The 52,206-nt window shown below is 48.6% G+C and overlaps 1 protein-coding gene across 1 annotated transcript; it reads left to right on the top strand.

Moving 5' to 3' along the window:
* The first annotated feature begins 322 nt into the window (after positions 1-322).
* LOC139538555 (uncharacterized) lies at positions 323-29,467 on the top strand. The gene is made up of 7 exons (XM_071340720.1): positions 323-1,082; positions 7,607-7,840; positions 8,124-8,294; positions 11,033-11,164; positions 11,247-11,413; positions 16,658-16,876; positions 27,465-29,467. Exons 1-7 carry the CDS (start codon positions 572-574, stop codon positions 27,669-27,671), a joined length of 1,641 nt encoding a protein of 546 aa, XP_071196821.1. The 5' UTR covers positions 323-571; the 3' UTR covers positions 27,672-29,467.
* Positions 29,468-52,206: the final 22,739 nt, after the last annotated feature.

Here is a 52,206-nt window from a genome sequence, read left to right as displayed (position 1 = left end):
AAAGCATATTGTTTTTTTTCATAATCAATAGGACTATATATATTTTTTTTATGTGAATCACCCTTTCCAGTATTGACGCCGGCGCAGCATTCTTTGGAACAAAAGTCGACGCGCCGTGCGTCAGCGAACACACATGATGCGCTCTTCCTGCCCTTGACAGCCAGGTAGCCTCTTATCCCCATCCTTATGCTGCACCGGGTTCCTTTAGAGCCCCCCCTCTCTCTCTCTCTCTCTCTCTCTCTCTCTCTCTAACTCCCCCTCTCCCCCTTTGTTTACTGGCATGTCAGAGCCTGTGGGATGGAGTTACTGTTGCACAGTACTCTCCATCAGGCCGCCGCTCTGAGAACCTTTGAAGTCCTCATTTAATGTAGGGAGCTGCATCTCTCACATTTGATAAGACAGTTGGGAGCCGTCGAGTAAGCGTCTACAGGGAGTTAATATTCCCCAAATAAACGTGTAGCCTACATTAAAGTTTTGGAAAGTGGTAGCCTATAAATTGAGAGAGTTTATTTTAAAAAAAAATATATATAATAATAATAATAAGTGGAATAAATAAATTGGCACGCGCGTAATGGCAAATCTTTTCTCCAACAAAACCATGAGGCTCAAGTGGATGCGCGTGTCTCTTTTGATCTTGGTTCTATTCCTGGGTGACTCCCGCGGCTCCCAGGTGAAGTTTGGCCGCTTGGATCGGTGGGTGAAGACCGGGTTCCAGTACCTGAAGTTAAACCTGTGCCGCAGGGTGTCTCTGTCTGAGGGCGAATGTAAGCGGCTGTCCCATCTTCAGCTCAGCGGAGTGGCCGTGTACGTTTCCGAGCCAAACTCCGAGAAAGTACTCGCCATTCTCCCAGATTCCTATTCTTCAGGGATGCTACCGCCGAAGCAGGGCGGTTACGGTATGAGTTCGGTACTGGAGGACAGTAGAAGACGTCAGGATTTCTTCCCGGGATCGACTGCGCATGATGCCGTGTTGGTGTTGGATCCGAGTCCCGGAGAGAGTTTCGGACATCCCGTGATTCTCTTTTATGTGGACCTAAACACAACCAAGAAAAAATGTGCACATATGGATGGAATTTATTTAGGTAAGAACAAATTAATGTACTATGTTTACTTTGAAAAATAAACTTTTAATATGGATATCTCAATTTATAACTTTGTTTTCTTATAATTAACGTTGTTTTCTTATAAATATCCCACTGGACACAGACATTATTTCAATGTCTATTCCTCGTTGGGAGGAAACGACGTTGATTCAACCAGTGTGTACCCAGTCGGAGGGTAAATGTCCACATTTTATTCTACCAAAACGTTTTGAAAGGCTATCCCATTTAAAGATGAATTAGCCTAATTGTAAGGTCAAATGTAGTCTTAAAACCTTTAACTGACCCTTCTTGAAAAACATGTTTTAAAAAATATATTTCTTTTTACTATCAATGCAGATAAGAACTCCCCCCCCCCAAAAAAAATGTTTCAACTTGATGTTTATTTAGGAACTAACAGATCTCTACCACGCAGTTAAGAATTCACAATAGGGTCCTATCAGCACTGCCTTATTCGAAAGGCAATTTGTATCGGCCAAGCATTTTATTTTTTACTCATCTCAAAAATATCTTTAGGTCTGCTTCAATGACTTGTATAGGTAGGTAAGTATTGGTAAATGAGGACTGGTGTTCAAATTTGAACAAATGATGGTACTTTTGTAATGTCCAAACATGAATATTCAACTACATTGAAGTGAATGCGTTTTCAGGTGATGTATAGTGCAATGTCCCTTGTTTTATCACAATTATAGGCATAATATTATAGATGACTTTAAGTCTGAATATTGATTAATTGATCCTATGGGTCCTGAAATGTGGTTAAACCACTTTATGTTACCTAATAATATTGCACGTTGTCATATTCACCTTGCTTTGTTTTTACTGACATATCAAACAGCCTGGTTGAGCACATTTTCCCAACATTTTTTATTTATATTTTTTTAGCTATTTTCATATTCCTGGAATGGTGCAATATTTGTCCCTCATTAACTAAAATTCCTCCCTTTTATCCCATATTTTTGGTGACTGAGTTTGAGTGTTCTCACAACCCTCTGAATGGGTAAAGTTATGATTACCACAACAGTGAACAGCAGCTCCCCCCCCCCCCCCCCCCACACAAAAAAAAGGACTCAAATTATGTTAATTGATGCAGGAGGGCTGGGGGGAATTGACCGAGTAAATATTTCTTTCATATCCACCTCTAAATCCATTGTCATAATATGCTCTACCAGCCCGTTGAGAATGTCCTTAATAAAGGGGTTTATTAAGTACTGGTATTCCAGATCAGTTTGTTTTAGAATATTTCTCAAGCTTGGTTTGATTGAAAATACTATTTCCTACATGGACAGGCTGTTTCAACCATTTATCAAGCCACTTGATCCACAGTAATATATTCCCCTACGGCTCAGGCTGTCAGAATGGGACACCTCTCTTTAAAATAAATAAATAATAATTATCAAGTGTTTTCAAATGGTCAGAAGTTACATAGCTTAAGTCCAATAAGAGGGAGGTCTTTTGTATTCTAATGAGGCTGTAAAGGGGGGAAATCAGAGCATTCTCTTACACACTGCAGACACAGAGTACGCTGAAGGGTTGAGAGCACTGTGAGAGCCTTGAACAGGACAGTGTGTGTACCGTGTGTATACCGTGTGTATACCGTGTGTGTACTGTGTACGTGTTTGCGTGTGTATACCGTGTGTGTGTGTGTGTGCGCCTGCGTGAAAGTGTGTGTGTGTGTGTGTGTGAGAGAGAGCGAGAGAGTTTGTAAGCAGTAAGCAACGTGAGAGAAGAGAGCTCTCAGGCGCTGCCAGGTGGTGGACACCCTGCTGGGGTAGTAGAGGACCCAGATGCATGGCTGAACCCAGCCACAGTCACCAGTCATGTATTCACAATAACACCTCTCCATTATTCATCTTGAGTGGATGCTGTCCTTAGCTAAAAGTTCAGCACACTGTACGGTACTCATTCCATTCCAGTCAGCACCACCCACCACCCTCTCTGCCCAGACATTTCAGCTTCTCCACCCTGCTGCACTGGGACAGGAGGTAGGAGTTCCTCAACTCTCAACTGTGTCTCTCTACTGACCCTTTTAACTTCTCAGCCCTGCCCTGCCCCTCACACTCCAGTCTACTGAATGACAGCCCTGCCCCTCACACTCCAGTCTACTGCATGACAGCCCTGCCCCTCACACTCCAGTCTAGTACATGACAGCCCTGCCCCTCACACTCCAGTCTAGTACATGACAGCCCTGCCCCTCACACTCCAGTCTAGTACATGACAGCCCTGCCCCTCACACTCCAGTCTAGTACATGACAGCCCTGCCCCTCACACTCCAGTCTAGTACATGACAGCCCTGCGCCTCACACTCCAGTCTAGTACATGACAGCCCTGCCCCTCACACTCCAGTCTAGTACATGACAGCCCCTCACACTCCAGTCCAGTACATGACAGCCCTGCCCCTCAAACTCCAGTCTAGTACATGACAGCCCTGCCCCTCACACTCCAGTCTAGTACATGACAGCCCCTCACACTCCAGTCCAGTACATGACAGCCCTGCCCCTCAAACTCCAGTCTAGTACATGACAGCCCTGCCCCTCATACTCCAGTCTAGTACATGACAGCCCCTCACACTCCAGTCTAGTACATGACAGCCCAGCCCCTCACACTCCAGTCTAGTACACGACAGCCCTGCCCCTCACACTCCAGTCTAGTACATGACAGCCCCTCACACTCCAGTCTAGTACATGACAGCCCTGCCCCTCACACTCCAGTCTACTGCATGACAGCCCTGCCCCTCACACTCCAGTCTAGTACATGACAGCCCTGCCCCTCACACTCCAGTCTAGTACATGACAGCCCTGCCCCTCACACTCCAGTCTAGTACATGACAGCCCCTCATACTCCAGTCTAGTACATGACAGCCCCTCATACTCCAGTCTAGTACACGACAGTCCTGCCCCTCACACTCCAGTCTAGTACACGACAGCCCTGCCCCTCACACTCCAGTCTACTGAATGACAGCCCTGCCCCTCACACTCCAGTCTAGTACATGACAGCCCTGCCCCTCACACTCCAGTCTACTGCATGACAGCCCTGCCCCTCACACTCCAGTCTAGTACATGACAGCCCTGCCCCTCACACTCCAGTCTAGTACATGACAGCCCTGCCCCTCACACTCCAGTCTAGTACATGACAGCCCCTCATACTCCAGTCTAGTACATGACAGCCCCTCATACTCCAGTCTAGTACACGACAGTCCTGCCCCTCACACTCCAGTCTAGTACATGACAGCCCCTCACACTCCAGTCTAGTACATGACAGCCCTGCCCTTCACACTCCAGTCTAGTACATGACAGCCCTGCCCCTCACACTCCAGTCTAGTACATGACAGCCCTGCCCCTCACACTCCAGTCTACTGCATGACAGCCCTGCCCCTCACACTCCAGTCTAGTACATGACAGCCCTGCCCCTCACACTCCAGTCTAGTACATGACAGCCCTGCCCCTCACACTCCAGTCTAGTACATGACAGCCCCTCATACTCCAGTCTAGTACATGACAGCCCCTCATACTCCAGTCTAGTACACGACAGTCCTGCCCCTCACACTCCAGTCTAGTACATGACAGCCCCTCACACTCCAGTCTAGTACATGACAGCCCTGCCCTTCACACTCCAGTCTAGTACATGACAGCCCTGCCCCTCACACTCCAGTCTAGTACATGACAGCCCTGCCCCTCACACTCCAGTCTAGTACATGACAGCCCTGCCCCTCACACTCCAGTCTAGTACATGACAGCCCCTCACACTCCAGTCTAGTACACGACAGCCCTGCCCCTCACACTCCAGTCTAGTACATGACAGCCCCTCACACTCCAGTCTAGTACATGACAGCCCTGCCCTTCACACTCCAGTCTAGTACATGACAGCCCTGCCCCTCACACTCCAGTCTAGTACATGACAGCCCCTCACACTCCAGTCTAGTACACGACAGCCCTGCCCCTCACACTCCAGTCTAGTACATGACAGCCCCTCACACTCCAGTCTAGTACATGACAGCCCTGCCCTTCACACTCCAGTCTAGTACATGACAGCCCCTCACACTCCAGTCTAGTACATGACAGCCCTGCCCTTCACACTCCAGTCTAGTACATGACAGCCCCTCACACTCCAGTCTAGTACATGACAGCCCTGCCCTTCACACTCCAGTCTAGTACATGACAGCCCCTCACACTCCAGTCTAGTACATGACAGCCCTGCCCTTCACACTCCAGTCTAGTACATGACAGCCCCTCACACTCCAGTCTAGTACATGACAGCCCTGCCCTTCACACTCCAGTCTAGTACATGACAGCCCCTCACACTCCAGTCTAGTACATGACAGCCCTGCCCTTCACACTCCAGTCTAGTACATGACAGCCCCTCACACTCCAGTCTAGTACATGACAGCCCTGCCCTTCACACTCCAGTCTAGTACACGACAGCCCTGCCCCTCACACTCCAGTCTAGTACATGACAGCCCCTCACACTCCAGTCTAGTACATGACAGCCCTGCCCTTCACACTCCAGTCTAGTACATGACAGCCCTGCCCCTCACACTCCAGTCTAGTACATGACAGCCCCTCACACTCCAGTCTAGTACACGACAGCCCTGCCCCTCACACTCCAGTCTAGTACATGACAGCCCTGCCCCTCACACTCCAGTCTAGTACATGACAGCCCTGCCCCTCACACTCCAGTCTAGTACATGACAGCCCTGCCCCTCACACTCCAGTCTAGTACATGACAGTCCTGCCCCTCACACTCCAGTCTAGTACATGACAGCCCTGCCCCTCACACTCCAGTCTAGTACATGACAGCCCTGCCCCTCACACTCCAGTCTAGTACATGACAGCCCTGCCCCTCACACTCCAGTCTAGTACATGACAGCCCTGCCCCTCACACTCCAGTCTAGTACATGACAGCCCCTCACACTCCAGTCTAGTACATGACAGCCCTGCCCCTCACACTCCAGTCTAGTACATGACAGTGGACAGAGAGAAACCAAAGTTGACAGGGTTCCAGGTTAATTATACAGTCTGTGAGTGTCAATCATCTGTGAGGGTCGACTACCTGTGAGGGTCATCTACCTTTGAGGGTCATATATCTGTGAGGGTCATCTATCTGTGAGTGTCATATATCTGTGAGGGTCAACTACCTGTGAGGGCCATATACCTGTGAGGACATGTGGACATGGGGGCCCTGGGCTGTGGACATGGGGGCCTGGGCTGTGGACATGGGGGCCCGGGCTGTGGACATGGGGCCCTGGGCTGTGGACATGGGGGCCTGGGCTGTGGACATGGGGGCCCTGGGCTGTGGACATGGGGGCTTTAGACATGGGGGGCTGTGGACAGGGGGGCCCGGGCTGTGGACATGGGGGCTGTGGACATGGGGGCCTGGGCTGTGGACATGGGGGCCCTGGGCTGTGGACATGGGGGCCTGGGCTGTGGACATGGGGGCCCAGGCTGTGGACATGGGGGCCTGGGCTGTGGACATGGGGGCCTGGGCTGTGGACATGGGGGCCTGGGCTGTGGACATGGGGCCCTGGGCTGTGGACATGGGGGCCTGGGCTGTGGACATGGGGGCCCTGGGCTGTGGACATGGGGGGCTGTGGACATGGGGGGCTGTAGACATGGGGGGCTGTGGACATGGGGGCCTGGGCTGTGGACATGGGGGCCCTGGGCTGTGGACATGGGGGCCTGGGCTGTGGACATGGGGGGCTGTGGACATGGGGGGCTGTGGACATGGGGGCCTGGGCTGCGGACATGGGGGCCCTGGGCTGTGGACATGGGGGCCCTGGGCTGTGGACATGGGGGCTGGGCTGTGGACATGGGGGCCTGGGCTGTGGACATGGGGGGCTGTGGACATGGGGGGCTGTGGACATGGGGGCCCGGGCTGTGGACATGGGGGGCTGTGGACATGGGGGCCCTGGGCTGTGGACATGGGGGGCTGTGGACATGGGGGGCTGTGGACATGGGGGCCCGGGCTGTGGACATGGGGGCCCTGGGCTGTGGACATGGGGGCCTGAACTGTGGACATGGGGGCCTGAACTGTGGACATGGGGGCCTGAACTGTGGACATGGGGGCCCTGGGCTGTGGACATGGGGGGCTGTGGACATGGGGGGCTGTAGACATGGGGGGCTGTGGACATGGGGGGCTGTGGACATGGGGGCCCAGGCTGTAGACACGGGGGCCCTGGCTGTGGACATGGGGGCTCGGGCTGTAGACATGGGGGCCCTGGCTGTGGACATGGGGGCTCGGGCTGTAGACATGGGGGCCCAGGCTGTGGACATGGGGGCCCGGGCTGTGGACATGGGGGCCTGGGCTGTGGACATGGGGGCCTGGGCTGTGGACATGGGGGCCTGGGCTGTGGACATGGGGGCCCGGGCTGTGGACATGGTGGCCCTGGGCTGTGGACATGGGGGTGTGTTGTGTTTTGATATGTGTTGTGTCGTTGTTGTGTCTCACCTGACCTGATCTGTGTTGTTGTTCTGTCTCACCTGACCTGACCTGTGTTGTTGTGTCTCCAGGAGAGGAGTGTCTGACTCTGGCCCTAAAGAGTCGCTGTCAGAACCAGCTGAAGCGTCGTCAGAGCGGCAGTGAGCGGCTGGCGGGGAACGGGCGTGCCCGCAGGGCTACCGTGGCGAGGCCTAGGAGCAGCCCAGGGAGGGTGGAGCGCAGCGGGGGTCTCTGTGAGATACATTTCCTTCCCATGGTGGTCGGGGTCCGGGATAACAACAGGACACAGAGGCTACGATGCGTGGGTGAGTTGGTGCCCACCTACCAGGTTTTACAAGTAGCCTGGTTCCAGAACTGTTTGTCCGGTCTTTCGTGTTGACGAGACAGCACAATTAGATCTGGGGACCAGGCTAGAAGTACACAATATTAGCCAACGTGGAGACACAACGCTGTAGTGCTTTTAGCCTGGCGCTCGGGCAGAGAAATCTGTCTGATCCACGCACCACTAAGGCACCAAGAGGATGAGTACGTCAACTGCAGTCTCTACCTCTACACCATGTGACGTGATGATATTGTGTGAGTTTACAGACCACCCAGACTTTGCCCAGTGCCCCCAGCCTCTGCCCCTCACCAGCCCCAACACGCCAGTGTCCAGCTGTGAGCTCAACAAGAACACCAGGCGATGCCACCAGCAGCCCCTGGCTACACACCTGTCCTGTCGTCTCTACCAGACCTGTGACCATGCTATACTACTCTCAGGTAGGTTACACCTGGCAGCTCAGACCTGTGACCACGCTATACTAATCTCAGGTAGGTTACACCTGGCAAGTCACCTGAACACAGACCAACACCTCCTCTTTACAGACCAACACCCCCTCTTTACAGACCAACACCTCCTCTTTACAGACCAACACCCCCTCTTTACAGACCAACACCTCCTCTTTACAGACCAACACCTCCTCTTTACAGACCAACACCTCCTCTTTACAGACCAACACCTCCTCTTTACAGACCAACACCTCCATCTCCTCTTTACAGACCAACACCTCCACCTCCTCTTTACAGACCAACACCTCCTCTTTACAGACCAACACCTCCATCTCCTCTTTACAGACCAACACCTCCACCTCCTCTTTACAGACCACCACCTCCTCTTTACAGACCAACACCTCCATCTCCTCTTTACAGACCAACACCTCCACCTCCTCTTTACAGACCACCACCGCCTCTTTACAGACCAACACCTCCACCTCCTCTTTACAGACCAACACCTCCACCTCCTCTTTACAGACCAACACCTCCTCTTTAGAGACCAACACCTCCTCTTTACAGACCAACACCTCCACTTTACAGACCAACACCTCCTCTTTACAGACCAATAACTCCACCTCCTCTTTACAGACCAACACCTCCTCTTTACAGACCAACCCCTCCTCTTTACAGACCAACACCTCCTCTTTACAGACCAACACCTCCTCTTTACAGACCAACACCTCCTCTTTACAGACCAACACCTCCACCTCCTCTTTATAGGCCAACACCACCTCTTTACAGACCAATACATCCACCTCCTCTTTACAGACCAACACCTCCTCTTTACAGACCAACACCTCCTCTTTACAGACCAACACCTCCACCTCCTCTTTACAGACCAACACCTCCTCTTTACAGACCAACCCCTCCTCTTAACAGACCAACACCTCCTCTTTACAGACCAACACCTCCATCTACTCTTTACAGACCAACACCTCCACCTCCTCTTTACAGACCAACACCTCCACCTCCTCTTTACAGACCAACACCTCCTCTTTACAGACCAACACCTCCACCTCCTCTTTACAGACCAACACCTCCACTTTACAGACCAACACCTCCACCCCCTCTTTACAGATCAACACCTCCACCTCCTCTTTACAGACCAACACCTCCAGCTCCTCTTTACAGACCAACACCTCCTCTTAACAGACCAACACCTACTCTTTACAGACCAACACCTCCACCTCCTCTTTACAGACCAACACCTCCTCTTAACAGACCAACACCGCCTCTTTACAGACCAACACCTCCACCTCCTCTTTACAGACCAACACCACCTCTTTACAGACCTCCACCTCCTCTTTACAGACCAACACCTCTTTACAGACCAACACCTCCTCTTTACAAACCAACACCTCCTCTTTACAGACCAACACCTCCTCTTTACAGACCAACACCTCCTCTTTACAGACCAACACCTCTTTACAGACCAACACCTCATTCTCCTCTTTACAGACCAACACCTCTTCCTCCTCTTTACAGACCACCACCTCCTCTTTACAGACCAACAACTCCTCTTTACAGACAAACACCTGCTGTTTACAGACCTCCACCTCCTCTTTACAGACCAACACCTTCTCTTTACAGACCAACACCTCCTCTTTACAGACCTCCACCTCCTCTTTACAGACCTCCACCTCCTCTTTACAGACCAACACCTCTTTACAGATCAACACCTGCTCCTTACAGACCTCCACCTCCTCTTTACAGACCAACACCTCCTCTTTACAGACCAACACCTCCTCTTTACAGACCAACACCTCCTCTTTACAGACCAACACCTCCTCTTTACAGACCAACACCTCCTCTTTACAGTCCAACACCTCCTCTTTGCAGACCAACACCCCAACCCCTCTTTACAGACCAACACCTCCTCTTTACAGACCAACACCTCCTCTTTACAGATCAACACCTCCTCTTTACAGACCAACACCTCCTCTTTACAGACCAACACCTCCACCTCCTCTTTACAGATCAACACCTCCTCTTTACAGACCAACACCTCCTCTTTACAGACCAACACCTCCTCTTTACAGACCAACACCTCCACCTCCTCTTTACAGACCAACACCTCCACCTCCTCTTTACAGACCAACACCTCCTCTTTACAGACCAACACCTCCTCTTTACAGACCAACACCTCCTCTTTACAGACCAACACCTCCATCTCCTCTTTACAGACCAACACCTCCTCTTTACAGACCAACACCTCCACCTCCTCTTTACAGACCAACACCTCCTCTTTACAGACCAACACCTCCATCTCCTCTTTACAGACCAACACCTCCTCTTTACAGACCAACACCTCCACCTCCTCTTTACAGACCAACACCTCCTCTTTACAGACCAACACCGCCACCTCCCCTTTACAGACCAACACCTCCTCTTTACAGACCAACACCTCCACCTCCCCTTTACAGACCAACACCTCCTCTTTACAGACCAACACCCCCTCTTTACAGACCAACACCTCCACCTCCTCTTGACAGACCTCCACCTCCTCTTTACAGACCAACACCTCCACCTCCTCTTTACAGACCTCCACCTCCTCTTTACAGACCAACACCTATTTTTTACAGACCAACACCTCCTCTTTACAGACCAACACTTCTGCATGATCAGCAGACACCCTTAATCAATATGTATGTGTGGGTGTGTGATACGTGTGTCCGTGTGTGCAGGTGGATGGCAGCAACAGATCACGTACCAGCGTCACGTTCAGAACCTGCAGCTCTTCTACAGGATGCTGAGGAACAACGGCTTCCACAGAGATCACATCAAGACCTTCTTCGCTGGGAACGGACAGCTCTCAGGTGGGGAAAGGACAGATCAGGACACGGACGCACACCGCCTGATACCCCCTCTCTAACCTCTCCATCCCCTGTCTCTCTACAGAGGAGGCAGAATGGGTGTACCCAGCTACAGAGAAACGAGTGATAAGGACCCACATCTCCTATATCTGTGGTAAACAGCACTGTGCAGACTCCCTGGTCCTCTACCTCAACAGCCCGACCAGGAACGACGGGACCATGCTGCTCTGGGACGGTAACTACAACGGCATAGTGAGTAGAGATAGATTACTAATAGATGGATAAATAGTTAACCCAATGCGTACTTTACTTCCCTACGCATCAACACAACGAGGGACTGGATTACTATAGTTAGAAGTATCGTTACCTATAAAGTCCAATACCTAATTCTATATTACTGTAACACACCAAGAGCAGCTATGCCTCCTGTACTCACTAACTGACTCCATCCTGTAGTCACTAACTGACTCCATCCTGTAGTCTCTAACTGACTCCATCCTGTAGTCACTAACTGACTCCCTCCTGTAGTCACTAACTGACTCCATCCTGTCGTCACTAACTGACTCCATCCTGTAGTCTCTAACTGACTCCATCCTGTAGTCACTAACTGACTCCCTCCTGTAGTCACTAACTGACTCCATCCTGTCGTCACTAACTGACTCCCTCCTGTAGTCACTAACTGACTCCATCCTGTAGTCACTAACTGACTCCCTCCTGTAGTCACTAACTGACTCCCTCCTGTAGTCACTAACTGACTCCATCATGTAGTCTCTAACTGACTCCATCCTGTAGTCTCTAACTGACTCCATCCTGTAGTCTCTAACTGACTCCATCCTGTAGTCACTAACTGACTCCCTCCTGTAGTCTCTAACTGACTCCATCCTGTAGTCTCTAACTGACTCCATCCTGTAGTCACTAACTGACTCCCTCCTGTAGTCACTAACTGACTCCATCCTGTCGTCACTAACTGACTCCCTCCTGTAGTCACTAACTGACTCCATCCTGTAGTCACTAACTGACTCCCATCCTGTAGTCTCTAACTGACTCCATCCTGTAGTCACTAACTGACTCCATCCTGTAGTCACTAACTGACTCCCTCCTGTAGTCACTAACTGACTCCCATCCTGTAGTCACTAACTGACTCCATCCTGTAGTCACTAACTGACTCCATCCTGTATTCACTAACTGACTCCATCCTGTAGTCACTAACTGACTCCATCCTGTAGTCACTAACTGACTCCATCCTGTAGTCACTAACTGACTCCCATCCTGTAATCTCTAACTGACTCCATCCTGTAGTCACTAACTGACTCCATCCTGTAGTCACTAACTGACTCCATCCTGTAGTCTCTAACTGACTCCAGCCTGTAGTCACTAACTGACTCCCATCCTGTAATCTCTAACTGACTCCATCCTGTAGTCACTAACTGACTCCATCCTGTAGTCACTAACTGACTCCATCCTGTAGTCTCTAACTGACTCCAGCCTGTAGTCACTAACTGACTCCCATCCTGTAATCTCTAACTGACTCCATCCTGTAGTCTCTAACTGACTCCATCCTGTAGTCACTAACTGACTCCATCCTGTAGTCACTAACTGACTCCCATCCTGTAGTCTCTAACTGACTCCATCCTGTAGTCACTAACTGACTCCATCCTGTAGTCTCTAACTGACTCCCATCCTGTAGTCACTAACTGACTCCATCCTGTAGTCACTAACTGACTCCCATCCTGTAGTCTCTAACTGACTCCATCCTGTAGTCACTAACTGACTCCATCCTGTAGTCACTAACTGACTCCATCCTGTAGTCACTAACTGACTCCCATCCTGTAGTCTCTAACTGACTCCATCCTGTAGTCACTAACTGACTCTATCCTGTAGTCACTATCTGACTCAATCCTGTAGTCTCTAACTGACTCCATCCTGTAGTCACTAACTGACTCCATCATGTAGTCACTAACTGACTCCATCCTGTAGTCTCTAACTGACTCCCATCCTGTAGTCACTAACTGACTCCATCCTGTAGTCACTAACTGACTCCCATCCTGTAGTCTCTAACTGACTCCATCCTGTAGTCACTAACTGACTCCATCCTGTAGTCACTAACTGACTCCATCCTGTAGTCACTAACTGACTCCATCCTGTAGTCACTAACTGACTCCCATCCTGTAGTCACTAACTGACTCTATCCTGTAGTCTCTAACTGACTCCATCCTGTAGTCACTAACTGACTCCATCCTGTCGTCACTAACTGACTCCCTCCTGTAGTCACTAACTGACTCCATCCTGTAGTCTCTAACTGACTCCATCCTGTAGTCACTAACTGACTCCCATCCTGTAGTCTCTAACTGACTCCATCCTGTAGTCACTAACTGACTCCATCTTGTAGTCACTAACTGACTCCCTCCTGTAGTCACTAACTGACTCCATCCTGTAGTCACTAACTGACTCCCATCCTGTAGTCACTAACTGACTCCATCCTGTAGTCACTAACTGACTCCATCCTGTATTCACTAACTGACTCCATCCTGTAGTCACTAACTGACTCCATCCTGTAGTCACTAACTGACTCCATCCTGTAGTCACTAACTGACTCCCATCCTGTAATCTCTAACTGACTCCATCCTGTAGTCACTAACTGACTCCATCCTGTAGTCACTAACTGACTCCATCCTGTAGTCACTAACTGACTCCATCCTGTATTCACTAACTGACTCCATCCTGTAGTCACTAACTGACTCCATCCTGTAGTCACTAACTGATTCCATCCTGTAGTCACTAACTGACTCCCATCCTGTAATCTCTAACTGACTCCATCCTGTAGTCACTAACTGACTCCATCCTGTAGTCACTAACTGACTCCATCCTGTAGTCACTAACTGACTCCATCCTGTAGTCTCTAACTGACTCCAGCCTGTAGTCACTAACTGACTCCCATCCTGTAATCTCTAACTGACTCCATCCTGTAGTCTCTAACTGACTCCATCCTGTAGTCACTAACTGACTCCCATCCTGTAGTCTCTAACTGACTCCATCCTGTAGTCACTAACTGACTCCATCCTGTAGTCACTAACTGACTCCATCCTGTAGTCTCTAACTGACTCCCATCCTGTAGTCACTAACTGACTCCATCCTGTAGTCACTAACTGACTCCCATCCTGTAGTCTCTAACTGACTCCATCCTGTAGTCACTAACTGACTCCATCCTGTGGTCACTAACTGACTCCATCCTGTAGTCACTAACTGACTCCCATCCTGTAGTCTCTAACTGACTCCATCCTGTAGTCACTAACTGACTCTATCCTGTAGTCACTATCTGACTCTATCCTGTAGTCTCTAACTGACTCCATCCTGTAGTCACTAACTGACTCCATCCTGTAGTCACTAACTGACTCCATCCTGTAGTCTCTAACTGACTCCCATCCTGTAGTCACTAACTGACTCCATCCTGTAGTCACTAACTGACTCCCATCCTGTAGTCTCTAACTGACTCCATCCTGTAGTCACTAACTGACTCCATCCTGTAGTCACTAACTGACTCCATCCTGTAGTCACTAACTGACTCCATCCTGTAGTCACTAACTGACTCCCATCCTGTAGTCTCTAGCTGACTCCATCCTGTAGTCACTAACTGACTCTATCCTGTAGTCACTATCTGACTCTATCCTGTAGTCACTAACTGACTCCATCCTGTAGTCACTAACTGACTCCATCCTGTAGTCACTAACTGACTCCATCCTGTAGTCACTAACTGACTCCATCCTGTAGTCACTAACTGACTCCATCCTGTAGTCACTAACTGACTCCATCATGTAGTCACTAACTGACTCCATCCTGTAGTCACTAACTGACTCCATCCTGTAGTCACTAACTGACTCCATCCTGTAGTCTCTAACTGACCATAAAGACCATATAGACCATATAGACTATAGAGACCCTATAGACTATAGAGACCCTATAGACTATAGAGACCATATAGACTATAGAGACCATATAGATCATATAGACCATATAGACCATAGAGACCATATAGACTATAGAGACCATATAGACTATAGAGACCATATAGACTATAGAGACCATATAGACTATAGAGACCATATAGACTATATAGACCATATAGACCATATAGACCATATAGACCATATAGACCATATAGACCATATAGACTATAGAGACCATATAGACTATAGAGACCATATAGACTATAGAGACCATATAGACCCTATAGACCATATAGACCAGATAGACCATATAGACCATATAGACCATTAGACTATAGAGACCCTATAGACTATAGAGACCATAGTGACCATAGAGACCATATAGACTATAGAGACCCTATAGACTATAGAGACCCTATAGACTATAGAGACCATATAGACTATAGAGACCATATAGACCCTATAGACCATATAGACCAGATAGACCATATAGACCATATAGACCATAGAGACCCTATAGACTATATAGACCATATAGACCATATAGACCATATAGACCAGATAGACCCTATAGACTATATAGACCATATAGACCATATAGACCAGATAGACCAGATAGACCATATAGACCATAGAGACCATATAGACTATAGAGACCATATAGACCAGATAGACCATAGAGACCCTATAGACTATATAGACCATATAGACCATATAGACCAGATAGACCATATAGACCATATAGACTATATAGACCATATAGACCATAGAGACCATATAGACCATATAGACCATAGAGACCATAGAGACCATAGAAACTATTGAGATCATATAGACTATAGAGACCATATAGACCATATAGACCCTATAGACCATATAGACCATAGAGACCATATAGACCATAGAGACCATATAGACCATATAGACCATAGAGACCATATAGACCAGACTGGATCAGGAGCAGAGCAGACAGTGAACGCCTGCCGGGGTAAAGCTGTATATATATATACTGTATGTATTCTCCTCTCTAATGCTTGTCCCACTGGGCCTCAGATAGGTATATATATATATGTATTCTCCTCTCTAATGCTTGTCCCACTGGGCCTCAGATAAGCTCCAGTACATCCCTGATCCACAACACCTTCTGACACATCAATCTAGCACCCTCTAGGATTTGTTGCTAATCGTTATTTCATGCTCCATCCTTTGGATGTCAGTTTTGAACAGGTTTGAAATAATCTCATGGCAGAATAGTTTTTTTGGGGGGGGGTTTCTGAGATTACGGTTAAATCATATATAGGTTATTCGTTCGAACCTACAGAGGAAATGAACTTTGGTGAACACTTGTGTGCTTCTCATGCTGGCATTGAACGTAAATAATTGCCCGTAAGACTGTGACAGATCGGTGTTGTGTGACTGCTTGTCTCCCTCGCCGCAGGATTACTCTGTGGGTGAGCTGATAGCTGAATATGAAACAGCAGGGTTGTACCTGTATGTTTAGATATAGACAGTGATGGGTGATCATTTGGTTTTTCCCTCTCCCCCAATGCAGGCAGACCTGAAGGAGCGTTACAGTGTGGGAGAGCTGCTAGCGGACCTGGCAGGCTGCAGGGCTAGACGAGTACTGGTCTTCGTAGAGCAGAGTTACAGCGGGGCGCTCAGTAAGAGACTGAAAGGATCCCTGAAACACCTGAACGTGGTGCTGCTCAACATAGCCAACAGCTGGGCCTCACTGCACCCTGCAACATGCCTTATAGACCACCTGAGTAAGGTATGTAACAAAACCCTGCAACATGCCTTATAGACCACCTGAGTAAGGTATGTAACAAAACCCTGCACAGTGCCTTATAGACCACCTGAGTAAGGTATGTAACAAAACCCTGCAACATGCCTTATAGACCACCTGAGTAAGGTATGTAACAAAACCCTGCAACATGCCTTATAGACCACCTGAGTAAGGTATGTAGCAAAACCCTGCACAGTGCCTTATAGACCACCTGAGTAAGGTATGTAACAAAACCCTGCACAGTGCCTTATAGACCACCTGAGTAAGGTATGTAACAAAACCCTGCACAGTGCCTTATAGACCACCTGAGTAAGGTATGTAACAAAACCCTGCAACATGCCTTATAGACCACCTGAGTAAGGTATGTAGCAAAACCCTGCACAGTGCCTTATAGACCACCTGAGTAAGGTATGTAGCAAAACCCTGCAACATGCCTTATAGACCACCTGAGTAAGGTATGTAGCAAAACCCTGCACAGTGCCTTAGAGACCACCTGAGTAAGGTATGTAGCAAAACCCTGCAACATGCCTTATAGACCACCTGAGTAAGGTATGTAACAAAACCCTGCACAGTGCCTTAGAGACCACCTGAGTAAGGTATGTAGCAAAACCCTGCACAGTGCCTTATAGACCACCTGAGTAAGGTATGTAACAAAACCCTGCAACATGCCTTATAGACCACCTGAGTAAGGTATGTAACAAAACCCTGCACAGTGCCTTATAGACCACCTGAGTAAGGTATGTAACAAAACCCTGCACAGTGCCTTAGAGACCACCTGAGTAAGGTATGTAGCAAAACCCTGCACAGTGCCTTATAGACCACCTGAGTAAGGTATGTAACAAAACCCTGCACAGTGCCTTAGAGACCACCTGAGTAAGGTATGTAGCAAAACCCTGCACAGTGCCTTATAGACCACCTGAGTAAGGTATGTAACAAAACCCTGCAACATGCCTTATAGACCACCTGAGTAAGGTATGTAACAAAACCCTGCACAGTGCCTTATAGACCACCTGAGTAAGGTATGTAGCAAAACCCTGCACAGTGCCTTATAGACCACCTGAGTAAGGTATGTAACAAAACCCTGCAACATGCCTTATAGACCACCTGAGTAAGGTATGTAGCAAAACCCTGCAACATGCCTTATAGACCACCTGAGTAAGGTATGTAGCAAAACCCTGCAACATGCCTTATAGACCACCTGAGTAAGGTATGTAGCAAAACCCTGCACAGTGCCTTATAGACCACCTGAGTAAGGTATGTAACAAAACCCTGCACAGTGCCTTATAGACCACCTGAGTAAGGTATGTAACAAAACCCTGCACAGTGCCTTATAGACCACCTGAGTAAGGTATGTAACAAAACCCTGCAACATGCCTTATAGACCACCTGAGTAAGGTATGTAACAAAACCCTGCAACATGCCTTATAGACCACCTGAGTAAGGTATGTAGCAAAACCCTGCACAGTGCCTTATAGACCACCTGAGTAAGGTATGTAACAAAACCCTGCACAGTGCCTTATAGACCACCTGAGTAAGGTATGTAACAAAACCCTGCACAGTGCCTTATAGACCACCTGAGTAAGGTATGTAACAAAACCCTGCAACATGCCTTATAGACCACCTGAGTAAGGTATGTAGCAAAACCCTGCACAGTGCCTTATAGACCACCTGAGTAAGGTATGTAGCAAAACCCTGCAACATGCCTTATAGACCACCTGAGTAAGGTATGTAGCAAAACCCTGCACAGTGCCTTAGAGACCACCTGAGTAAGGTATGTAGCAAAACCCTGCAACATGCCTTATAGACCACCTGAGTAAGGTATGTAACAAAACCCTGCACAGTGCCTTATAGACCACCTGAGTAAGGTATGTAACAAAACCCTGCACAGTGCCTTATAGACCACCTGAGTAAGGTATGTAGCAAAACCCTGCACAGTGCCTTATAGACCACCTGAGTAAGGTATGTAACAAAACCCTGCAACATGCCTTATAGACCACCTGAGTAAGGTATGTAGCAAAACCCTGCAACATGCCTTATAGACCACCTGAGTAAGGTATGTAGCAAAACCCTGCAACATGCCTTATAGACCACCTGAGTAAGGTATGTAGCAAAACCCTGCACAGTGCCTTATAGACCACCTGAGTAAGGTATGTAACAAAACCCTGCACAGTGCCTTATAGACCACCTGAGTAAGGTATGTAACAAAACCCTGCACAGTGCCTTATAGACCACCTGAGTAAGGTATGTAACAAAACCCTGCAACATGCCTTATAGACCACCTGAGTAAGGTATGTAACAAAACCCTGCAACATGCCTTATAGACCACCTGAGTAAGGTATGTAGCAAAACCCTGCACAGTGCCTTATAGACCACCTGAGTAAGGTATGTAACAAAACCCTGCACAGTGCCTTATAGACCACCTGAGTAAGGTATGTAACAAAACCCTGCACAGTGCCTTATAGACCACCTGAGTAAGGTATGTAACAAAACCCTGCAACATGCCTTATAGACCACCTGAGTAAGGTATGTAGCAAAACCCTGCACAGTGCCTTATAGACCACCTGAGTAAGGTATGTAGCAAAACCCTGCAACATGCCTTATAGACCACCTGAGTAAGGTATGTAGCAAAACCCTGCACAGTGCCTTAGAGACCACCTGAGTAAGGTATGTAGCAAAACCCTGCAACATGCCTTATAGACCACCTGAGTAAGGTATGTAACAAAACCCTGCACAGTGCCTTAGAGACCACCTGAGTAAGGTATGTAGCAAAACCCTGCACAGTGCCTTATAGACCACCTGAGTAAGGTATGTAACAAAACCCTGCAACATGCCTTATAGACCACCTGAGTAAGGTATGTAACAAAACCCTGCACAGTGCCTTATAGACCACCTGAGTAAGGTATGTAACAAAACCCTGCACAGTGCCTTAGAGACCACCTGAGTAAGGTATGTAGCAAAACCCTGCACAGTGCCTTATAGACCACCTGAGTAAGGTATGTAACAAAACCCTGCACAGTGCCTTAGAGACCACCTGAGTAAGGTATGTAGCAAAACCCTGCACAGTGCCTTATAGACCACCTGAGTAAGGTATGTAACAAAACCCTGCAACATGCCTTATAGACCACCTGAGTAAGGTATGTAACAAAACCCTGCACAGTGCCTTATAGACCACCTGAGTAAGGTATGTAGCAAAACCCTGCACAGTGCCTTATAGACCACCTGAGTAAGGTATGTAACAAAACCCTGCAACATGCCTTATAGACCACCTGAGTAAGGTATGTAGCAAAACCCTGCAACATGCCTTATAGACCACCTGAGTAAGGTATGTAGCAAAACCCTGCAACATGCCTTATAGACCACCTGAGTAAGGTATGTAGCAAAACCCTGCACAGTGCCTTATAGACCACCTGAGTAAGGTATGTAACAAAACCCTGCACAGTGCCTTATAGACCACCTGAGTAAGGTATGTAACAAAACCCTGCACAGTGCCTTATAGACCACCTGAGTAAGGTATGTAACAAAACCCTGCACAGTGCCTTAGAGACCACCTGAGTAAGGTATGTAACAAAACCCTGCACAGTGCCTTAGAGACCACCTGAGTAAGGTATGTAACAAAACCCTGCAACATGCCTTATAGACCACCTGAGTAAGGTATGTAACAAAACCCTGCACAGTGCCTTATAGACCACCTGAGTAAGGTATGTAGCAAAACCCTGCACAGTGCCTTATAGACCACCTGAGTAAGGTATGTAACAAAACCCTGCACAGTGCCTTATAGACCACCTGAGTAAGGTATGTAACAAAACCCTGCACAGTGCCTTATAGACCACCTGAGTAAGGTATGTAACAAAACCCTGCACAGTGCCTTAGAGACCACCTGAGTAAGGTATGTAACAAAACCCTGCAACATGCCTTATAGACCACCTGAGTAAGGTATGTAACAAAACCCTGCACAGTGCCTTATAGACCACCTGAGTAAGGTATGTAACAAAACCCTGCACAGTGCCTTATAGACCACCTGAGTAAGGTATGTAACAAAACCCTGCACAGTGCCTTATAGACCACCTGAGTAAGGTATGTAACAAAACCCTGCACAGTGCCTTAGAGACCACCTGAGTAAGGTATGTAACAAAACCCTGCAACATGCCTTATAGACCACCTGAGTAAGGTATGTAACAAAACCCTGCACAGTGCCTTAGAGACCACCTGAGTAAGGTATGTAACAAAACCCTGCACAGTGCCTTAGAGACCACCTGAGTAAGGTATGTAACAAAACCCTGCACAGTGCCTTATAGACCACCTGAGTAAGGTATGTAACAAAACCCTGCACAGTGCCTTAGAGACCACCTGAGTAAGGTATGTAACAAAACCCTGCAACATGCCTTATAGACCACCTGAGTAAGGTATGTAACAAAACCCTGCACAGTGCCTTAGAGACCACCTGAGTAAGGTATGTAACAAAACCCTGCACAGTGCCTTAGAGACCACCTGAGTAAGGTATGTAACAAAACCCTGCACAGTGCCTTATAGACCACCTGAGTAAGGTATGTAACAAAACCCTGCACAGTGCCTTAGAGACCACCTGAGTAAGGTATGTAACAAAACCCTGCAACATGCCTCATAGACCACCTGAGTAAGGTATGTAACAAAACCCTACACAGTGCCTTAGAGACCACCTGAGTAAGGTATGTAGCAAAACCCTGCACAGTGCCTTAGAGACCACCTGAGTAAGGTATGTATCAAAACCCTGCACAGTGCCTTAGAGACCACCTGAGTAAGGTATGTAGCAAAACCCTGCACAGTGCCTTATAGACCACCTGAGTACGGTATGTAGCGAAACCCTGCACAGTGCCTTATAGACCACCTGAGTAAGGTATGTAGCAAAACACTGCACAGTGCCTTATAGACCACCTGAGTAAGGTATGTAACAAAACCCTGCACAGTGCCTTATAGACCACCTGAGTAAGGTATGTAACAAATCCCTGCACAGTGCCTTATAGACCACCTGAGTAAGGTATCTAACAAAACCCTGCACAGTGCCTTATAGACCACCTGAGTAAGGTATGTAACAAAACCCTGCACAGTGCCTTAGAGACCACCTGAGTAAGGTATGTAACAAAACCCTGCAACATGCCTTATAGACCACCTGAGTAAGGTATGTAACAAAACCCTGCACAGTGCCTTATAGACCACCTGAGTAAGGTATGTAACAAAACCCTGCACAGTGCCTTATAGACCACCTGAGTAAGGTATGTAACAAAACCCTGCACAGTGCCTTATAGACCACCTGAGTAAGGTATGTAACAAAACCCTGGACAGTGCCTTATAGACCACCTGAGTAAGGTATGTAACAAAACCCTGCACAGTGCCTTAGAGACCACCTGAGTAAGGTATGTAACAAAACCCTGCAACATGCCTTATAGACCACCTGAGTAAGGTATGTAACAAAACCCTGCACAGTGCCTTAGAGACCACCTGAGTAAGGTATGTAACAAAACCCTGCACAGTGCCTTAGAGACCACCTGAGTAAGGTATGTAACAAAACCCTGCACAGTGCCTTATAGACCACCTGAGTAAGGTATGTAACAAAACCCTGCACAGTGCCTTAGAGACCACCTGAGTAAGGTATGTAACAAAACCCTGCAACATGCCTTATAGACCACCTGAGTAAGGTATGTAACAAAACCCTGCACAGTGCCTTAGAGACCACCTGAGTAAGGTATGTAACAAAACCCTGCACAGTGCCTTAGAGACCACCTGAGTAAGGTATGTAACAAAACCCTGCACAGTGCCTTATAGACCACCTGAGTAAGGTATGTAACAAAACCCTGCACAGTGCCTTAGAGACCACCTGAGTAAGGTATGTAACAAAACCCTGCAACATGCCTCATAGACCACCTGAGTAAGGTATGTAACAAAACCCTACACAGTGCCTTAGAGACCACCTGAGTAAGGTATGTAGCAAAACACTGCACAGTGCCTTAGAGACCACCTGAGTAAGGTATGTAGCAAAACCCTGCACAGTGCCTTAGAGACCACCTGAGTAAGGTATGTAGCAAAACCCTGCACAGTGCCTTATAGACCACCTGAGTACGGTATGTAGCGAAACCCTGCACAGTGCCTTATAGACCACCTGAGTAAGGTATGTAGCAAAACACTGCACAGTGCCTTATAGACCACCTGAGTAAGGTATGTAGCAAAACCCTGCACAGTGCCTTAGAGACCACCTGAGTACGGTATGTAGCGAAACCCTGCACAGTGCCTTAGAGACCACCTGAGTAAGGTATGTAGCGAAACCCTGCACAGTGCCTTATAGACCACCTGAGTAAGGTATGTAACAAAACCCTGCACAGTGCCTTAGAGACCACCTGAGTAAGGTATGTAACAAAACCCTGCACAGTGCCTTAGAGACCACCTGAGTAAGGTATGTAGCGAAACCCTGCACAGTGCCTTAGAGACCACCTGAGTAAGGTATGTAGCAAAACCCTGCACAGTGCCTTAGAGACCACCTGAGTAAGGTATGTAACAAAACCCTGCACAGTGCCTTAGAGACCACCTGAGTAAGGTATGTAACAAAACCCTGCACAGTGCCTTAGAGACCACCTGAGTAAGGTATGTAACAAAACCCTGCAACATGCCTCATAGACCACCTGAGTAAGGTATGTAACAAAACCCTACACAGTGCCTTAGAGACCACCTGAGTAAGGTATGTAGCAAAACACTGCACAGTGCCTTAGAGACCACCTGAGTAAGGTATGTAGCAAAACCCTGCACAGTGCCTTAGAGACCACCTGAGTAAGGTATGTAGCAAAACCCTGCACAGTGCCTTATAGACCACCTGAGTACGGTATGTAGCGAAACCCTGCACAGTGCCTTATAGACCACCTGAGTAAGGTATGTAGCAAAACACTGCACAGTGCCTTATAGACCACCTGAGTAAGGTATGTAGCAAAACCCTGCACAGTGCCTTAGAGACCACCTGAGTACGGTATGTAGCGAAACCCTGCACAGTGCCTTAGAGACCACCTGAGTAAGGTATGTAGCGAAACCCTGCACAGTGCCTTATAGACCACCTGAGTAAGGTATGTAACAAAACCCTGCACAGTGCCTTAGAGACCACCTGAGTAAGGTATGTAACAAAACCCTGCACAGTGCCTTAGAGACCACCTGAGTAAGGTATGTAGCGAAACCCTGCACAGTGCCTTAGAGACCACCTGAGTAAGGTATGTAGCAAAACCCTGCACAGTGCCTTATAGACCACCTGAGTAAGGTATGCAACACGTACACACACACACCCTACACACACACACACACACACACACACACACACACACACACACACACACACACACACACACACACACCCTGCACAGCACACACCCTGCAACCAGAAGCCGTGGATTACATGCAACATCCGCAATGAGCTAAAGGCTAGAGTTGCCGCTTTCAAGGAGCGGGACACTAACCCGGACACTTATAAGAAATCCTGCTACGCTCTCCAATAAACCATCAAACAGGCAAAGCATTAATACAGGACTAAGATCGAATCCTACTACACCGTCTCTGACGCTCGTCGGATGTGGCAGGGCTTGCAAACTATCATGTTTACCTCAACGTCAGCAAAACAAAGGAGCTGATCGTGGACTACAGGAAACAGAGGGCCGAGCACGCCCCCAACATCCACATTGACGGGGCTGTAGTGCAGCAGGTTCGAGCGCTTCAAGTTTCTCGGTGGCCACATCACTAAGGAATTAACATGGTCCGAACACACCGACACAGTCGTGAAGGAGGCACAACAACGCCCCTTCCACCCGTCATGGGCCCTCAGATCCTTAAAAAGATCTACAACTGCACCATCGAGAGCATCTTGACTGGCTGCATCATATGGCAACTGCAGGGCATCCAACCGCAAGGCACTACAGAGGGTAGTGCGTACGGCCCAGTACATCACTGGGGTCAAGCTCCCTGCCATCCAAGACCTCTATACCAGGCGGTGTCAGAGGAATGCCCTAAAAATGGTCAAAGACTCCAGCCACCTAAGTCATTGACTGTTCTTTCTGCTACAGCACGGTAAGCGGTACCGATGAAACGAACAGGACCCTGAACAGCTGCCATCCCCAAGCCATAAGGCTCACTGACTGCTAAATAGTTAAATAGTTAAATAGTTAACCAATAGCTACCCGGACTATCTGCACTGACCCTTTTGGCACTAACTCTTTTGACTCATCACATACCCTGCTGTTACTGTCTATTATCTATCCTTTACCCCTACCTACAGTATACTGCTGTTACTGTCTATCTATCCTTTACCCCTACCTACAGTATACTGCTGTTACTGTCTATTATCTATCCTTTACCCCTACCTACAGTATACTGCTGTTATTGTCTATTATCTATCCTTTACCCCTACCTACAGTATACTGCTGTTACTGTCTATTATCTATCCTTTACCCCTGCCTACAGTATACTGCTGTTACTGTCTATTATCTATCCTGTTGTCTAGTCACTTTACCCCTACCTTTATGTACACACACTACCAGTCAAAAGTTTGGACACACCTACTCATTCAAGGGTTTTTCTTTATTTTTACTATTTTCTACATTGTATAATGATAGTGAAGGCATAAAAACTATGAAATAACACATATGGAATCATGTAGTAACCCTCATGAAGTTGGTTGAGAGAATGCCAAGAGTCTGCAAAGCTGTCATCAAGGCAAAGGGTGGTTACTTTGAAGAATCCCAAATAAAAATAAAAACACTTTTTTGATTAGTAGTCATCTGGAATGCATTTCAATTAACAGGTGTGCCTTGTTAAAAGTTAAAATGATTTCCTTCTTAATGTGTTTGACGCAATCAGTTGAAGATAGCCCTATTTGGTAAAAAACCAAGTCCACATTACGGCAGGAACAGCTCAAATAAGCAAAGAACAATGACAGTCCATCATTACTTTAAGACATGAAGGTCAGTCAATACAGAACATTCCAAGAACTTTGAAAGTTTCTTCAAGTGCAGTCGCAAAAACCATCAAGCGCTATGATGAAACTGGCTCTCATGAGGACCGCCACAGGAAAAGAAGACACAGAGTTACCTCTGCTGCAGAGGATAAGTTCATTAGTTACCAGCCTCAGAAATTGCAGCCCAAATAAATGCTTCACAGAGTTCATTTTCTTGTTTATTTAACCTTCATTTAATTAGGCAAGTCAGTTAAGAACAAATTCTTATTTACAATGACGGCCTACCCCGGCGACGCTGGGCCAATTGTGAGCCGCCCTATGGGACTCTCAATCACAGCCGGATGTGAGACAGCCTGGATTCGAACCAGGGACTGTAGTGAAGCCTCTTTCACTGAGATGCAGTACCTTAGACCACTGCACCACTCTGGAGCCCTGGTCAAGTAACAGACACATCTCAACATCAACTGTTCAGAGGAGACTGTGTAAAGCAGGCCTTCATGGTCGAATTGCTGCAAAGAAACCACTTCTAAAGGACACCAATAAGAGGAAGAGACTTGCTTCGGCCAAGAAACACGAGCAATGGACATTAGACAGGTGGAAATCTGTCCTTTGGTCTGATGAGTCCAGATTTAAAATGTTTGGTTCCAACCGCCGTGTCTTTGTGAGACGCAGAGTAGGCGAACGGATGATCTCTGCATGTGTGGTTCCCACCGTGAAGCATGGAGGAGGAGGTGTGATGGTGTGATGGTGCTTTGCTGGTGACACTGTCTGTGATTTATTTAGAATTCAAGGCACACTTAACCAGCATGTCTACCACTGCATTCTGCAGCGAAATCGCCATCCCATCTGATTTGAGCTTAGTGGGACTATCATTTGTTTTTCAACATGGCAATGACCCAACACACCTCCAGGCTGTGTAAGGGCTATTTGACCAAGAAGGAGAGTTATGGAGTGCGGCATCAGATGACCTGGCCTCCACAATCCCCCGACCTCAACCCAGTTGAGATGGTTAGGGATGAGTTGGACCTCAGAGCAGCCAAGAAGTGCTCAGCATACGTGGGAACTCCTTCAAGACTGTTGGAAAAGCATTCCAGGTGAAGCTGGTTGAGAGAATCCCAAGCATGTGCAATGCTGTCATCAAGGCAAAGGGAGGCTAATTTGAAGAATCTAAAATCTAAAACATATTTGATTTGTTTAACACCTTTTTGGTTACTACGTGATTCCATATGTGTTATTTCATAGTGTTGATGTCTTCACTATTATTCTACAATGTGGAAATTAGTAAAAATAAAGAAAAACCCATGAATGAGTAGGTGTGTCCAAACTATTGACTGGTACTGTATCTACCTCAATTACCTCGTACCCCTACACATTCAATCGGTACAGGTACTCTGTGTATTTAGCCAAGTTACCATTACTCATTCTGGATTTATTTATTGTTATTTTAAAAGGGATTAAAACAATGTCTTTACAGCCAGCGCTACCCACTGAGAAGAGATAACAAAATGATCTATTCAATTGGTATGAGGCTTCCCGAAATGATGTTGAGTCTGTCTGATCACACCACCACCATCAATCATTTGACCTGACCCTCTTCTTCCTCCAATCTCTTCTCAGGATTCAGGGATGTCCCGCCTCCTGGACCCCAAAGCCAGCCTTTTGAATGTCAACCTATCTGGTGCGCCCTGTAACACCACTCCCCCTCTGAGCGAAGCAGAGATGAGGAAGGAGTACATGGGCTGTCAGAACCTCCCCACTGCCCTGTGGTACCAGAACCACAATCAGAACCTACCCCCTGCCCTGTGGTACCAGAACCACAACTAGATCCTCCCTACCGCCCTGTGGTACCAGAACCACAACTAGATCCTCCTCCCTGCCCTGTGGTACCAGAACCACAACTAGATCCTCCCTACCACCCTGTGGTACCAAAACCACAAGCAGAACCTCCCCCCTGCCCTGTGGTACCAGAACCACAACCAGAACCTCCCCCCTGCCCTGTGGTACCAGAACCACAATCAGAACCTCCCCCCTGCCCTGTGGTACCAGAACCACAACCAGAACCTCCCCCCTGCCATGTGGTACCAGAACCCCAACTAGATCCTCCCTACCGCCCTGTGGTACCAGAACCACAACCAGAACCTCCCCACTGCCCTGTGGTACCAGAACCGCCTCACCACCCTGTGGTACCAGAACCACAACCAGAACCTCCCCACGGCCCTATGGTACCAGAATCCCCTCACCACCCTGTGGCACCAGAACCACAACCAGAACCTCCACACTGCCCTGTGGTACCAGGAACACAACTAGACCCAGAACCTCCCCACTGCCCTGTGGTACCAGAACCACAACCAGAACTTCCTTACCGTCCTGTGGTATCAGAACCCCCCCCCCCCCCCCCACCACACTGTGGTACCAGAACCTCCCCACCACGCTGTGGTACCAGAACCAGAACCTCCCCACCACACAGTGGTACCAGGACCACAACCAGAACTTCCTTACCGTCCTGTGGTACCAGATCCTCCCCACCACGCTGTGGTACCAGGACCACAACCAGAACCTCCTTACCGCCCTGTGGTATCAGAACCCCCCCACCACGCTGTGGTACCAGGACCAGAACCTCCCCACCACACTGTGGTAACCAGGACTAGATCCTCCCCACCACACTGTGGTACCAGGACCAGATCCTCCCCACTGTCCTATGGTACCAGGACCAGATCCTCCCCACTGTCCTATGGTACCAGGACCAGATCCTCCCCACTGTCCTATGGTACCAGAACCAGATCCTCCCCACTGTCCTATGGTACCAGGACCAGATCCTCCCCACTGTCCTATGGTACCAGGCCAGAACCACCCCACCGGTGTGGTACCAGAATCAGAACCAGAACCTTCACACCACCTTGGGGTACCAGAACCACATCCAGAACCGACACAGACCCCTGGACAGATTTTTTTTTTGAACACACACACACACACACACACACACACACACACACACACACACACACACACACACACACACTCACACACACACACAGACACAAATAACAAGACAAGAGAAGACAACACACAGACAGAAACACAGAGAAGGCTAGTTGCTTCGTCAGTCACACACTAACAAGACAAGAGAAGACAACACACAGACAGAAACACAGAGAAGGCTAGTTGCTTCGTCAGTCACACACTAACAAGACAAGAGAAGACAACACACAGACAGAAACACAGAGAAGGCTAGTTGCTTCGTCAGGCACACACTAACAAGACAAGAGAAGACAACACACAGACAGAAACACAGAGAAGGCTAGTTGCTTCTTCAATCACACACTAACAAGACAAGAGAAGACAACACACAGACAGAAACACAGAGAAGGCTAGTTGCTTCTTCAGTCACACACTAGCTGATGGCTTGTCATCGGGAGTCTGTTCTGTTACATCACATCCCTATTTAAGTGTATCTTTTGAGCCCACCACGCCACATACATATAGTACCGCAGGATGTGTGCTAGTGATGGAGGAAAAGGTCGGTACAGTTACATTTCGCAATATTATTTTTGACGATATTCTAATTGATACTTTGACTCCAAGTATCGATTAAAAAAAATAAAAATGAAATAAAAAAACAACCTGCCTTTTTTTTTGCCAGGTAGTGTTAGCTAGCGCTAGGTAGGGTTAGCTAGCGCTAGGTAGTGTTAGCTAGAGCTAGGTAGGGTTAGCTAGCGCTAGGTAGGGTTAGCTAGCGCTAGGTAGGGTTAGCTAGAGCTAGGTAGGGTTAGCTAGCGCTAGGTAGGGTTAGCTAGAGCTAGGTAGTGTTAGCTAGAGCTAGGTAGTGTTAGCTAGAGCTAGGTAGTGTTATTTAGCGCTAGGTAGGGTTAGCTAGCGCTAGGTAGTGTTAGCTAGCGCTAGGTAGTGTTAGCTAGAGCTAGGTAGTGTTAGCTAGCGCTAGGTAGTGTTAGCTAGAGCTAGGTAGTGTTATTTAGCGCTAGGTAGGGTTAGCTAGAGCTAGGTAGTGTTAGCTAGAGCTAGGTAGTGTTAGCTAGCGCTAGGTAGTGTTAGCTAGCGCTAGGTAGTGTTAGCTAGCGCTAGGTAGTGTTAGCTAGAGCTAGGTAGTGTTAGCTAGAGCTAGGTAGTGTTAGATAGCGCTAGGTAGTGTTAGCTAGAGCTAGGTAGTGTTAGCTAGAGCTAGGTAGTGTTAGCTAGCGCTAGGTAGTGTTAGCTAGCGCTAGGTAGTGTTAGCTAGCGCTAGGTAGTGTACTAGCTGGTTCTCTTTCTTTTTAAATAGTGAGCCAACATACAGTATTTTCAGCACTTTTATTTCCAATGACTGATCATAACTAACTAACATATAGTGAGCAATATGTTTACAACAACAAATCACAATCAAGTATCGAATCACAAAATATATAGAATCGTGAGAATCGTGAGAATAGCAATACATATAGAATCGTGAGAATCACAATACATATCGTATCGGCACCTAAGTATCATGATAATTATCGTATCGTCAGGTCCCTGGTGACTCCCAGCCCTAATTTGCACCAAATGAAAGGACACTTTCAGATCTCGTACAGAGGGCCGGAGAGAGAGGGACTCTGACAGTTAAATGTGTATATAGAAGGGAAGAGGACGGGTGTGTTTGATTGTCCTCACTCTGAACCCCGGCATCGTCACCGCGGACGCTTGGCGACGGAGTGGGAAACGTCCCAAGAGGAGGACCGTCCTGTGCCAGCTAGCGGCAGCTCCTGACGGTTGGGTACAGACTGTGAAGAGGTTCAGATAGGGGACACCAGCTCCTCTGGACGACTTAAGTCCCTGAACAAGGTGACAATGGTTGCATCCCCAGAGGCACCCTATTCCCTATGTAGTGCACTACTTTAGACCAGAGCCCTATGGCACCCTATTCCCTATATAGTGCACTACTTTAGACCAGAGCCCTATGGCACCCTATTCCCTATATAGTGCACTACTTTAGACCAGAGCCCTATTCTCTATTATAGTACACTACTATAGACCAGAGCCCTATTCCCTAGACAGTGCACTACTTTAGACCAGAGCCCTATGGCACCCTATTCCCTATATAGTACACTACTTTAGATCAGAGCCCTATGGCACCCTATTCCCTACACAGTGCACTACTTCAGACCAGGGGCTTTATTTGTGCGTTCGAATTTGGAACTCACATTTGCCACTCTGTAACACATCATGCCCGCTTTAACATTTCTCCCAGAGCAACCAAGCCCAGCACAGCCCTCAGCCCAGACAGCAGGCACCTCAATAAGACAGGCGTGTCCAGCGCTGGCTTACTGCTCTATGATTTAATGATGAGAACGCAGTCTGCTCCAGCCCTGTCCTCAGAGCTGACTGTCTCCATTGCAGTCACACTTTAGCGGAGAGCAGTCAGAGGACAGCTTTCACTCCAATATCTGTCCTCTGCTCCTGGTACCGATAGGTCTCTACCTGCTCTTCTCTTTGTCCCCTACCTGCTCTTCTCTTTGTCCCCTACCTGCCCTTCTCTCTGTCCCTTACCTGCTCTTCTCTGTGTCCCCTACCTGCTCTTCTCGGTGTCCTCTACCTGCTCTTCTCTGTGTCCCCTACCTGCTCTTCTCTGTGTCCCCTACCTGCTCTTCTCTGTGTCCTCTACCTGCTCTTCTCTGTGTCCCCTACCTGCTCTTCTCTCTGTCCCCTACCTGCTCTTCTCTCTGTCCCCTACCTGCTCTTCTCTCTGTCCCCTACCTGCTCTTCTCTCTGTCCCCTACCTGCTCTTCTCTGTGTCCCCTACCTGCTCTTCTCTGTGTCCCCTACCTGCTCTTCTCTCTGTCCCCTACCTGCTCTTCTCTGTCCCCTACCTGCTCTTCTCTTTGTCCCCTACCTGCTCTTCTCTCTGACCCCTACCTGCTCTTCTATCTGTCCCCTACCTGCTCTTCTCTGTGTCCTCTACCTGCTCGTCTCTGTGTCCCCTACCTGCTCTTCTCTGTGTCCCCTACCTGCTCTTCTCTGTGTCCCCTACCTGCTCTTCTCTCTGTCCCCTACCTGCTCTTCTCTGTGTCCCCTACCTGCTCTTCTCTCTGTCCCCTACCTGCTCTTCTCTCTGTCCCCTACCTGCTCTTCTCTCTGTCCCCTACCTGCTCTTCTCTGTGTCCCCTACCTGCTCTTCTCTGTGTCCCCTACCTGCTCTTCTCTCTGTCCACTACCTGCTCTTCTCTCTGTCCCCTACCTGCTCTTCTCTCTGTCCCCTACCTGCTCTTCACTCTGTCCCCTACCTGCTCTTCTCTCTGTCCCCTACCTGCTCTTCTCTCTGTCCACTACCTGCTCTTCTCTGTGTCCCCTACCTGCTCTTCTCTGTGTCCCCTACCTGCACTTCTCTTTGTCCCCTACCTGCTCTTCTCTCTGTCCCCTACCTGCTCTTCTCTCTGTCCCCTACCTGCTCTTCTCTGTGTCCCCTACCTGCTCTTCTCTGTGTCCCCTACCTGCTCTTCTCTGTGTTCCCTACCTGCTCTTCTCTGTGTCCCCTACCTGCTCTTCTCTGTGTCCCCTACCTGCTCTTCTCTGTGTCCCCTACCTGCTCTTCTCTCTGTCCCCTACCTGCTCTTCTCTTTGCCCCCTACCTGCTCTTCTCTGTGTCCCCTACCTGCTCTTCTCTCTGTCCCCTACCTGCTCTTCTCTGTGTCCCCTACCTGCTCTTCTCTGTGTCCCCTACCTGCTCTTCTCTGTGTCCCCTACCTGCTCTTCTCTCTGTCCCCTACCTGCTCTTCTCTGTCCCCTACCTGCTCTTCTCTTTGTCCCCTACCTGCTCTTCTCTCTGTCCCCTACCTGCTCTTCTCTGTGTCCCCTACCTGCTCTTCTCTGTGTCCCCTACCTGCTCTTCTCTGTGTCCCCTACCTGCTCTTCTCTGTGTCCCCTACCTGCTCTTCTCTGTGTCCCCTACCTGCTCTTCTCTTTGTCCTCTACCTGCTCTTCTGTGTGTCCCCTACCTGCTCTTCTCTCTGTCCCCTACCTGCTCTTCTCTGTGTCCCCTACCTGCTCTTCTCTGTGTCCCCTACCTGCTCTTCTCTTTGTTCCTTACCTGCTCTTCTCTGTGTCCCCTACCTGCTCTTCTCTGTGTCCCCTACCTGCTCTTCTCTGTGTTCCCTACCTGCTCTTCTCTGTGTCCCCTACCTGCTCTTCTCTGTGTCCCCTACCTGCTCTTCTCTGTGTCCCCTACCTGCTCTTCTCTGTGTCCCCTACCTGCTCTTCTCTGTGTCCCCTACCTGCTCTTCTCTTTGTCCTCTACCTGCTCTTCTGTGTGTCCCCTACCTGCTCTTCTCTTTGTCCCCTACCTGCTCTTCTCTGTGTCCCCTACCTGCTCTTCTCTTTGTCCCCTACCTGCTCTTCTCTCTGTCCCCTACCTGCTCTTTTCTTTGTCCCCTACCTGCTCTTCTCTCTGTCCCCTACCTGCTCTTCTCTGTGTCCCCTACCTGCTCTTCTCTCTGTCCCCTACCTGCTCTTTTCTGTGTCCCCTACCTGCGCTTCTCTTTGTCCCCTACCTGCTCTTCTCTCTGTCCCCTACCTGCTCTTCTCTGTGTCCCCTACCTGCTCTTCTCTCTGTCCCCTACCTGCTCTTCTCTGTGTCCCCTACCTGCTCTTCTCTGTGTCCCCTACCTGCTCTTCTCTGTGTCCCCTACCTGGTCTTCTCTGTGTCCCCTACCTGCTCTTCTCTGTGTCCCCTACCTGCTCTTCTCTGTGTCCCCTACCTGCTTTTCTCTGTGTCCCCTACCTGCTCTTCTCTGTGTCCCCTACCTGCTCTTCTCTTTGTCCTCTACCTGCTCTTCTGTGTGTCCCCTACCTGCTCTTCTCTCTGTCCCCTACCTGCTCTTCTCTGTGTCCCCTACCTGCTCTTCTCTGTGTCCCCTACCTGCTCTTCTCTTTGTCCCCTACCTGCTCTTCTCTGTGTCCCCTACCTGCTCTTCTCTGTGTCCCCTACCTGCTCTTCTCTGTGTCCCCTACCTGCTCTTCTCTGTGTCCCCTACCTGCTCTTCTCTGTGTCCCCTACCTGCTCTTCTCTGTGTCCCCTACCTGCTCTTCTCTGTGTCCCCTACCTGCTCTTCTCTGTGTCCCCTACCTGCTCTTCTCTTTGTCCTCTACCTGCTCTTCTGTGTGTCCCCTACCTGCTCTTCTCTTTGTCCCCTACCTGCTCTTCTCTGTGTCCCCTACCTGCTCTTTTCTTTGTCCCCTACCTGCTCTTCTCTCTGTCCCCTACCTGCTCTTTTCTTTGTCCCCTACCTGCTCTTCTCTCTGTCCCCTACCTGCTCTTCTCTGTGTCCCCTACCTGCTCTTCTCTCTGTCCCCTACCTGCTCTTTTCTGTGTCCCCTACCTGCGCTTCTCTTTGTCCCCTACCTGCTCTTCTCTCTGTCCCCTACCTGCTCTTCTCTGTGTCCCCTACCTGCTCTTCTCTCTGTCCCCTACCTGCTCTTCTCTGTGTCCCCTACCTGCTCTTCTCTGTGTCCCCTACCTGCTCTTCTCTGTGTCCCCTACCTGGTCTTCTCTGTGTCCCCTACCTGCTCTTCTCTGTGTCCCCTACCTGCTCTTCTCTGTGTCCCCTACCTGCTTTTCTCTGTGTCCCCTACCTGCTCTTCTCTGTGTCCCCTACCTGCTCTTCTCTTTGTCCTCTACCTGCTCTTCTGTGTGTCCCCTACCTGCTCTTCTCTCTGTCCCCTACCTGCTCTTCTCTTTGTCCCCTACCTGCTCTTCTCTCTGTCCCCTACCTGCTCTTCTCTGTGTCCCCTACCTGCTCTTCTCTCTGTCCCCTACCTGCTCTTCTCTGTGTCCCCTACCTGCTCTTCTCTGTGTCCCCTACCTGCTCTTCTCTCTGTCCCCTACCTGCTCTTCTCTCTGTCCCCTACCTGCTCTTTTCTTCTGAAAACATTATGGGCCGAGGCTGAAGATACTGTACTGTGCCAGTCTAACTCAACACACATGGACAACACAGACAGACCCAACCCCATGGACAACACAGACAGACCCAACTACATGGACAACACAGACAGACCCAATCACATGGACAACACAGACAGACCCAACCCCATGGACAACACAGACAGACCCAATCACATGGACAACACAGACAGACCCAACCCCATGGACAACACAGACAGACCCAACCCCATGGACAACACAGACAGACCCAACCACATGGACAACACAGACAGACCCAACCCCATGGACAACACAGACAGACCCAACTACATGGACAACACAGACAGACCCAATCACATGGACAACACAGACAGACCCAACCCCATGGACAACACAGACAGACCCAATCACATGGACAACACAGACAGACCCAACTACATGGACAACACAGACAGACCCAATCACATGGACAACACAGACAGACCCAACCCCATGGACAACACAGACAGACCCAATCACATGGACAACACAGACAGACCCAACCCCATGGACAACACAGACAGACCCAACCACATGGACAACACAGACAGACCCAATCACATGGACAACACAGACAGACCCAATCACATGGACAACACAGACAGACCCAACCCCATGGACAACACAGACAGACCCAACCACATGGACAACACAGACAGACCCAATCACATGGACAACACAGATAGACCCAACCCCATGGACAACACAGACAGACCCAACCCCATGGACAACACAGACAGACCCAACCCCATGGACAACACAGACAGACCCAATCACATGGACAACACAGACAGACCCAACCACATGGACAACACAGACAGACCCAATCACATGGACAACACAGACAGACCCAACCACATGGACAACACAGACAGACCCAATCACATGGACAAAGCAGACAGACCCAATCACATGGACAAAGCAGACAGACCCAACCACGTGGACAACACAGACAGACCCAACCCCATGGACAACACAGACAGACCCAATCACATGGACAACACAGACAGACCCAACCACATGGACAACACAGACAGACCCAATCACATGGACAACACAGACAGACCCAATCACCTGGACAACACAGACAGACCCAACCACATGGACAACACAGACAGACCCAACCACGTGGACAACACAGACAGACCCAACCCCATGGACAACACAGACAGACCCAACCCCATGGACAACACAGACAGACCCAACCACATGGACAACACAGACAGACCCAACCACGTGGACAACACAGACAGACCCAACCCCATGGACAACACAGACAGACCCAACCCCATGGACAACACAGACAGACCCAACCCCATGGACAACACAGACAGACCCAATCACATGGACAACACAGACAGACCCAATCACCTGGACACCACAGACAGACCCAACCACATGGACAACACAGACAGACCCAATCACGTGGACAACACAGACAGACCCAATCACATGGACAACACAGACAGACCCAACCCCATGGACAACACAGACAGACCCATTCACGTGGACAACACAGTCATGCACTTTGGCATGCTTTGTTTTTTCTGCATCACAACCCCAATCACACACGTTACAATGTTGATCTCCTGTGTTCGTTATGTCATTGAGTTGATAATGTGGTCCCGTGTGGCTCAGTTGGTAGAGCATGGTGCTTGCAACGCCAGGGTTGTGGGTTCATTCCCCACGGGGGGACCAGGATGAATATGTATGAACTTTCCAATTTGTAAGTCGCTCTGGATAAGAGCGTCTGCTAAATGACTTAAATGTAAATGTAATAATGCTCGGCATAAACCATATAAATTACGTGTCTACGTTGTTTCATTGAGTTGATAATGCTCGGCATAAACCGTATAAATGTTGTGTCTACGTTGTTTCATTGAGTTGATAATGCTCGGCATAAACCGTATGAATGTTGTGTCTACGTTGTTTCATTGAGTTGATAATGCTCGGCATAAACCGTATGAATGTTGTGTCTACGTTGTTTCATTGAGTTGATAATGCTCGGCATAAACCGTATGAATGTTGTGTCTACGGTGCCTTTGGAAAGTATTCAGACCCCTTGACTTTTTTTGTTACGTAACAGCCTTTTTCTAAAATTGATTAGATCGTTTTTCCCCCCTCAATCAATCTACACACAATACCCCATAATGACATCACAATACCCCAGAATGACATCACAATACCCCAGAATGACATCACAATACCCCATAATAACAAAGCAAAAACACGTTTTTAGACATTTTTGCCAATTTATTAAGAATATAAATCTGAAATAATACATTAACATAAGTCTTCAGGCACTTTTGTCAGCGATTACAGCCTCGAGTCTTCTTGGGTATGACGCTATAAGCTTGGCACACCTGTATTTGGGGAGTTTCTCCCATTCTTCTCTGCAGATCCTCTCAAGCTCTATCAGGTTTGATGGGGAGCATTTCTGCACAGCTATTTTCAGGTCTCTCCAGAGACGTTCGATCGGGTTCAAATCCGTGCTCTGGCTGGGCCACTCAAAGACTTTCAGAAACTTGTTCTGAAGCCATTCCTGCGTTGTCTTGGCTGTGTGCTTAGGGTCGTTGTCCTGTTGGACGGTGAACTTTCGCCCCAGTCTAAGGTCCTGAGCGCTCTGGAGCAGGTTTTCATCAAGGATCTCTCTGTACTTTGCTCCATTCATCTTTGCCTCGATCCTGACTAGTCTCCCAGTCCCTGCCACTGAAAAACATCCCTACAGCATGATGTTGCCACCACTATGCTTCACAGTAGGGATGGTGCCAGGTTTCCTCCAGACATGATGCTTGGCATTCAGGCCAAAGAGTTCAATCTTGGTTTCATCAGACCAGAGAATCTTGTTTCTCATGGTCTGAGAGTCTTTAGGTGCCTTTTGGCATACTCCAAGTGGGCTGTCATGTGCCTTTTACTGAGGAGTGGCTTCCGTCTGGTCACTCTACCATAAAGGCCTGATTGGTGGAGTGCTGCAGAGATGGTTGTCCTTCTGGAAGGTTCTCCAACTCCACAGAGGAACTCTGGAGCTCTGTCAGTGACAATCGGGTTCTTGGTCACCTCCCTGACCAAGGCCCTTCTCCCCCGATTGCTCAGTTTGGCCAGGCGGCCAGCTCTAGGAAGAGTCTTCGTGGTTCCAAACTTCTTCCATTTAAGAATGATGGAGGCCACTGTGTTCTTGGGGACCTTCAATGCTGCATAAATGTTTTGGTACCCTTCCCCAGATCTGTGCCTCGACACAATCCTGTCTCTGAGCTCTACGGACAATTCCTTCGACCTCATAGCTTGGTTTTTGCTCTGACATGCACTGTCAACTGTGGGACCTTATATAGACAGGTGTGTGCCTTTTCAAATCATGTCCAATCAATTGAATTTACCACAGGTGGACTCCAGTCAAGTTGTAGAAACATCTCAAGGATGATCAATGGAAACAGGATGCACCTGAGCTCAATTTCGAGTCTCATGGCAAAGGGTCTGAATACTTATGTAAATACGGTATTTCAGTTTATTATTGTTAAAAAAATAAAAAATATTTTTTTTTTTTTCTAAAAATCTGTTTTCACTTCGTCATTATGGAGTATTGTGTGTAGATTGCTGAGATTATATATTAAAAAAAAATCTATGTTAGAATCAGGCTGTAACGTAACAAAATGTGGAAAAAGTCAAAGGGTCTGAATACTTTCTGAAGGCCCTCTATGTTGTTTTATTGTGTTGATAATGCTTGGCATATGAATGTGAGACCACAATCAGTCATAGCAATTCTTCCCCCCCCCCTCAATCTTCTCTCACTCCTCCCTATAGGGTTTGATAGCACATACGATTGAAATGTAAGCTTTCTGTATAGGCCAGATACATTGTACTGTATGTCCTATGTCCTATTCTATAAATGCTGTTTGTTTATCTTGTTACTGCTCAACGAATGAAGGTTAAATGGATGTTTGATGGAATTTCAAATCCTACATGTTCTGTGTATTTTAAAACCATGGCTTGTGCCATGAATATGTACATATTCAAAATAAATAAACTTTTGTACATACACTAGTAGATATGTTTGTATTTATTGCTATGTACTTTGTTTATGGATGATTATTATTTAACTTGTTCAAGTGTTTCATAAATGGATGTCATCATTCATTTTAATAAAACAACAGTAGCTTTCACAGATCACGTTGCAGTACATTGGAGTCTCCTCTGACATACAGATTCCTAATCAATTAATAATAATTTAAAAAATGGACAAACAAACAGGAGGTCAGAGGTTATCAGTTTATTATAAACAGTTGAAGCCGTGTGTAAGAAATGAGGTAAATGCTTTGGTTCCAGGGCCGCATTAAATCAAGTACAAAGCTTTGTTTCTGCTTAGGTAGGTGTATCCGATATAACATTCATTTTCATTTAATATATTGTCACAAGCCTAGTTGTTTGGAGCAGCTGAAATGTATCTCACTCTGAAAATCAGGATACTAGGAACCTAGACCAACTCACCTGAATCTGGCCTAGGAACCTAGACCAACTCAACTGAATCTGGCCTTGGAACATAGACCAACTCACCTGAATCTGGCCTAGGAACCTAGACCAACTCAACTGAATCTGGCCTAGGAACCTAGACCAACTCAACTGAATCTGGCCTAGGAACCTAGACCAACTCAACTGAATCTGGCCTTGGAACATAGACCAACTCACCTGAATCTGGCCTAGGAACCTAGACCAACTCAACTGAATCTGGCCTAGGAACCTAGACCAACTCACCTGAATCTGGCCTTGGAACCTAGACCAACTCACCTGAATCTGGCCTAGGAACCTAGACCAACTCACCTGAATCTGGCCTTGGAACATAGACCAACTTACCTGAATCTGGCCTAGGAACCTAGACCAACTCACCTGAATCTGGCCTTGGAACCTAGACCAACTCACCTGAATCTGGCCTAGGAACCTAGACCAACTCACCTGAATCTGGCCTTGGAACCTAGACCAACTCACCTGAATCTGGCCTAGGAACCTAGACCAACTCAACTGAATCTGGCCTTGGAACATAGACCAACTTACCTGAATCTGGCCTAGGAACCTAGACCAACTCACCTGAATCTGGCCTTGGAACCTAGACCAACTCACCTGAATCTGGCCTTGGAACCTAGACCAACTCACCTGAATCTGGCCTAGGAACCTAGACCAACTCACCTGAATCTGGCCTTGGAACCTAGACCAACTCACCTGAATCTGGCCTAGGAACCTAGACCAACTCACCTGAATCTGGCCTAGGAACCTAGACCAACTCACCTGAATCTGGCCTTGGAACATAGACCAACTTACCTGAATCTGGCCTAGGAATCTAGACCAACTCACCTGAATCTGACCTAGGAACCTAGACCAACTCACCTGAATCTGGCCTTGGAACCTAGACCAACTCACCTGAATCTGGCCTAGGAACCTAGACCAACTTACCTGAATCTGGCCTTGGAACATAGACCAACTTACCTGAATCTGGCCTAGGAATCTAGACCAACTCACCTGAATCTGGCCTAGGAACCTAGACCAACTCAACTGAATCTGGCCTTGGAACATAGACCAACTCAACTGAATCTGGCCTTGGAACATAGACCAACTCACCTGAATCTGGCCTTGGAACATAGACCAACTTACCTGAATCTGGCCTAGGAACCTAGACCAACTCACCTGAATCTGGCCTTGGAACCTAGACCAACTCACCTGAATCTGGCCTTGGAACCTAGACCAACTCACCTGAATCTGGCCTAGGAACCTAGACCAACTCACCTGAATCTGGCCTAGGAACCTATACCAACTCACCTGAATCTGGCCTTGGAACATAGACCAACTTACCTGAATCTGGCCTAGGAATCTAGACCAACTCACCTGAATCTGACCTAGGAACCTAGACCAACTCACCTGAATCTGGCCTTGGAACCTAGACCAACTCACCTGAATCTGGCCTAGGAACCTAGACCAACTTACCTGAATCTGGCCTTGGAACATAGACCAACTTACCTGAATCTGGCCTAGGAATCTAGACCAACTCACCTGAATCTGGCCTAGGAACCTAGACCAACTCAACTGAATCTGGCCTTGGAACATAGACCAACTCACCTGAATCTGGCCTTGGAACCTAGACCAACTCAACTGAATCTGGCCTTGGAACATAGACCAACTTACCTGAATCTGGCCTAGGAACCTAGACCAACTCACCTGAATCTGGCCTTGGAACCTAGACCAACTCACCTGAATCTGGCCTTGGAACCTAGACCAACTCACCTGAATCTGGCCTAGGAACCTAGACCAACTCACCTGAATCTGGCCTTGGAACCTAGACCAACTCACCTGAATCTGGCCTAGGAACATAGACCAACTCACCTGAATCTGGCCTAGGAACCTAGACCAACTCACCTGAATCTGGCCTTGGAACATAGACCAACTTACCTGAATCTGGCCTAGGAATCTAGACCAACTCACCTGAATCTGACCTAGGAACCTAGACCAACTCACCTGAATCTGGCCTTGGAACCTAGACCAACTCACCTGAATCTGGCCTAGGAACCTAGACCAACTTACCTGAATCTGGCCTTGGAACATAGACCAACTTACCTGAATCTGGCCTAGGAATCTAGACCAACTCACCTGAATCTGACCTAGGAACCTAGACCAACTCACCTGAATCTGGCCTTGGAACCTAGACCAACTCACCTGAATCTGGCCTAGGAACCTAGACCAACTCACCTGAATCTGGCCTTGGAACATAGACCAACTTACCTGAATCTGGCCTAGGAATCTAGACCAACTCACCTGAATCTGTCCTAGGAACCTAGACCAACTCACCTGAATCTGGCCTTGGGACCTAGACCAACTAACCTGAATCTGGCCTAGGAACCTAGTCCAACTCACCTGAATCTGGCCTAGGAACCTAGACCAACTCACCTGAATCTGGCCTTGGAACCTAGACCAACTCACCTGAATCTGGCCTTGGAACCTAGACCAACTTACCTGAATGTGGCCTAGGAATCTAGACCAATTTACCTGAATCTGACCTAGGAACCTAGACCAACTCACCTGAATCTGGCCTAGGAACCTAGACCAACTCACCTGAATCTGGCCTAGGAACCTAGACCAACTCACCTGAATCTGGCCTTGGAACCTAGACCAACTCACCTGAATCTGGCCTAGGAACCTAGACCAACTCACCTGAATCTGGCCTAGGAACCTAGACCAACTCACCTGAATCTGGCCTAGGAACCTAGACCAACTCACCTGAATCTGGCCTAGGAACCTAGACCAACTCACCTGAATCTGGCCTAGGAACCTAGACCAACTCACCTGAATCTCACCTTGAAACCTAGACCAACTCACCCGAATCTGGCCTAGGAACCTAGACCAACTCACCTGAATCTGGCCTAGGAACCTAGACCAACTCACCTGAATCTGGCCTAGGAACCTAGACCAACTCACCCGAATCTGGCCTTGGAACATAGACCAACTTACCTGAATCTGGCCTAGGAACCTAGACCAACTCACCTGAATCTGGCCTAGGAACCTAGACCAACTTACCTGAATCTGGCCTTGGAACATAGACCAACTTACCTGAATCTGGCCTAGGAATCTAGACCAACTCACCTGAATCTGGCCTAGGAACCTAGACCAACTCAACTGAATCTGGCCTTGGAACATAGACCAACTCACCTGAATCTGGCCTTGGAACATAGACCAACTTACCTGAATCTGGCCTAGGAATCTAGACCAACTCACCTGAATCTGACCTAGGAACCTAGACCAACTCACCTGAATCTGGCCTTGGAACCTAGACCAACTCACCTGAATCTGGCCTAGGAACCTAGACCAACTTACCTGAATCTGGCCTTGGAACATAGACCAACTTACCTGAATCTGGCCTAGGAATCTAGACCAACTCACCTGAATCTGGCCTAGGAACCTAGACCAACTCAACTGAATCTGGCCTTGGAACATAAACCAACTCACCTGAATCTGGCCTTGGAACCTAGACCAACTCAACTGAATCTGGCCTTGGAACATAGACCAACTTACCTGAATCTGGCCTAGGAACCTAGACCAACTCACCTGAATCTGGCCTTGGAACCTAGACCAACTCACCTGAATCTGGCCTTGGAACCTAGACCAACTCACCTGAATCTGGCCTAGGAACCTAGACCAACTCACCTGAATCTGGCCTAGGAACCTAGACCAACTCACCTGAATCTGGCCTTGGAACATAGACCAACTTACCTGAATCTGGCCTAGGAATCTAGACCAACTCACCTGAATCTGACCTAGGAACCTAGACCAACTCACCTGAATCTGGCCTTGGAACCTAGACCAACTCACCTGAATCTGGCCTAGGAACCTAGACCAACTTACCTGAATCTGGCCTTGGAACCTAGACCAACTCACCTGAATCTGGCCTAGGAACCTAGACCAACTCACCTGAATCTGGCCTAGGAACCTAGACCAACTCACCTGAATCTGGCCTTGGAACATAGACCAACTTACCTGAATCTGGCCTAGGAATCTAGACCAACTCACCTGAATCTGACCTAGGAACCTAGACCAACTCACCTGAATCTGGCCTTGGAACCTAGACCAACTCACCTGAATCTGGCCTAGGAACCTAGACCAACTTACCTGAATCTGGCCTTGGAACATAGACCAACTTACCTGAATCTGGCCTAGGAATCTAGACCAACTCACCTGAATCTGACCTAGGAACCTAGACCAACTCACCTGAATCTGGCCTTGGAACCTAGACCAACTCACCTGAATCTGGCCTAGGAACCTAGACCAACTCACCTGAATCTGGCCTTGGAACATAGACCAACTTACCTGAATCTGGCCTAGGAATCTAGACCAACTCACCTGAATCTGTCCTAGGAACCTAGACCAACTCACCTGAATCTGGCCTTGGGACCTAGACCAACTAACCTGAATCTGGCCTAGGAACCTAGTCCAACTCGCCTGAATCTGGCCTAGGAACCTAGACCAACTCACCTGAATCTGGCCTTGGAACCTAGACCAACTCACCTGAATCTGGCCTTGGAACCTAGACCAACTTACCTGAATGTGGCCTAGGAATCTAGACCAATTTACCTGAATCTGACCTAGGAACCTAGACCAACTCACCTGAATCTGGCCTAGGAACCTAGACCAACTCACCTGAATCTGGCCTAGGAACCTAGACCAACTCACCTGAATCTGGCCTTGGAACCTAGACCAACTCACCTGAATCTGGCCTAGGAACCTAGACCAACTCACCTGAATCTGGCCTAGGAACCTAGACCAACTCACCTGAATCTGGCCTAGGAACCTAGACCAACTCACCTGAATCTGGCCTAGGAACCTAGACCAACTCACCTGAATCTGGCCTAGGAACCTAGACCAACTCACCTGAATCTCACCTTGAAACCTAGACCAACTCACCCGAATCTGGCCTAGGAACCTAGACCAACTCACCTGAATCTGGCCTAGGAACCTAGACCAACTCACCTGAATCTGGCCTAGGAACCTAGACCAACTCACCCGAATCTGGCCTTGGAACATAGACCAACTTACCTGAATCTGGCCTAGGAACCTAGACCAACTCACCTGAATCTGGCCTAGGAACCTAGACCAACTTACCTGAATCTGGCCTTGGAACATAGACCAACTTACCTGAATCTGGCCTAGGAATCTAGACCAACTCACCTGAATCTGGCCTAGGAACCTAGACCAACTCAACTGAATCTGGCCTTGGAACATAGACCAACTCACCTGAATCTGGCCTTGGAACCTAGACCAACTCAACTGAATCTGGCCTTGGAACATAGACCAACTTACCTGAATCTGGCCTAGGAACCTAGACCAACTCACCTGAATCTGGCCTTGGAACCTAGACCAACTCACCTGAATCTGGCCTTGGAACCTAGACCAACTCACCTGAATCTGGCCTAGGAACCTAGACCAACTTACCTGAATCTGGCCTAGGAATCTAGACCAACTCACCTGAATCTGTCCTAGGAACCTAGATCAACTCACCTGAATCTGGCCTTGGGACCTAGACCAACTAACCTGAATCTGGCCTAGGAACCTAGTCCAACTCACCTGAATCTGGCCTAGGAACCTAGACCAACTCACCTGAATCTGGCCTTGGAACCTAGACCAACTCACCTGAATCTGGCCTTGGAACCTAGACCAACTTACCTGAATGTGGCCTAGGAATCTAGACCAATTTACCTGAATCTGACCTAGGAACCTAGACCAACTCACCTGAATCTGGCCTAGGAACCTAGACCAACTCACCTGAATCTGGCCTAGGAACCTAGACCAACTCACCTGAATCTGGCCTTGGAACCTAGACCAACTCACCTGAATCTGGCCTAGGAACCTAGACCAACTCACCTGAATCTGGCCTAGGAACCTAGACCAACTCACCTGAATCTGGCCTAGGAACCTAGACCAACTCACCTGAATCTGGCCTAGGAACCTAGACCAACTCACCTGAATCTGGCCTAGGAACCTAGACCAACTCACCTGAATCTCACCTTGAAACCTAGACCAACTCACCCGAATCTGGCCTAGGAACCTAGACCAACTCACCTGAATCTGGCCTAGGAACCTAGACCAACTCACCTGAATCTGGCCTAGGAACCTAGACCAACTCACCCGAATCTGGCCTTGGAACATAGACCAACTTACCTGAATCTGGCCTAGGAACCTAGACCAACTCACCTGAATCTGGCCTAGGAACCTAGACCAACTTACCTGAATCTGGCCTTGGAACATAGACCAACTTACCTGAATCTGGCCTAGGAATCTAGACCAACTCACCTGAATCTGGCCTAGGAACCTAGACCAACTCAACTGAATCTGGCCTTGGAACATAGACCAACTCACCTGAATCTGGCCTTGGAACCTAGACCAACTCAACTGAATCTGGCCTTGGAACATAGACCAACTTACCTGAATCTGGCCTAGGAACCTAGACCAACTCACCTGAATCTGGCCTTGGAACCTAGACCAACTCACCTGAATCTGGCCTAGGAACCTAGACCAACTCACCTGAATCTGGCCTAGGAACCTAGACCAACTCACCTGAATCTGGCCTAGGAACCTAGACCAACTCACCTGAATCTGGCCTTGGAACATAGACCAACTCACCTGAATCTGGCATAGGAACCTAGACCAACTCACCTGAATCTGGCCTAGGAACCTAGACCAACTCACCTGAATCTGGCCTAGGAACCTAGACCAACTCACCTGAATCTGACCTAGGAACCTAGACCAACTCACCTGAATCTGGCCTTGGAACCTAGACCAACTCACCTGAATCTGGCCTTGGAACCTAGATCAACTCACCTGAATGTCATTCATCCCTCCATCCAGCCATCTGTTAATCCATCCATCCATCCATCCATCCCTCCATCCATCCATCCATCCCTCCATCCCTCCCTCCCTCCCTCCCTCCCTCCCTCCCTCCCTCCCTCCCTCCCTCCCTCCATCCATCCCTCCCTCCCTCCATTCATCCATCCATCCCTCCATTCATTCATCCATCCATCCATCCCTCCCTCCATCCATCCCTCCATCCATCCCTCCATCCATCCATCCCTCCCTCCCTCCATCCCTCCCTCCCTCCATCCATCCCTCCATCCATCCATCCATCCCTCCCTCCCTCCCTCCCTCCCTCCATCCCTCCATCCATCCCTCCATCCATCCATCCCTCCATTCATCCCTCCATTCATCCATCCATCCCTCCATTCATTCATCCATCCATCCCTCCCTCCCTCCATCCATCCCTCCATCCATCCCTCCATCCATCCATCCATCCATCCATCCATCCATCCATCCCTCCCTCCCTCCATCCATCCTTCCATCCTTCCATCCATCCATCCCTCCCTCCATCCATCCTTCCCTCCCTCCATCCCTCCCTCCCTCCCTCCCTCCCTCCCTCCCTCCCTCCCTCCCTCCCTCCCTCCCTCCCTCCATTCATCCATCCATCCCTCCATCCATCCCTCCCTCCCTCCCTCCCTCCCTCCCTCCATTCATCCATCCATCCATCCATCCCTCCATCCATCCATCCATCCATCCATCCCCACTCTATTTTCCATGACTAGAGTCCCCACTCTATTTTCCATGACTAGAGTCCCCACTCCCAGTCTCTTCCTGTGTGTATCCTGAGCTTGTCTCCAGTGTTCTGTCCAGTTCAGTCCATGCAGGTTGTGTTTATGTTGTGTTTACATCGCAGTGTCAGTCAGAGTTGAATGGTGCTGTGTGTTGGTGGTGTGTGGTTACATCCCCCCTGGGGCCTGCAGGGAGGACAGGAGGTGTGTAGGGTCTCAGCCCTTAACACCATCAGCTCCTATATCAAAGGCCCAAAAGGTTTGGGAACCAAATTACACCCTAGTCTCTTTACAGCCCTATGGACCATGGACAGAAGCAGTACACTACCTAGTCTCTTCATAGCCCTATGGACCATGGACAGAAGCAGTACACTACCTAGTCTCTTCATAGCCCTATGGACCATGGACAGAAGCAGTACACTACCTAGTCTCTTCATAGCCCTATGGACCATGGACAGAAGCAGTACACTACCTAGTCTCTTCATAGCCCTATGGACCATGGACAGAAGCAGTACACTACCTAAAGAATAGGGTGCCATTTGGGACAGTAGGTGCAGCAGATGAGAGGCAGGCAGCTCCAGTGTAGGGTTAAACACTGAGCCTGGATCAGCAGGATGAATGGTCAACAGGCATTAGTAAGAAGGGGGAGGGGAGGGGAGGGGGAACCCTCAGGGCAAACACTGAAACGGCCCCTGTCCAGAGTGTAGAAGACTCTAGGTGTAGTCTATATGGTTGTCTATATAGTCTGGAAGGTCAGTCTAGAGTGTAGAAGACTCTAGGTGTAGTCTATATGGTCTGGAAGGTCAGTCTAGAGTGTAGAAGACTCTAGGTGTAGTCTATATGATCTGGAAGGTCAGTCTAGAGTGTAGAAGACTCTAGGTGTAGTCTATATAGTCTGGAAGGTCAGTCCAGAGTGTAGAAGACTCTAAGTGTAGTCTATATGGGCTGGAAGGTCAGTCTAGAGTGTAGAAGACTCTAGGTGTAGTCTATATGGGCTGGAAGGTCAGTCTAGAGTGTAGAAGACTCTAGGTGTAGTCTATATGGTCTGGAAGGTCAGTCTAGAGTGTAGAAGACTCTAGGTGTAGTCTATATGGTCTGGAAGGTCAGTCTAGAGTGTAGAAGTCTCTAGGTGTAGTCTATATGGTCTGGAAGGTCAGTCTAGAGTGTAGAAGACTCTAGGTGTAGTCTATATGGTCTGGAAGGTCAGTCTAGAGTGTAGAAGACTCTAGGTGTAGTCTATATGGTCTGGAAGGTCAGTCTAGAGTGTAGAAGACTCTAGGTGTAGTCTATATGGGCTGGAAGGTCAGTCTAGAGTGTAGAAGACTCTAGGTGTAGTCTATATGGGCTGGAAGGTCAGTCTAGAGTGTAGAAGACTCTAGGTGTAGTCTATATGATCTGGAAGGTCAGTCTAGAGTGTAGAAGACTCTAGGTGTAGTCTATATGGTCTGGAAGGTCAGTCCAGAGTGTAGAAGACTCTAGGTGTAGTCTATATGGTCTGGAAGGTCAGTCTAGAGTGTAGAAGATTCTAGGTGTAGTCTATATGGGCTGGAAGGTCAGTCTAGAGTGTAGAAGACTCTAGGTGTAGTCTATATGGTCTGGAAGGTCAGTCTAGAGTGTAGAAGACTCTAGGTGTAGTCTATATGGGCTGGAAGGTCAGTCTAGAGTGTAGAAGACTCTAGGTGTAGTCTATATGGTCTGGAAGGTCAGTCTAGAGTGTAGAAGACTCTAGGTGTAGTCTATATGGTCTGGAAGGTCAGTCTAGAGTGTAGAAGACTCTAGGTGTAGTCTATATGGTCTGGAAGGTCAGTCCAGAGTGTAGAAGACTCTAGGTGTAGTCTATATGGTCTGGAAGGTCAGTCTAGAGTGTAGAAGACTCTAGGTGTAGTCTATATGGTCTGGAAGGTCAGTCTAGAGTGTAGAAGACTCTAGGGGTAGTCTACATGGTCTGGAAGGTCAGTCCAGAGTGTAGAAGACTCTAGGTGTAGTCTACATGATCTGGAAGGTCAGTCTAGAGTGTAGAAGAATCTAGGTGTAGTCTATATGGGCTGGAAGGTCAGTCTAGAGTGTAGAAGACTCTAGGTGTAGTCTATATGGTCTGGAAGGTCAGTCCAGAGTGTAGAAGACTCTAGGTGTAGTCTACATGGTCTGGAAGGTCAGTCTAGAGTGTAGAAGACTCTAGGTGTAGTCTATATGGGCTGGAAGGTCAGTCTAGAGTGTAGAAGACTCTAGGTGTAGTCTATATGGTCTGGAAGGTCAGTCCAGGGTGTAGAAGACTCTAGGTGTAGTCTATATGGGCTGGAAGGTCAGTCCAGAGTGTAGAAGACTCTAGGTGTAGTCTATATGGGCTGGAAGGTCAGTCTAGAGTGTAGAAGACTCTAGGTGTAGTCTATATGGTCTGGAAGGTCAGTCCAGGGTGTAGAAGACTCTAGGTGTAGTCTATATGGGCTGGAAGGTCAGTCCAGAGTGTAGAAGACTCTAGGTGTAGTCTATATGGGCTGGAAGGTCAGTCTAGAGTGTAGAAGACTCTAGGTGTAGTCTATATGGGCTGGAGTGTAAAACTGTAAAAAGAGGAACGAGAGAACAAGGAGAACAAGAAAAGGAACAACGTGAGACAAAGGCAGACAATTAGGACAGAGAGGGGTCATGGAGAGAGATGAGGACAGAGAGGGGTCATGGAGAGAGATGAGGACAGAGAAGGGTCATGGAGAGAGATGAGGACAGAGAGGGGTCATGGAGAGAGATGAGGACAGAGAGGGGTCATGGAGAGAGATGAGGACAGAGCGGGGTCATGGAGAGAGATGAGGACAGAGAGGGGTCATGGAGAGAGATGAGGACAGAGAGGGGTCATGGAGAGAGATGAGGACAGAGAGGGGTCATGGAGAGAGATGAGGACAGAGAGGGGTCATGGAGAGAGATGAGGACAGAGAGGGGTCATTGAGAGAGCTGATCATAGAGAGGGGTCATGTAGAGAGATGAGGACAGAGAGGGGTCATGGAGAGAGATGAGGACAGAGAGGGGTCATGGAGAGAGATGAGGACAGAGAGGGGTCATGGAGAGAGTTGAGGACAGAGAGGGGTCATGGAGAGAGATGAGGACAGAGAGGGGTCATGTAGAGAGCTGATCATAGAGAAGGGTCATGTAGAGAGATGAGGACAGAGAGGGGTCATGGAGAGAGATGAGGACAGAGAGGGGTCATGGAGAGAGATGAGGACAGAGAGGGGTCATGTAGAGAGATGAGGACAGAGAGGGGTCATGGAAAGAGATGAGGACAGAGAGGGGTCATGGAGAGAGATGAGGACAGAGAGGGGTCATGGAGAGAGATGAGGACAGAGAGGGGTCATGGAGAGAGATGAGGACAGAGAGGGGTCATGTAGAGAGCTGATCATAGAGAGGGGTCATGTAGAGAGATGAGGACAGAGAGGGGTCATGGAGAGAGATGAGGACAGAGAGGGGTCATGGGGAGAGATGAGGACAGAGAAGGGTCATGGAGAGAGATGAGGACAGAGAGGGGTCATGGAAAGAGATGAGGACAGAGAGGGGTCATGGAGAGAGAGGAGGACAGAGAGGGGTCATGTAAAGAGATGAGGACAGAGATGGGTCATGTAGAGAGATGAGGACAGAGAGGGCATGAGAGAATAAGAATCAAATAACGGGAAGGAAGGAAGGAGCTCTGTCGATGTCAAATGCGGTGTTGTTCACCCGTCTCGTAAAAAAACACAATAATTCCTGAGTAATAACTAACAGACCAAAGAACACATGTTTCCTGTCGGTGTGGAGTCGAGGAGCCAGCTAGCAGACCAGACCTGGACTACCCCAGGAACACACTCTGGGGGAACCAGGACGAATTAGTGTCAAATATTAATGCACTACTTTCCCTTCATGAGTGGTGCTGATTAAGTCTCACGTTGGAAGACTTAACGGCTATTAGACCGTAGCGGTGCTGTTTTTGAGGCATCAGATGTTCAATATTTCATCAGGACTTCGGTCAAAGAAAAGGCGTAATCTATGTTTGGGCAGCAAACACCTGCACAGTGAAATGCCCCCTCTATTTATTCCCTATATAGGGCACTACTTTTGGCCAGGGCCCTATAGAACCACATTCCCTATATAGGGCGCTACTTTTGGCCAGGGCCCTATAGAACCACATTCCCTATATAGGGCGCTACTTTTGGCCAGGGCCCTATAGAACCACATTCCCTATATAGGGCATTACTTTTGGCCAGGGCCCTATAGAACCACATTCCCTATATAGGGCGCTACTTTAGGCCAGGGCCCTATAGAACCACATTCCCTATATAGGGCATTACTTTTGGCCAGGGCCCTATAGAACCACATTCCCTATATAGGGCACTACTTTTGGCCAGGGCCCTATAGAACCACATTCCCTATATAGGGCGCTACTTTTGGCCAGGGCCCTATAGAACCACATTCCCTATATAGGGCGCTACTTTTGGCCAGGGCCCTATAGAACCACATTCCCTATATAGGGCATTACTTTTGGCCAGGGCCCTATAGAACCACATTCCCTATATAGGGCGCTACTTTAGGCCAGGGCCCTATAGAACCACATTCCCTATATAGGGCATTACTTTTGGCCAGGGCCCTATAGAACCACATTCCCTATATAGGGCACTACTTTTGGCCAGGGCCCTATAGAACCTCATTCCCTATATAGGGCACTACTTTTGGCCAGGGCCCTATAGAACCACATTCCCTATATAGGGCATTACTTTTGGCCAGGGCCCTATAGAACCACATTCCCTATATAGTGCACTACTTTAGGCCAGGGCCCTATAGAACCACATTCCCTATATAGGGCATTACTTTTGGCCAGGGCCCTATAGAACCACATTCCCTATATAGGGCACTACTTTTGGCCAGGGCCCTATAGAACCACATTCCCTATATAGGGCATTACTTTTGGCCAGGGCCCTATAGAACCACATTCCCTATGTAGGGCGCTACTTTTGGCCAGGGCCCTATAGAACCACATTCCCTATATAGGGCACTACTTTTGGCCAGGGCCCTATAGAACCACATTCCCTATATAGGGCACTACTTTTGGCCAGGGCCCTATAGAACCACATTCCCTATGTAGGGCACTACTTTTGGCCAGGGCCCTATAGAGCCACATTCCCTATATAGGGCACTACTTTTGACCAGGGCTCTATAGAACCACATTCCCTATATAGGGCACTACTTTTGGCCAGGGCTCTATAGAACCACATTCCCTATATAGGGCACTACTTTAGGCCAGGGCCCTATAGAACCACATTCCCTATATAGGGCATTACTTTTGGCCAGGGCCCTATAGAACCACATTCCC

This window comes from Salvelinus alpinus, chromosome 14 (genome assembly GCF_045679555.1).
Source record: "Salvelinus alpinus chromosome 14, SLU_Salpinus.1, whole genome shotgun sequence".
Taxonomy (NCBI): Eukaryota; Metazoa; Chordata; class Actinopteri; order Salmoniformes; family Salmonidae; genus Salvelinus; species Salvelinus alpinus.
Note: the sequence above shows the minus strand (reverse complement) of the source record. Positions and strands in the feature narration are given on the sequence as shown.

Excerpts from the sequence above, each read along its gene's own strand:
- LOC139538555 (XM_071340720.1), top strand. The coding sequence starts at position 572 with ATGGCAAATCTTTTCTCCAACAAAACCATGAGGCTCAAGTGGATGCGC. Across the intron at positions 8,295-11,032 it reads CCATGCTATACTACTCTCAG|GTGGATGGCAGCAACAGATC; the intron begins GTAGGTTACACC and ends CCGTGTGTGCAG. Across the intron at positions 11,414-16,657 it reads ACGGTAACTACAACGGCATA|GCAGACCTGAAGGAGCGTTA; the intron begins GTGAGTAGAGAT and ends CCCCCAATGCAG.